This window comes from Scomber scombrus, chromosome 6, assembly GCF_963691925.1.
Source record: "Scomber scombrus chromosome 6, fScoSco1.1, whole genome shotgun sequence".
Lineage (NCBI taxonomy): Eukaryota > Metazoa > Chordata > Actinopteri > Scombriformes > Scombridae > Scomber > Scomber scombrus.
In genome coordinates, this window is record NC_084975.1 from 16,591,679 (window position 1) to 16,646,401 (window position 54,723).

At 42.2% G+C, this 54,723-nt stretch overlaps 4 protein-coding genes across 6 annotated transcripts; 2 read left to right on the forward strand and 2 right to left on the reverse strand.

The window, feature by feature from the left end:
* The first annotated feature begins 870 nt into the window (after positions 1 to 870).
* Positions 871 to 17,566, forward strand: fam107b (family with sequence similarity 107 member B). Of its 3 annotated transcripts, none has more exons than XM_062421143.1 (4): positions 871 to 1,046; positions 13,562 to 13,733; positions 16,337 to 16,493; positions 16,575 to 17,566. In XM_062421143.1, exons 2-4 carry the CDS (start codon positions 13,606 to 13,608, stop codon positions 16,692 to 16,694), a joined length of 405 nt encoding a protein of 134 aa, XP_062277127.1. In that variant the 5' UTR covers positions 871 to 1,046; positions 13,562 to 13,605; the 3' UTR covers positions 16,695 to 17,566. The 3 variants fall into 3 exon arrangements, with proteins under 3 accessions (XP_062277127.1, XP_062277125.1, XP_062277126.1); XM_062421141.1 differs by lacking the exon at positions 871 to 1,046 and adding an exon at positions 12,422 to 12,575; XM_062421142.1 differs by lacking the exon at positions 871 to 1,046 and adding an exon at positions 12,422 to 12,575 and having other exon boundaries at positions 13,595 to 13,733.
* Positions 17,567 to 19,639: 2,073 nt separating this feature from the next.
* LOC133981858 (glycine cleavage system H protein, mitochondrial-like) lies at positions 19,640 to 22,979 on the forward strand. The gene is made up of 5 exons (XM_062420718.1): positions 19,640 to 19,799; positions 20,025 to 20,107; positions 20,193 to 20,256; positions 21,232 to 21,363; positions 22,420 to 22,979. The coding sequence occupies exons 1-5, from the start codon at positions 19,649 to 19,651 to the stop codon at positions 22,515 to 22,517; spliced, it is 528 nt and encodes a 175-aa protein (XP_062276702.1). The 5' UTR covers positions 19,640 to 19,648; the 3' UTR covers positions 22,518 to 22,979.
* Positions 22,980 to 23,630: 651 nt separating this feature from the next.
* si:ch1073-390k14.1 (deoxyribodipyrimidine photo-lyase) lies at positions 23,631 to 28,775 on the reverse strand. Its single transcript, XM_062421492.1, has 9 exons — positions 28,662 to 28,775; positions 26,253 to 26,922; positions 25,853 to 26,164; positions 25,546 to 25,718; positions 25,360 to 25,444; positions 25,050 to 25,282; positions 24,708 to 24,902; positions 24,351 to 24,576; positions 23,631 to 24,237 (listed from the first exon to the last, which is right to left on the reverse strand). Exons 1-9 carry the CDS (start codon positions 28,743 to 28,745, stop codon positions 23,702 to 23,704), a joined length of 2,514 nt encoding a protein of 837 aa, XP_062277476.1. The 5' UTR covers positions 28,746 to 28,775; the 3' UTR covers positions 23,631 to 23,701.
* Positions 28,776 to 40,588: 11,813 nt separating this feature from the next.
* LOC133982094 (zinc finger homeobox protein 3-like) lies at positions 40,589 to 53,231 on the reverse strand. The gene is made up of 10 exons (XM_062421011.1): positions 51,563 to 53,231; positions 50,904 to 51,442; positions 49,635 to 49,848; positions 48,890 to 48,997; positions 48,619 to 48,755; positions 48,291 to 48,401; positions 46,535 to 46,697; positions 41,567 to 46,365; positions 40,811 to 41,476; positions 40,589 to 40,705 (listed from the first exon to the last, which is right to left on the reverse strand). The coding sequence occupies exons 1-10, from the start codon at positions 53,229 to 53,231 to the stop codon at positions 40,589 to 40,591; spliced, it is 8,523 nt and encodes a 2,840-aa protein (XP_062276995.1).
* Between the last annotated feature and the right edge of the window lie 1,492 nt (positions 53,232 to 54,723).

Consider the following 54,723-nt stretch of genomic DNA (forward strand, 5'->3'; position numbering starts at 1 on the left):
ACATTGACATGATATAGCCAAGATGTAGGGGCGAACATAATAGCAAACAGTGAAAGTGCAGACATTGACCAACATTAGCATTCATTTGGAGTTGTATTTGTGCCCACCCGACAACAATATTGCTGTTTGGTCTCAACCAACCCCTGAGGGAAATAGCTGGCTCTTTAGCTACTTAATGCCCCACTATGTTCACCAGCTAGTTGCTAATTGTGTCTGCCCCTTAAGTGCAGGGGAGGCAGAGATGGCTAAGTTTGGCTGCTTTGGTTTCAGGGCCCTGGTATTGTGCATGCTGACTCACTATCGCACTATCATGCTTTTACTGGGACACTTGAATATGAATGGAGCCCTCGTTTATGTTATTTTAACACCTGGGCTTTTCCTGAAAATGTTTGCTGTGGAAGTCCTATCTGTTTCCAGACAACAACTGCCTGCTGCTGCGTGAAATGTATGTCAATGAGTTAATGTTAAAATATAATTCACTTATTGCAGGTACAAACATATCAAATAGCGTTAATCATATTGTAATATCACATATAAACATGTAAATTACAATTGTCTTAATATATTACTTATAAACGTTAATGTTACTTATAAACATTAAGCATAGTATAAGTCTGTTTTAAAATGAATAAACCTGATGCCTCGTAAGCAAGTATGATATTTTACAATCTCGTGGTTTGTGCGCGTGTGTTTGTGGGTGCGTGCGTGCGCGCGCTCAATCCACCCCGCCCTGAGCTCGAGGAGTCCCCACTCATCCACTTCAGAGAGCAGATGAAGAAAAAGGAGGGGAGGAGGAGGAGGAGCCCCTCTGCGTGACGTCAGGCCATCCCTCCCACCCAGTCACATTTACATTTTCTATGGGTTCTGACTGAGTGCATGTGTACGCGCCGGAGCTATTGAACAGTTTCCAAAAGCGGCGGTAGGGCAGAGACACACCTCAACCAGAAGAAGTGGTCTGGAGACGCACTGATGTGGCCTGAACCACTTTGTCCTTCTAAATATTAAACAACTTCAGTTGGACAAGTCGCGTCGGGGTCGACTTTGAGGTAAGTGTACATGTGTATGTATGTGTGTGTGTGTGTGTGTGTGTGTGTGTGTCTGGAGCTCGTGCGTTTTTCGTGAGCTTGTTTCATGAGCGCACTAACAAAAGCGGCGCATTTTAACTGTCTGCCATCGTCGACAGAAGCAGCAGGGGTTTGGGTTGATTTAAAAATTCGGAAAGTGACGAGGAAAAGAAAGACCGAGGAGAGAGAGAATGAGATTGCAAAACACAAACTCTTGTTTCATTGTCTCCTTTTGTTGCAGCGCATGACTGTAGCCGACGGGACAGTGAAGAACAAACACGTTGAGGTGCTGTACAGCATGTACAGACTACAGTTTCATTCACTTTGGAACATACTGACACTATTGATGGCATGTGATACTTTGTACTTTGGAAGAGTAATAGAAGAAGAAAAATATTTGTGTTATTTTTCTCTAAACTGTCTGAGTAGGCTACTTTACAGACGGGGACTTCACATGTCATGCTCATATTGAACATAACAGCTGGCAATATATATAGCCTAACATCATACTAACATACTTTAAACTAAGTCTTGTTTAAAATGTAAATAAGGTCTAGTGTATTAAATAGCCCAGAAGTATTTGTCTCAACGGTCTGTTCAACATGAGACTTACAATATGTGTTCCTATAATAGCCTTCAAATGAGGCCTTTTTGTGAGACAAACAGCCTAAGAAGGTGCTATAGATGAGCTGTAGCTGAATTTATCATATGTGTGTGTGTAATAGCTCAGAAGTGACTACTGCCTCCTGTGTCAAAGCACATGGCTTCAGTCAGAGCTGACACACTGGCCTGTGTGCTGTCATCAGGCAGATAGACCAACTGTCATGTGAAGATGGGCACATAGTGTTATTTTTTATGATGTGGCAACAGGTTTAGTGAGTATCAAACTAAGTGGGGGTTTTCTGTCAAGAAGCCTTGCTGTCAAACTTTAACAAGACGTTATGCAAACAGGGCCATACCCAACTTTAAGTGTGTGTTTGCTGGGTGGAGGCAGAATAGCAGCCTGGCAAATACACATGGGCAGTTTTAAACATGTATGGTAGTTTACCTCTGGGTCATCAGATGTGTTTTTGGGAGAGGAGAAGTGACATAAGCAGGTGGTATGAATATACTCTTTAGGTGCAGAGCTTGCGAGAGTACGGGTGCATATGTGTGTGTATGCGCAGGGAGGGGAAAGTTCTTGCACATGTGTTAGTCATTTGGAGGGGAGTTTGCTAAACGATTTACATCTGTTTTCTGATCTTTGAACCCCCTCCTTCTTTCTCTCTCTCGCTCACTCCTGTTTCTCTAACTCTGTCTCTCTTGCTGTCTTCTGTTTCCCGTAAGAACTGATGCTGTCACCGTGTGTGTGTGTGTGTGTGTGTGTGTGTGTGTGTGTGTGTATGTGTGTGTGTTACAACTGGAATGCTCTCTGCTCCATTATTATTATACTCCGAGGGATTTAAATATGTGAATGAAATGTCTTAGTTTCCATTCTATAATGGCATGTGTCCATTTGTGGTTCTGGTGTGTTTCTCAGCTGTATCATTATAGACTGTGAGTCCATGTCAAGGACTCAACCTGACCTCAAGAAAATCAAGGTATGTGGGTCAGGAATGGGTGTGAGGCTGTGTGTGTGTCCAGGAGGGGTAACTGGCAACCGCATGTGTTGACAGTATTATCTCTAACAGTCTTGCTGGTCTGTCTGTGGGCACAACATCTTCATTACTCAGCAGAATGCACTGATCCTTAAGACCTACTCCGCACAAGACTGTGTGTTCCTATGTGAGACTTTCATGATCAGGCTCAGACGTCTTGTTCATCAGCAGTGAAATACTTCCTTATAGCTCATATTTTCAGGTCTTTCACCCCCTAAAGACTCATGTAAACACAGGGTGAGTTTTCAGTGAGTTTTGGAGAGGGAAGTACTCAATGTTTTACCAAACACATCTCCACTCTGCTCAATTCCAGTCTGTTAGGAGGCTTTATTCATGTAATCTTTTGCTCCCATTTCAGTGATCCAACTATGAGCATGGGGCTTGCTGTCACTGAAACCTGAGTATAGTTACCAACATCTGAACATTTTGGGAAACATTTTTTTCTTTCTAAAACCTTTTTTTCATTTAACAAAACTTGGCAAACTTCTCAAAAAATGTTTTCCTAACACAAGTAGCCATACAAGATCTTTGCAGAATAAAATGGTGTAAAATCATCATGGTTATGACTCAAATCAAGAAATATCTGATCAAAGAACACGTTAACAAAACCCGGGGTTCCTTGCAGTGTGGCAGCACCTGAAACAAAGGCTGTTGTTGCTAACATAATAAATACACGTTCATGAAATAAGATATGAACCTTCAGGGGGAAAGAGCAGAGATGCCATTTCACACAGCAAATGCTATATATTTATTAAGTGAGGCAAATTTTAGACGGTTATCTGCTATTTAAATTCATCATGAGACAAGATAGTTTAGGATTCTGATGGTTAACCACCTTGGTGAAACTATTTCCTGACAGGAAACGCTGAAGACTTGATAACACATTTGATTTTTACTATTGGTTGGTACTTGACCTTTTCTCTACACCCAATGCTACACATTTGAGTTGGTGTTACAGGTCTTTATGATAGTGGTCCTTTTGTGTTTATGTGGCTGTTACTTATCAGATGTAGCTAACATGGTTGAGTGCATTCATTCCTAAACAAACAGCAAATGCAGCAAATCTGTGTTTTTGTTTATCTGTTTTTCAAAACTGTTTTGAGCAGCTGTTTGGTCTTTATCGTCTGTTTTTGTCAGTTGTTCTTAAACAGATGATCGAGGCCTTATTGTCCCTCCCCATGTAGGCTGAATGAAATATGTTGATGCAATGCAAATATAAAGCATGCAATCACAGAATCCTACAGCAGGACAAAGGATCTGTTTACATTGCTGTGGTTTTGTTGCCATGGTTTTCGATTATGACATTATGACGCCACGATTCAGGTATTGAGTTTCCTGATAGAGAGCTGGTGTGGGATGGATGAGGGGGGTTGTAGTTCATATGGGAGTCAGACATGTAGAGGCTTGACTGTTGTTTGAGTTTGTTCAGGACTTGATGTTGATATGCTCATAAAAAAAGATAAGATAAACATGCAGAGCCAAGAATAAAACTGACACACATGCACACAAACCTACAGAGACTCTGCTGCTCAAAGAACCCCATTGATTTTCCTGATGTTATGCAGGAGCCTCCGTCACAATAAAGCACCATTACCGTGCTGGCCACTTTGTGTAGTCTTGGAGAATGGGTACCACACGCGCATACACAGGCATGCATGCATGCATGCACACAGACTCTAAACGCCTTCCTCCTTATGGCTTGTTAGGTTGAAGTATAGAGAGATTGGGAGTCTGAGCTGCACGAATTGGATTAAGCTCTTTGTAAGTCAGTATCAAGATATATGATCCTGTCTTATTACAAACACAATCAGGAAAATACAACCACAGAAGGACAGAGCCACTTCTTTCTGTTGCAGCCTGAAGCGAACTGGGTTTTCAGATTAGCAGCACTTGCTTTGGAAAGTTTCACCAGACAATGAAACGACATGATTGCCTACTGTCCCAACTAAAAATATGCAAGTACATACCGTACAGTTTGTGCCATGTCAAGCATATAGCATAAAATCATAGAGAACAAAGACTCTTCATTTGGCCTGTTTTTGAACACCTGGTTACTTTGTTATCCTTGTGTGTGTATTTTTGTGTGTGTGTGCTCTACTCATTCCTGTGTGTCTATCTGCCTAACTGTAGATTGTCTGGTTGCCCAAGGTAACAGTTGTTATTGGGTTTTCTCTACTAGCATGTAAACAAAGGAGAACCTCCCAAATCCTCCCCAGTGTGCCCCCCAGCCAATGAGATTTAAGCTCCCAGCTGGGCTTAGCCAGTAGACGGTGAGGAGGGGCGTGACTCTACTCAATAAGGGGAAAAGCAGCAGAAAAGCACAAAGCTTTGAATCTGGAACTGGAGCAGACAGCAGAGCCATAACAAAGACTCTTCCTTTATGAACAAACGGTACTTTACACCGCTGAGCCAGACTAAACGGCTGCAGCTTTTTTACTATAAGGCATTTATACCATAAAAAAAGAAAGACATTGGAGCTTAATTTTAAGGGTGATATGTGCAATATATGTGTTTACATCTCAGTGAGGAAGAGCCACATGAAACATACATGTGCACTGTCTATAATTTGTCCTTTTAGGGTGTGCTCCTATAGCAAATCAGTTTGGATTGTGTGCATGTGTTAAGTGTACCCTCAGTCTGCTTCAGCCCACCTGTTCTCAACTGGTCCATGCATATACATTCAGGACCATGTGTCCGTGTCAGCTGTGAGAGAGTATAGACCAGCCTTTTGTATTTGACTGACAGGTGTGTACCCACCCTTGCCAATTATTCAGGACATGTGTTCAGAATTTGGTCTGAGTAAGCACTTTGATTTTAACCTTTTATAGAAAAGTGCACATAGCGTGCGCCCTCATGTCTTTGTCACTCAAAGATGTCTGTGTTCGAATATATGTTTAGATCCCCAGCTGTGTGTGTGTGTGTGTGTGTGTGTGTGTGTGTGTGTGTGTGTGTGTGTGTGTGTGTGTGTGTGTGTGTGTGTGTGTGTGTGTGTGTGTGTGTGTGTGTGTGTGTGTGTGTGTGTGTGTGTGTGTGTGTGTGTGTGTGTGTGTGTGTGTGTGTGTGCCTGAAGCGATAATCACTTTGCAGGTTCATCACATTCCCTCAGCGTGACTCAAAGTGGTGTCTATGCCTTTTCAATCCATCCCATTCATTCTGTAATCTGCCTCACCCCGGGGGCTCACAATGCTTGTGGATAGGACTGTGCAGGAGCCACCGCTTGAAATAACTTCAAACCGTGCTGAACACAAACTTGCAGGCGTGTTTCAGTTCAGAGAGTGGGATCAGAGCTAAACATGATTAATTTGTGATATCAGAGTAACATCAGCTTAACAATGAAAAGCTTCTGTTACTCTTCTCATCCCAAAGACAGCCTGTTCATCTTATTACGCTGAGCTATGTTCAACTGACAGATCTGGATGCTTGTTTATATTGAAATCAAATCTTAAAAGCCAGATATGGATGTGATCGACTTGCATTATAATCAGACAAGACCAAATACAGCCACTGTGGTTATCCAAGAGCTCCAAGACATGGGGGGAGATGGAAAGTAAGACAGAATGAAAAACTACAGCCATAAGAGCTTATTATTTTCAAGCCAAAATAACAAATAAAACCCATAAAATCTTTTCTACATGTGATGAATGTGTTGCTTTTCTTAAAAACAGAGAACAAGACTTTACGGAACATATATATGAGAAGTAGAATTGATGAGGTTCCACTTTTTGGTCCGTTATGAGTCCAAATTGCAGTGTCCGGCATACACTGGCCTTTGTCTGATGAGTCTGTATAAACTTCCATTTTTCAATTCCTCAACATCAGGTGATATTTAATTTCTTGAGTGCATAGCATGCTTTTTGTGATTTCCTGTTTGTTTGTTTTTTATACTGTTATGACAGTGAATGTAAGTAAAATGCTCCCTTTAGGTCAAAATGGACTTAGAGCCTGCTCTGAACTCTTAATGTTACCTCTAATTCTTCATCATGATGATGTCCGATTGTTCGTGCAAGCCCACAAAGGGCTATCGGTTCTGTAGCCTTTGTTACTAAGATTGCTCCATGTGTTGTTTGTGTTGTTGCTTATTTTGGATCGGTTTCAGATTTGAGAAGTTTCCATTTTGAGTAAAGGACTAGAAAAAGAGTGAAATCCTACAACTGTTTGTTTACGTAGCCTCCGGACCTACCCGAAGTCGGCTGAGACAAAGCTTCCAGAAGCTGGCCAATCAGAACAGGGTGGGCCTGGATAAAGGGCTGTAAATCATGCAAATATATTACAGTAGGAGTATTAGCCACAATATAAATATAGACATGGAAATTTGCATGATACATCTCCTAACTTCATACAGACATTTGGAGAAGCTGACTGACAGAAGGTGATTGTTGTTGCAAGTGAGGACAAAGATAATAGATGTTTTTACAGAAAGCACTGGATGGCCAGAGAGATGAAAACTATATACAAGTTAGAAGGAGAGAATAACACTGTAATTTCGATGGTTTTGTATGAAGTATTACTCCTTGTTGGCAGGCGTAGTGATGATATTGGGTGTTTACTTTTCACCATGACAGTCTATAGAGCTGTAATTAATGATCTCAAGTTTTTCAAAGTGTTTACGTGTACACTGTGTAACTGAAGCCTAACAGCTCCTTCCTCCCTCACATGAGATATACAAAGTGTGACATTATCCTTTGCTTCATTGGGTGTTGCTGCATGGGTGCGCATCTGTGTTTTTATGAACCCTAAAATGGTGATTGTAAATTCCCACACTCCAGCGTCTCCCTAGTGACATCATCGTACGGTGGGTGTTTTCAGAGGTCAGTACATGATGAGGCCCCAGAATTCCCCTGCTCCTCTTCTACTCTGACCCCCACTCCAACGCAGGAAATACAAAACAGATATCAACCCCCAAACTCTTCAGCACATTTTTGAGGAGCCATTTTCTCTCGTGCTCTCTCTTTCTCATCCCATAATTCAGTATGCTGTAGCCAATCGCCATGAATGTTTGGCGTCTTTATAATCTAAATACACTTCAATATGTTTTGATAATCTCTCCAAAATCAAGATTCGACACTCATCCTCCCATCTTCTACTATTAGTCATTATAAAGTTTGCAATGGCAAGAGTGGGAGTGGAACTTCGCATTTCTGTTTTGTATAAACAGAAACATGCTGGTGCTCCGGTGTATGTCATGGTGTGCATGTTCTGTCCTATCTTATTTGCTGCTCAGTGTGCACTGGCAGGCCAGTTTTTCCTGATGGGAGCTCAAGTGTCATTTATACACACACATTGTTTTGCTTACAGATGCACATAGAGTGCTAGACTGCAAACAAATACTGTGAGTATGCAAGCTGTTTTTGTGGTTTTTGTCTTTTTCTTTTTGGTCTTTGCTGACTTTGAATGTGTTTGTGTTGAGGAGTGACAGGACAATATGCAATTCCATTGTTTGAATGTACGCTCTGGAAATGTGCACATGTACGTCACTCCGTCTCCCACCGTGATTTATGTGTCGTCATGGGGGAGGCTTGTAAATGAGCATGTGCACACCGGGCCTGTACGGGAAATGAGCTCATTGTCACTACTGGGCCCCCAAGTGTCTATTTCTCCCTCACTGTTTCTGTCACTCTCACTTTCTCTTTCACACACACACACACACACACCCTGGCCCCCCTTCCCCCATCCCCCTACAGCTGTCAGTTAAAAGCCCATCTATCTGTGTGTTTTAATTAGGGCCTCTCCTGTTTATGGCTGAATGGCCGCTTCATTAACCGAAAGGCTTGGAGACACGTACTCGGATCTGTCCAGCTTGTAAGGGTGTGTGTATGTGAGAGGGAGAGAGAGAAAATGGGGTGTGGGGGTTGCTTTAGGGGTATTGATGACGCAATTTCCCCTGAGGGGTGGACCTCCCATCTGTGAGTGGAATAGACAGGATCAGGCCAAAAAAGAGAGATAAGGGAGGGTGAACAAGAGGTTGTATATGGGACATGGAGGGGATATTGGAGCAAGAGAATGGTTGGTAAATTAAGCTTCAAGAAAATGTGAAGTCATTTTCTTCAATCCATCATGAAATTATACAGAGTCTGATTTTTCTTTGCATATGTACACATCTCTAATCAGAATATCACACCTTTTGTTAAGCTAAGTCTTTCCAAAACTGCAAACTGAAAATACACAAAAGCCTAAATCAATTTCATATCTATATTTATGGGATTGTTTTTAAGACGCTTATTAACCATTAAGAGCCATCAAGAAGTAAAAATAAAAATGACTGATGTCAGCTCTTTTAAAAGTCATGAAACGGTCATTTTTTTCATGTTAGATGACTCTATGATCAGCGTATCTCAAAACCGGATGGTGAAAAGCTGATTAATCCTTTTTTTTTGTATATCTGACCCCTGTGCACATTTCTGCTGGATCCTGTGCAAAACAAATCCTGGCTCCTTGATGACAGTTCATAGACCAACCCCACCCTGTGCAAAGCTCTGGCTAGCCTGTGCTGTTCATGTCTGTATCCTGGAGGAGGACAGGGAGGTCACATGGTGAAGCAGTCCACCAGCTGCTCACTTTGCCGTCATTTCTCTTTCCAGGTTACAGCAGGAAGACGGCCACTGTTGACTCTTGAATAACAGAAACATGTCATTAATCAACTTTTGGTTCTCTTTTCTGACCCTTTTTGCTCTGATCCCAAGATGAAGTTATCAACCTCTCTCTGTCTTCTATCTCTTAAATGTCACTAACAATTCATCCTTTGTCTTTGTCTTTCTTTCTTGTAGTATTCACAGGATTGTTTGTTTGCTTCCCATCAGTGAAACAAAAAAGAAAGTACTGATAATGGCCAATTTAGCCTCTCTTCCCAATCTCTCTTCATTTGTTTTTCGTCCCATCTGTGCTTTTTTTCTCAAGGGTTAAACCAGGAATTTTTTTATAGGTGGACATACACATTTATTTGTGTTTTTAAGGATTTAATTTAGTTGTTATTGAAAGTCTCATTAGCGTTGCCCATCGGAGGCCTTGAGGAACCGCTAAGTTGGCATGAGCTATTTCCTGTTTTGAGTGCTGTGTCACTAAATGAGGTATGGGTGATGGCAGGTCTCCATGACGACTGGGGGGAAATGACAGTCGAGGAGGAAATTGAGAAATGAGTTTGCATTTTGAATGCAAGCCTGTATGCTTGTTTGCTCTTAATTAGCAGAACTGGGCGTAGTGATGCAATCATTTGGCACAGTGCAGGCACTCTTGTCCAGGATCAGTCATCCTATCAGTGCTAATGCAACTGGCCACCATGAGTATACTTTCACACATTTCACACACACATTTCACACATACATGCATGAACTAGTGTAAACATGTTTACTGAAAACATGCATTCAGCTACTTTCTCTTTTTCTCAAAAACTGCCACACAGACATTTTCTTTTCACTTTGATACAACGGGAAAAAAAGTCACTGTGAGCATGATATGAGAGCTACATTATTATTGAAAACGTATGTGTGCAGTTTCAACCTCTGCATGCTTGTAACTCTTACTGCATTACTTGATTCATTGGATATTTCCTGTAGCTGTAGTTGTCACATTTTTGAACCAGCTATTACAAAAATGTGACAACTCACTGTATGTTAAATCAGTCATACGTAGGTCATGAGGATGACAAAGAAAGAGTGAAGTAAACACAGGAAAGCCGCCTTTGGCCAACTTCCTTTACTTTTTTCCTAGACTCTCATCTGACCCAGTTTTCCTTTGTTTTTCCTCTGTTTTCACCAACTTTCCTCTCCTTTTTATGCCTGAATGCGTAGACATTATAAATCCTCTAAATATTGAGTCCTTTCTCCTAGCCACATCTCAGAGACCTAGGTCTTTTTGAGGCTCATTACATGTTTGTTTGTGTGTGTCTGTGTGTGTGTACGTACGTGCGTGTGTTGTCTATGCTTTTAGGGTGTGTTTCCAAAACCAATAAACACAGTGTTTTTAATGGGATTCCTTGAACAGCAGGAAGTGTCTTCACAAACACGTTATATGGTTATCTACACACTGATAGGCTTGGAAGGGTGCTTACATGGTCCGCCTTTCAACACAGAAGTGCTGAAAATGAACCTTAAATACCTGCAGAAGGGAGAAGAAAGAGGATCTTGTGTTTTGCAACCATGAATTAAATTACATTAACGTAACAAGTTAACATAAACGTCAACTTGGTTATCCATATTGTTCTTTAGGTGTTGGACTTTAACTGATAGTAAAACATGTTATCTATATACTGTATACTGTATTCTAACCAGAAGGGACATTCAATAAAACATGTAACACTACCAGTGATAAGGCAGAATTGAAGCAGGGCTCCAATTTGAGGTTGTAGGGCTCTTTTGAACTCCCTATGTCACTTCCCCTCTCCCTTGGGGCACAGAGGAAGTAGGAGCAGATGTGTTGAGCTAACGGACACTTTGACAACACTGCCAGTCTTTAAGTTCCTCTACCCCCTACTACCGGAATTAACAAAAAACACCTTTGATGTACACAGCACGTGTGTGCTCACACATAGCTGCTGATTAGAGACACAAGCTGTTCTGCCCACCTCTGCTGTCTCACATGCTCAAACTCACCCCGACTGTGTCACAAATCGTACTGTGACTGGTATGTTCCTATCAACATACAGACATCATAAATAACATTATGTAGTAAATGCAATTACTAGTCTTTTTTTTAAAATAAAAAATATTTTAGAGATGGATTGATAAACTGTAATAAACACATTGTTTTCTTGTTTTCATAAGTCCTTAACCTTGTGTTATTTAGAACAATTATTTTATATACATAGGTTTAAAGATTTTTTTTCTGGCCAAATGAGAAAAAATGCAAATTTTAAAAGGTTACTAATCTGATATTAGAAGGGATTACACACCACTATAACCATTTAACCAAGTGGAAAAAGCAGTATTTTCATTTGTCAACATATTCCATTATATCCATCAAGCATTTTTATTATGTGGCATCTTTCTGGCTTTGTTCTGCGGTGAAAATAGCCACAATCTAGGTTTACTTTAGGCTTCATTGTTACATAACGGAGATGGTTTAGTTTCTATGGTGCAAGAATATCGACCTCTAGTGGTGTCTTCAGCTAATTACATCAATACTTTGCATGCATGTATGTTTTGATTTTAAGGACACACTCCCCCCACCTATGGACTCCAGCACATGCACTGTCCTTGGTACAACTGATGTGATTGGCCCGCTGAAGTTTGCTGTCTTTTTTCATTCTGTCCTTATCAGTCACAGGCAGGAGAAAGTCGTATCTAAGCAGCGCCTTAAAAATCACTGTTTCTGGAGGCATTTGAGAATGCAATTGTGTACAAACCTGAGTCATTCCTCAGCCTACAGCAAGGGACATGCACATGGTGGTGTTATGTATTATCAAAGTAAACACACTCTGCTTAATTTGTAGTTTACTATCATACTCATTTACTACTATTTTAAATTTCTGACTGAGAATGTTCATTCATGCATTCATTAAACAAGCATGGATCAAACACATCCAATAATAAGGGAATTTTGCCTGTAAATTGTTCCTCATCCAGAGATTTACTTTGAAAGTGAGTGGGAGGGGAAAAGGTGAGGGAGGGAGCAGAGAGTGAATGTGTGTGTGTGATAGAGAGAGAGAGAGAGAGAGACAGAGAGAGAGTGAGAGTGCAGCTATAAAACAGACTTTGAACTCCAACCAGCTCAGTAGCAGACAGCTGTGCAGGACAAAGCACCTCTCCCGTGTGAGGCTCTGCAACATACTGATAAACAGGACAGTGACCTTTTAATAGCTTTTCCTGGAAAAAAAGATTTCAAACCAAAATAGCGGAGATGGCGACAATGTTCAGATATCCCGTCTTTCCTCATCTGCAGGGTGAGTTAAACCAACATCAAATTTTTGGGCATTTTTAACATTATATAAAAAGTGCTTCGCTGTTTTTAGTCTTATATGAGCCATATATGTTTATATTATATATACTTTTTAAAAGATTTTTTTTCTTTTATTTCAGGTGGTTAGACCTTTATTTTTTATCTGCTCATGTGTTTATTTAAACAGCCATCAATTTAAATGTAATTGCGAATGTTTCATTGAGAAAAGCAGACTGGGAAACAGAAGCACTGAGCTGCCAGAAAACACCCTTCACTGTAGTATTATTGCATATTATTGCATGAACACTGCGATAAGCTTGAGGTATCAGTCTTACTTGTTGTGAATCCCAGTTATTTCTTTGCTTTTTAATGGCTTGATAGATAATCTTTGTGTCAGGAGAAAAATAATTACCATACATGTATTAGTTATTTTTTCTAATTGTGGAAAAATACTGTATGTAACGCTTGTGAAATACAGAATACTTTGTTTTGTTTTGTTTTGTTTTTGAGGTCACGGACTACAGTGGATTGAAGTGAACATTTAGGTTGCATTATTATCAGTAACTAATACTTCCCATAACCATATGACTAAGAGATCTCTAAGTGTGGTTATGTGCTGTCCTGATTCATGTCCTCATTGTTTTGCATTTGATTTTTACATCATCTGGTGGGAATGAAATGTTCTTCTTTGCGTAGCGTGGGAACAATTATGTAATACCAGCACCCCTCCAGAGTCCCTTGCTCACTATAGAGACCATTCAAAAACTTTGAGCATATGCTAGAGGATTAAGCAGATGCTCATATTAGGGTTTGAAAGGAGCACTATTTTCAAGAAATAAAATGTCCCTCAAAAATGTTGTACCTTTGCAACACATTTTGATTTCTGCCACCACAGAGAGAGATATGTGTCTTTTGTTTTGTTGCATCCAGGCTCACATTGCACTATAGTGGTTAAATTAAGATCTTCTTTATTTGTTTGTGTCTTTTTAGATCCGTGTGACCCTGGTCTGTCTGTGTCACCAGGGAGAAGTGTCATGGCGGAGCCAGACTATCTGGAGGGTGACTGTGATGAGCTCATCAAACCCAAGAAGCTGATCAACCCAGTCAAGAACTCCCGTAACCATCAGGACCTGCACCGAGAGCTGCTCATGAACCAGAAGAGGTTTGTTATTGATGTCTTATCAGTTTCCGCATAAACACACCTGCTTAATACACAGATAACGTTTAAGGAAGAGATTCTGATTTCTAATTAGCTATCTGACAATGTATCACGCTTTATGGCACATAAACAATAAAAGATCAAAATAGTAACTTGTGACGTTTCTTCAGGTGCGGCACGTGATTGTAAAGTATATAATGCTTTATTTATTTACTTGTTGGTAAAACCTGTTGTTGTGTGTGGCAATATCTATCAAGTCTGCCTGAGTTCAAAACATGTCAGACAGGGAAAAGCAGTGCAGACAGCAGTCTCGAGGTCCAGGCTAATTTGGTTTTACGTCTTCTGATGGAGAATGAGTTAATACAGTAGTCCTACTACTTTTTTGTAATTGGCCTGACAGTATCCGTGCAGACGTGGCCAACGTTTCTGCAGCGTGTCACTTTAGTTGACTTCAGTGGTATTATATAAAACCTTGGGTGCATTAGTGTGTCAAACATTGGTTATGTAAAGGTCACACACATATACTGTACAGGATGAATCTGGTCTGACTGATGATATTAACACTACATCATAAATCAGGATTTGGTCTGTGTGAGCGTCCGTGGAGCAGTGTCTGTGTACATGCATGCACACTGGGGTTTGTGATCACCCTTTTTGACACTATATGTTTGTATTTTCTCTCACCAAATGGAGCACCATCAGCTCTATTTCCAAGCTATTAATAGCTACGTAAACACACATGCTGCTGACAGCTGTTACATCACAGCAGTGATGCGCTGCCTTAAACAGGTCGAACAGTGAGGTCCTTTTGTACTAATGGAAGCTTGACATTAATGAATGATGGGAACCAGCATAGGCAAGAAATGTAATAAAAACATTTAGAGAAAAAGTGTTTTGATGTTGCTGTCTCTGTATTATTCCAGAAGCTGCAGCATATTGTTTTTAGTTGTCTAGACAGGGATTCTTATGAGTTTAGTACCAGTAGAAGTCTGTAAGATAAATCTAGTGGGTTTAATGGTGGAATGAACTTGTTTTGATTGGGCCTTTTATTGTGTAGAAAGCTTCCCTGCATAGTGGATTAGTCATGGTGATCAGAGTGGGGAGGGAGGGGGTGGATGGATACATGGATGGATGGATCACTGTGTAAGAGGGAAAAAAATGTGTTATGTAATCAAGATTACAAAACAGTATCTAGCCTTTTTCTGCCTTTGCTACCTTTGCTGTGGTGACTCTGCTGTGCGTGTGCTTACGGAGGAAGAATTTGAGAAATTCAGCCACTGAGACTGGTGAAGCATTTGAGCAGATGGAGGTATTGGTGTGTGGGATTTGAACGCACATTCTTCCTTGTGTGCTAGAGGGGCAGCACTTGTGGGAGGGGTCATGGAAAGGAGGGTCCGTGATTATGTAAACATCGTCCCATTGAGGAGAGGAGGGTGGCGTAAGCATCTTTTACAGCTGTCTTATTGTTTCAAGTGACCTTGACCCCCCCTCCCTTTCTGAGCGGAGCGTTGGAAAACAGCCTGAAACGATCACGTCAATGACCCTCTGCTCTGCCTCGGCTCAAGTGCTTTCATAAGACCCTCGCTATCAGGGAAACCAGGGCATTTAAACTGCAGCAGTGACTTCAGTTTAAGTAATAAATTCCCTCCCACTGCTTCTCAGAAAATTGTGGACTTGGTTATGTAATCTCCAGGATTTAATAATGCATTTCATTAAGGTGTTGTTGTTCTAAACTGCAGTCAGGTAGGCATGCTGTGTTTTCTTTGAAGAGCCTACGCAGATTCAGGCAAAAGTGAAATCACTAACCATGAGGAGAGTTAAGTAATCTGGATCGTAAGGTATTTAAAGGGGACAATAATTTTTTACTTAAATTGAATGGTAACCTCTGTCTTTTTGCTTCCCCTGATTTTGTTTGTACTATATTGTACTTCCTTGATCCTTTGAAAGGATCACTGTTTATTTGGGTTTTTCCTTTTCTAGCTGACTTTAACCCATCGCTGTTAAGTACTCTTTGCATCCTCAGCCCCCCTCCTTCTCTCTCGTAATTTGGAGGAGTTTGGAGTATTACATAACATTAAGTGTTTTGCTCCTTTTAGGAAGACATGCTCACACTGGACCAAGATGTCCCCATCCTCTTTTTTTACTTTTTACTACATAAACCAAGGCAGTTGTGCAACAACCTCTGAGATTTTGCAATGATATATATATGATGTTTGCAGATTGTTAAATGAGCTTTGATGCTGATAATTGTAGGATTGTTTTTTTTTTTGGTACTTTCAAAAAAGAAAAGCCTTACATGGTTTCAATTGCACTTTTATCAAGGTCAACTCCAGTGCTGGCAACCATCTCGTACACAGATTGGAAAATGTGGAACAATCTGTGATTGGCTCAAAATCTAAATTTTCCTGAACATGATTGACATGTTTAATCCAGAACATTTTAGTCAGCATGCGTGTCAAACTAGAATGAGGTCATGTCATCATCTGTTAACCATAAATGTGAATGTTAGTGTGTCTCCATGTGGGGCTTTGAAGCCTGTGTTGTCAGATGTTGTTCATTAAGTTTTATTTTAGTAACATGTTGTTTCACTGATTAATTCTACACAGGGGTCTGGCTCCTCAGAACAAACCGGAGCTTCAGAAGGTTCTGGAGAAAAGAAAGAGGGAGCAAGTCATCAAGGCTCAGAAGGAGGAGCAGGAGGCCCATAAAAAGAGGAGTGACCTGGAGATAGAGCTCATGAAAAGACAACAGAAACTAGAGCAGGTAAATGATTGATAAAATTCTTGTTGATGCCCTTTTATTACCTCTATAATGTTACATTTTCCAATGTTTGTATTCTTGCAGCTGGAGCTGGAGCAACAGAAAATTGACGAGGAACAGGAGAACACCCCAGAGTTTGTGAAGATGAAGAGCAACCTGCGCAGGACCAAGCAGGAGGCTGACGGAGAGGAACGAACCACCTAAAAACCAGAAGGGGTGTCTGGGTCGGGCTGATTGTGCGCGTGTTTGTGGGCACAGAGACATCAGGAGTGTGTGGACAAGAGAGAATGTGTGTCGTGTCTGTGGTACACAGTGGTGACCTGACCATGGTCCAAGATGAACTTCCTGGCTTTCCCGACATAGCTGTTCCTTCCTGCAGTGAGGAGAGAGACTTTACAGACTAAAGACCCCTCTGTCTGCCTGCCACGGACAGCCAGTAGTCACCCCTGCTCCTCACACCAATCCAGCAGCACACAGCACCCCCTGCAGGAGTGACCTATCACAGACATGTTACATGTTACACGCCTTTCAACAAGGGCAAGCAAGCAAGCTTCCAATGCGCTCTGATGGAGAAACAACCAAACATACACACAGGAGTTTTCATTCCCTCTGTTTTCACTCCTCTCTCCACAGCAAGCTGTCATTTCTCTTTACTGTTATCGGTGTTGTTATCGTTGTTGTTTTTGGGGGTTTTTTGTTCTCATCTTCAGAATCAAATAAGGAAAAGTGGACACTGGATGGACTCTTGAAGCTGTGTAATGTAAAAGCCAAACAAATGTGCTTTTGTTATTTATGTTTGTAGGTTTTAGCCCAGGTATAGGGAAGACACTTTTAGTCGTTTATGTATTTTAGTTTGTTTTTCAGCATAGTTTATGAAGCCAGAACAGGACAAAGGGAGTGTATGGTTGTGTGAAACACTCAAGTTTGCTTTATTTTTATTATTTTTAAAATTCTAAACATGCCATTTCCTCAGCTAATGCAATTTTGAGCAATAGTAGAACTCCCAGGCATGAGAGTGACCTATTCTTTATATATTCTGTTGTTTTGTATTAATAAAAGTGTTACTTAATAAATAATTTAAGTTTTTGTTAGGTTGGTCATTGAGAATAAGTCTTGAGGCCCGATCGGTCCGTGTGTGCTTTAATGAACAAAAGATTTTATTAAAAACTGGGGAGTATAATTGAAAGTTTATACATTCAAGACATCTGTCATAAAAGATTGAATTGAATGTGTAGTTCTATATTTATGGCTCCCAAAACAACTGTGATAAGCTCACTGGAATTTTCTGGCTCCAGTGTTTTGTCTTCATTTACGATGGAGCAAAATGTGCAGACAGAAAATTTAAATGGGTCATTACTTGCAAAACAATTTAACTTATGCAAGTAGCAATCATGCTGGGATAAATTCCAAAATGGTTGTATTATGTGAAAAACTGGGATGTGATTACTTTAGATGTCTTGGTGATTATTTAAGCATCACACAAAATAATATTTTGGGTCAAAACCTCTTTGTGGGTCTTTAAGAATGAATCATTATTGTTCTCATGGGAAGAGGCAGATTTAAAACAACCTAACCCTGATTCCTCCAGATACCAAATCTTCCTTAAAATAAACATCATTTTAACACGTCAGATTTTTTTTTCTCTATTTTGTGTGCTGCTGGACTCTGGAGTTGTTATCCATCAAATAGTCTTTATTTTCTAAATGGAACATGATGCATAAATAATAGCAAAGCAGTAAGCCTGTCAAACAGCCATCATTTTGTTAAGCCCAGTTAATTTAATCTTAAACTAATGTTGATTATGTTTGCCGGATGTCTAGACGCAGAGTAGTGTTTGGAACAGAAACAGGGTCTCTATTAAGCTACAGCTGATTCTCACTGGTGGGTTTACAAATCTGGAAAGTGGCAAATCAAAGATTGTATTTTTTGCGGCAAAACCTAGAATGCAGCAAAGCAAGAGCACACAATATATAATAATGAATTGATAGTATTTCTATTGGAATTGTTGGCAGGACTTTAGGCTTAATGTTGGGTTAAAGGGGCAAAGTCAGAGTAGTGCACTAAAAGCTTGTACTATTTTCATCAATGAAACTATTTTTTTGTTAAATGTAGAGGCACTTACGGGTCTACAGTCACTCAGTTGAAACCAGTAAAAAGTAGGTCAAAGTCTATTGTTAAAAAGAAAACAAGTTTTGGGGTTTTTAAGATACAGTGCAACACCATAGGAGTAAAGAAAGAGCTCAGCAAAATATGTCAAGATGGTTGTAATACACAAAACAATTAAGACATTTAAAAAGAAATTTAAAAATGCGATAAAAATAATACGTTAAGTTATATGTTGTTAGGTTCCTCAATTGTGAAAAGTTAGTGGAAAAACAATGTTAACAGGTGTGCACTTTTTAGTTCAGAGGGGGTGGGGACAGGACAGTTACAGCTAGACCACTACTATGCTTTTGAGGATATATATTTGAGAGTTAAAAATATCCAGTAGATTAAGTCACATTCCTTTTCATTAACAGATAATCATACCTAACACATAACTATCCCTTAAAGGAAAAAGGGTCTCCACTGATGGGCAGGAGGGGTGTCTAAATGGTTTGATGATTTTAACCTAGTTAAACACCAATGGGAGATTTTGGGCTGATGTGTTAAACAGCCCTCTCAAATCATCAAAACACCAAATGAGGGATTATCGTGGAATAAATGGTATTTTATGTTTTCCTTTTGGTTGATTTTGCCACCAACTTGTAATTACTTGTAGTTACTTACCAGTGATCATCTCAGGTTTCTGATGTATTGATTGTATTTTCAACAGTAAATGCATCAGAAAATAGCTTTAAGGATTCGAGGAGGATTCAAGGAATTTTTTGGTTCAGCTTTAAAAACACAAAGACTGAATATAAATTCAGTAAAAAATCTAACAAATGACACATGATGTAACAAATACACCTTTACACTGGGTGGATTCAATAAAAAATCTAAGCAATAAATAAAAATCTAACAAATAATTTATGATAACAGTGTTATGCCTGGGGGGGGGGGGTGTTTTTTGTTATATCACTTTCTTCTTGACCAGTGGATGGCAGTAAAGCGACATTGATGTCTCTAATATCCACGAAGAAGAGGATGACCCACGCTCTCATCAATAAGCGACAAAAATGGCCGCCTGTGGGCTATTCCGCTCGCTGTCTTCCAACTTTTGCACAGTTTTGCCTTTACTTACTCGCTCGGCAACGCTTTCTCCGTTGCAACTGGCAACAGCGCCTTATTTTCGAAGAACATTAGCGTCCTCTTGTCGGGTTTCAGCAGGTATCCCCCCTCCCCGTGAACGTGTTTTAATTATGCATGTTAGCTAAGATTGTCTCATTGGTGGCTGCGGTTAGAGGGTAATATTAGCTTGAGAAAAGGACACTGAGTTGACGACGCAGCTGTATGTTTGTCTCTCTGTTTCAGTGGCAGGGGAATAAAATGTACTTGAAAGTCTTGTATTAGGAGGCTCTTTGTGTTCTGATTCTGTTGTATGTTATCTTGCAGCACTTAAATTCACAGACAAGCATGAATGGATCCGGGTAGAAGACGATGGAGTCGGGACTGTTGGCATCAGCAACTTTGCACAAGTACGTCTCTTAAACCTGCGCAAAAGCACACGCAAAAGAAAATGCGTTTGCTGCTACCTTTGACCTTGCTTTCTGCCACTTGCAGGAAGCTCTGGGAGATGTGGTTTACTGTGGACTGCCAGAGCTGGGGACACAGCTGGCTCAGCAAGGTACTGTGTGAAGTTCAGGATAGTGTGGCTTAAACTCATATTATAGAGCATACGGCTATGGGAGGGGTTTACATTTTTTCAAGTCTGTCTTAAAACAGGGCACCTATATTACACCATCTAACAATGGGGTGAAAAACACAAAATAATGCAATTAAAGGCTAAGTAATTGTACCTAATGTATCCTTTAACTGCATCTTTTATTTGTCATTTGTACCTCATTGTTGTTTGCTGTGGCAGTTTAAACGTCCTTTGGGATTAATAAAGTATATTTCTTATCTATATGAACAATGAAAAGGAGGAAAAAAAGCATTTAGATCTGAAGCCTGTATGAGGACTCAGCAGTCTGAGTTAGTCATATTAGGTGGATATCTGCCACATTTACAGTCTTTATAGCATCAAATTCCCTCTTTATTTTCCTCAGGCAGCGTTTCCCTGTTGAGCTGTGGTGAAAGTATAGTAAGCCAAAAAAGATGGGGCTTTGGCACCAAAAAGATTGTTAAATTAAAAGATGTCATCTTCATTTGCCCATTTTGGATAGCTGAGACTTCATAATAGCTTCAGATAAACTTTTAAATACATTTTTGTAATGAAGGAGGATTGGATTTTGTCACCTATCACTTACATTGTTACGATATTAAGAAGGGATATTAAATGGTTGCTATGATCAGGAGGAATGATCATGACAAGAAAAATCTATTTCCGTTTTCATTTGGGGATCTGACTGTTACAAGCTTTTGTTTCAATTGTGAACTTGTCCTTTTAAGATAATTGTAAGTCTGATCCAAAGCATGTCATTCCCTGGTGATGTGGAGAAAATATTGTATATAAGAATAATAATTTCTTTCTGAAAATCACATCAAGTACCTACCTTAAATAAGGTTAAGACAGCTTAGCAATATTTGCCTTGTTTCTTTGTATTTGTCATGTTTCTGACTTGGGTTTAAAAGCACTTATTTCTACTATCTGCTGCTACAGATGAATTTGGAGCTCTGGAAAGCGTAAAGGCTGCCAGTGAGCTCTATTCCCCTTTGACTGGAGAAGTTGTTGAAGTCAATACACTTCTGGCAGACAAACCTGGTCTGGTCAACAAATCCTGCTACAAAGATGGTAAGCACACACATTAAAATCCATTGTCCTGCCTGCATTGATAATTCAGTTATTTCGAGAAGGCAATGGAAATGGAAAGAAGCAAACAATAAGGTATGTTTATGTGAGAGTTTAAACAGAAGTGAGCTTCCATAGGAATGCTCACCTAATGGCACAGTTCTCCATATTGCATGTTCCTATTCCATTGTAACTTTGAAAATATATATATATATTGAATATATTTTACTAAATCCAAAATATAACTAAATGGATACATTATTTGTCCGCAACTTGCAGCCAAATAACGTGCTCGAAGGGATTTTATATTGGTATACCATGTATATTTAGTTTCCTTCACCTTTTTGTGGTGTTTCAAATCTTAATAGTTCTCAGTAACCGGCTGTATATAAAGGAAACTGCATATGAGCTACATTATTTTTGGGACAGTAGAGGGCAGTAGTGCAACCTAACATAAACAGTCATTGTATAAATCCAAAGTATCAAAAGGATGAAGCTAGTTATGTATAATTAAAGTAATATCATTTAACTTACACAACTTGTTCTTATTTTGTTCTGAAAATTAACCTTTATAGCATTATGTGCTCCAAGTGTGTGTCTTTACATGCATGTCTTAGCCCATACTAGACATCACATGTAGATTACATTACTGCTAATCATTTTCAAAGGCATATCAGTGTTTTACATTTATTCGTTTTTTGTTTTTTTACCTTCCAGAAAGCTGCTGGTTTCCTTTTCATTTCCAAATATGAACATCATCTTATAGATAGATAATCCATCACACTGAACAAAATGTACTTTTGTTGTCAGATTGACATAATCATTGCATGGAGATGCACTGCAGACTTCTCGATTGATTGCCTAACTGAAGCTGGTTTAAAATATCTACAAGTTCATACTATGGTAAAAAAAAAAAAAAAGGAAGCTAGATGCTGCCGGGAATGGGCTTTGGAAAATGGCGTCAGTGATGTAAAAAATCTGACTTGTGGTAAATGGCATAAATGCACAAAAATGTCCTTTGCTCCCAGCTTAATCTGACTTTTAACTTATTCAATATAGGTTGGCTGATGAAGATGACCATTGCCAACCCTGCGGAGCTTGACGCTCTGATGGATGAGGCAGCGTATGAAAGATACATCCGCTCCATTGAGGACTAACCTAATACTTCTTAATAAGTGCTATGCTCCCTCTCTCCTTTTCAAACACTGGCAAGCAAATGCACAAGATGTGTCTGTCAAGTTACTACACTGCACTTTGCATCCACCAGTGGAGCTCCAGAGCTTCACATTGCTGGTCTGTCAGTGTTGTAGAGCTGTGAACGTTAGGAATCCTTTATCTACTGTTAAAGACATGGGACCTGTCAATCTGCATCAACTAAACATCCAATGTTCAGTTCTTATAGCTTCAAGCCCCAAAACATAAGAAAGTGAGACTCAGTCAGTAGAACAGTTTCCCAACATTTCAGTCAAATAGAAACTGTTCTAGGATACTGTTAGACTTTTACAAAATCACTTTGGTCTTTATGGTATTATTAATAATGTTGGTCTATTCTGCATGTATGAAAGTTACACTGTGCTCATGGGACCTGTAGAATAGAAAATAAACATTCTGACACATTGTATTTTCTTTCTCTTTTTTTAATTTCCCAAAGTTTATATTTTATATTATTAATGTAGGCAGTGTCAATATTTCAGTAAAAGTGATGGCATATGATTACTATATTGAACAGGTCGATGCTTGACGCTTTGTCAGGGCATACATAAAATAAATGCTATTTGCATATTTGATCATTTAAATAATTTAAAAATAATATAAAAGTAAACTGCTTCAGACAACCATCCTTTATTATGTCAATTTGACCCTCAAAAACACACATTCCAGCACAAAATTAGAAACCGTTATAAAAATGTATCCAAAAGGGTGTCCCCACAACAAAAATTCAAGACCAGAGTGAAATGTGATAGCGCCTCCCACTCTAAGTCTTTTAATACACACAACAGTGACTAAACCTCAGTTTATCTAAGGCTTTTTACAAAAGTAAATAGTATTTATGTGACATCATTTGTATGGTCAAAAATACAGACTTGAACCGATGTTTTCCACCTAGGCTATCATTAACATTGCTATACCTGAGATTATACAGAATTATCGCTGATAAAAAAGTTTCTAACATTTTGCAACTCTTGCAAATTTTGTCTTCAAGAACACACATTTTCCCTTTTGGGACCTTTGTAGATCTAGAGTATCCCCTCATCTTTGCACCTCTTGCTGTAACATTTTGCAGCTTACAGCTAGGAGCTGTCCACTGATAAACTATAACATTTCCGTTTTTATCTCTGGATCACCTGAGTGAGGTAACTGTCCCACCAGGTACTATAGAGAACCTGTCCTTGGCAGTTGGAGTTCGCCTCGCCCTGCCACGTGGCACTGGAGGTCGAGGGAGTCCCTCCATTCTGTGATGATCACTCTCCAGCCTCTCCTTTCTCTGGGTTCCCTCATACATCACACTAGCAGTAAAGTCTCTCTCATTGAGGAAAGCAATGGTCTCGTCCCTCTTACGGCTCACGTATCCCTTCAGAACAGCATTGTAGGGATTTGAGGCAGCGTCTGCATCCGGATCTTCAAGCTGGTGTTTGAATTCCATGCGGGTGATGACAGGGAGAAGGAACTGCTTCACCACACCCCCAGCGATGTGTGATAAGCCCAGGGCCTCAGAGACCAGGCGTGGGGGCAGAGGGACCAAGTCACAGCCTGTGTGCTTGTCCACATACTGTCCAAACTCTTTCCGCAACAGGGCTACATCTCGCAGAGACTGACTCCTCCTCACCTCCAGGTCTGTTACAATTCGCTCAGGATATGTCTGACCAAACGCCACACCTGAACAGTGATAATACAAAAGACAGGAGATTTTTATGTCAAGGTAGGAACTAAATACTGTAGGTCACATGATTCAAAACAGTAGTTTTTGTGTTAATCATGAAATTCCTCACCTGCACGGCGAAGCATGGATGTGGGACATTTCCAGGGTTTGTGAATAAGCTCATCAGGCAAATCTGCAAGTTCAGGACACCATTTCCTAACATAAGAGCCGCAGGGGTCACAGGTCATTGCTGCATCAACAGGGTGCATTACAAAGTTCCAGTGATCCAGACCACACATGCCCCCATTCTGCCACATCATAGCATCTATGGCAACATCTGCATCCACCAGAGTGTCCTACAGGCACATACAAATGTTGGACACTGTCAGTAAGAAGGTAGCCAACCTATTGCACATTCAATAATGCGTGATGTTGAATACAATGTCTATGCAAGTTTATTTTGTGCCTGTGTGCATGCACTTCTCACCTGGAACCAGCGGTAGCCTTCTTGCCAGGGCAGATGGAGATATGCAATGAGAAAAGACGCCACCACATGCCTCATGTAGTTGTTCATCCAGCCGGTGAGCCACAGCTGCCTCATGGCTGCATCCACCAAAGGATAGCCGGTTTGACCTCGCTGCCAAGCCTTCAGGTGGCCATGATCACTGCTCCATCGCAGAGCCTGCAAACACCAGTAGATGAATAGTCCTTAATATACACGTGGGTCTTCATATTCACATATGACCTTTTATTTACTGATTTACTGATCATCTATAAAATTGAAGGTATATGTTAATGAGTAATCAGCATGTCTATAGCTCATTTAAACCTTGTATGGAGGCCTGAGAGATTCCCAGGGAAGGTCAGGAAACAGTGTTAGCTGCCAGTAAGCCATGTCTCTCCACGCCAGTTTGCGTTGAAATTTCGGTGGTCGACAGCGTGCCTGTTTGGCATCCCACAATAACCAGCGAGGGCTGAGCTGACCGAAGTGAAGGTAGGGAGACAGGCAGCTGGTATTTGGAAAATCTGCCCTGCCTGATTCCTTTTCATATCTATAAACACCTAGAAAAAACAAGAAGAGTTATATGTCACCGTATTTCCTCCAAACACATGTATAATGTGTATGCAAGGTGTCTCACCATCATGGAGAAAGGCCTCTAGACGGGCTTGTGCTCCTTCTTCACTGAAATCCCACGACTTATGTATGTTAGCTGCCCAATCAATCTGAATGCCAAAGTGCACATGAGAAAATGGTGAGGAATTACATCGTCAAATCATTATTGTATTCTGGGCTGTAGCTGGACTGCTCTTCTGTGGTGACATACCGTTGTGCCATCTTTCCTGCGGGGCATGCGTGCCAGACCTAGCGATTCCAAAGACACACCTAGAGGCCAGTGGACAGGTGTGGGAAGAGATACTGGAGGATCCAGGGGAGTCCCTAATGCAGACCCTGGATTCTGCCTACAGCAGCTCATGAAGTGAGACACTGAACCTATCCCTACACGACAGGAGAAACAAAAACACCAAAAATGACAATTTTGAATTTCAGCTTAGATGCTGAACATATCTCAAGCCCAATACATGACAGAAATACTTCAGCAAGTTCATTGCAACAAATTCAACTTGACAAACCTCTGAGTCCAACTCCCTCCGTGCTGACAGAGTAAGGGTCTCTGAGACAGTAAGAGTGGAATATCCTGCATTCAACACCATCCTTCTGCAGAGCTGACACTAACACGTCATCCCTTTCTTTTAGCCAGGGCTCATAAAGGGCATTAGCCAGCACTGTTTTCGCACCAGTCTCTTTTACCAACTCTTTAACGGTACGCAGGGAACATCCAGCCTTATTCCCCTCTACACTGGCCTTGAGGAAGACAAGATTACTGCCAATGCGCTCCAGAGATGAACAGAAACAAGACAAAGCTTGGTGAAGCCAGTATTTACCTGCAAAAAGAAGAGACAGCATGATTGTAAACAGTAATGCACTGAATTTTAAAGAAGAATGTCACCACTGGTTCCTCAGTCAACTTACAAGCTCCGCCCATAGCCACTGTAATCCCAGGTCCCTCCTCCTCTTCAGGAGTCCAGATGAAGACAGGAATGACAGGTGCACCCACCTCCAATGAGCCAGAAAGAGCAGGGTTGTCACAGAGTCGCAAGTCCCTGCGGAACCATAACAATACAGGTGGTGGCACTGATGGAGAGCGGGGCAAACCTACAACATGCAGGCTATTCCCTTTACGTCGCTGTCGCCTGTTCTTAGAACGTTTTGATTTCTGTGATTGATTCAACTCTCCATCCATCAATTGGTCACCTTCTTCAACTGTGTCTTGCTTGGAGAATGAAGCAGGCCATCTTGGGACACACACAGTCTGATTTGTTCCTGGTGTCTCCTTATTATAATTGTCAAAATGTGCGCCTTTCTTAAGCTCAGACTCTCGGGTGGTCTGTGGTGAGTTCACCTTACCCCAGGGTCCAGTTTGTGGTAAGTTTGTGTTTTTTTTCCTGCCAACTTCATCTACCGCCTGAGTGTGGCTGTTTCCCTTAGAATTAGACATTGAGGTCAGTGGAACACAGCTACTCAGATTTGGTCTGTCTCCAAGTAGCTGAGGTCGGGACTCTTTGCTGGGGGTTGACAGGTGGTGGTCTTGCATTTCAAGTAGAGAGAGAGTCAATGCAAGTTCAAGCTCATCCTCTTCAGTCTGCAATTTAATTTGAACAACCCATTATTATTGGTGTTAAAACAACCTGTTAGTCACTGGAGTGGAGATGGCAAATTTCATGTACAACGCAATTACTACCAGCACCTCTGACTACGGGGATCAGGCCGTCTCTCTCTGAGGGTTTATGAGGCAAGAGCACTGTGGTCAGAATCAAAGCATAACAAGAGCAAGAGAGCAAATCGTTCCAGGTGAAAGTATGCACAGTACCCTACTGTAAAATGACAAAACACCAGGTTGTTATTCAAAAATGTTTCGAGGTTGCTTTGCATAATGGGACAGCTATGGCATCCACCATGCATCTGTAGGTGAATGACAGCCACATTGTAAAGGACTTTATAACTGCAGTTCATTTACTATCAATGTTGCTCTTGGAGATAATGACAAGCTAGCTATTGTTATGTTGTCTCTTCAACTTAGATCTTTGATTAAAAGCTGTTTGGTAAGGAAATTTTTACAATAAGTCGACTTTCAATTATTTCATGCACTTTTGATTTTAAAGGCCCAGCACATCCTGCATACAGCGCCACAGGTGTTTTCTGTTGAGCTGATCTTGTTTCAGGACTGATAGTAGTTATATCAGCACTTAGTTTGTGTTTGTTTCACTAATAAGCTACTTAGTATTAAAGATAAGTAATTCAAGTAATTCTCAGCAGAGTTCCACTTAAATCCTAACAGAGGTCTGAACAACAACAACAACAACAACAACAACAACAAGTGAAATCACCTAGCTATGCAGGTCTTAAACACCATTGCAGTGACTAGTTTAGTTATTATTTATTTATATTCATTTTTAATGACTATGTCAGTCATTAATTACTTGTACCAGAACCATATTTTTAAAAAAATAAAGAATTACTGCAAATCCTCCAAGCCCCCTCCTTTCAGAAATGTGTTTTTCTTCTTGCTCCCACAGTTGGATGTTTGAGCTTCACTGTACAGAATGTGAAAAGTTTGTCACTTGAAGGCTGTTTTCACATTTATCTGCTTACATTTGAAAATTTCTTTGAGCTAATTGAAAATCAGATTTTAAGGGGCGGGCCTACAAGCAGCATTTGTGACATCACAACTAGTTTGGAGCCAATCATGGTCTAATATTCAATTTAGATGAGTGTGATGTGGAAACATGAAGCCACTGTAACGGACTTTGCAGTGAAGTAGGAGATCAAAGCTATGCAAGGAGTCATTTAAGGATTTAAACATGGTTATTATACTTTTTTAAGTAAAAAAAAAAACCCGAACCCATCGGACACGCAATATTGTTCCAAGCAGAGTGTTTAAAAAAAAAAAGTAATACTTGAGTGGAGGGGATCTGCAGGCAAACGATGCCACCAGTAGGCGGCTGCTCCCAGGCTAGCTTTACCTAAGACTCACAGCAGGGAACCAAAGCAAAGTAAAAGGTAAAGTCAAGTAAAACTGAGGCAAGGTAACTACATTAATGTTTTGCACTGCAAAAGTCAGCTATTTTAGTTAGTAACGTTATATTAAACGTATTAAACGCAACAACACGAAAGTTACATAGTTGCCATACAGCTAAGGTTATCAGCTTGGTTATCGTAAATTAATAAAGCAGAGCTTAGCTAATATCACAAACAGTTTTTAATCTTGGACTTTTCTCTTACTTTATGTAGCCTACTTTTGTTTTTCCTTTACTCTTTCAGTTCTTTAACATTGTAAATTAACTATTGGCAGGTTTAGTTTCTGTATATCCAGTCACTGACCTTAGAGAAATATTCCTGGTAGATGGAGGTGAGGACGGAGTGCAGGGAGCTGTTGGCCGTGGACAGGGGCTGGATGAGGGACATAAACTGTGAGCGGCTCTCCTGGTGCCCCAGTTCGGACACACACATCGCAAAGAAGCCCTCTGGATCCTCACGACCCATCAGCACTTCCCTCAACATCTTTGTCACCAGAGCCTTGCTATCGTTGGCGGGGGAAGACATCTTCAGCTGAAAAGGTGACGATGTCAATTCGCACTTAGTAAAAAATTAACGCATTAAAGATTAAACTGCTCCACGTCCTGAACCTACAGCCTCAGTATGGGTTATCCAACAACAGCTGATTTTTAAGTTACACAATCCACGTGCAGTGTGTTTTGTAACCTGCAAAGCAAAATGTTTGTAATGACTTAATTTCACCATTAGGGGGCGTGCAAGTATAATAAATCCGAGCAGTGCAGAGAGACTAGAAAAGCCCATGGGTGTTCAGTTTGGGAATCCCTGTTTACATCTCATTAATTTGACATTTGGATAAAGGTATGGGATAATAAATAATATAGTCTGATTTGTTCATAGATCTCTCCCTCTCTATCTCTCACTGCTGTTTTCTTCTTATACAAAGTAAGATAACACTAGTGTTGGTAAATCAGCTGGTCTTTCCTTGACCAAACCATTTCTATCAACAAAAATTGCTTCATGAAGGACGCCCCCACCATCTAAATCTGACCCAGTAGAGATCCTTGGTTTCATCTGAATCGCCTTCATCTTGCCAGGAATGTGGTCCTTTTCAAGTGCTCCCTTTGACGTGAGGCTGAAAAACAAAGCCAAGAGACAGTGTACAAAGTAGTGAATTTTTAATCACGGACTGTATTTACGCCATAGATGGGTTGCTAAGTAATTGATTTTTTTTAATGAGACCATGCATAAGCTTTTGAATGTGCGCAGCAGGGAACAATTATTTGTGACACTTGTGGACCAAACTCTAAAATGCTTTGTATAGTTGATAAGCCCCATTTATAATAGTACTGTATTAATGAAAATTACTGAATGTCTTCTTATTTTTCATACTAAAATAATCTCAAGTATCCTTCTAATATGTGTCTCAGGGCTTCATCTGCAAGGACAGTCTCAATTATTCAGGCTTTTATCTGAGAAGTAGTCAGAGTGTATGAATGGAAGATGTGTTGAGAGCTGTGGTATGTGGAAAGAGCAAGACAGAAAGAGAGGGAGAAAGAGATTGAGAGAGAGAGAGAATCAATAGTGTTTAGACAGAGAAGTGGAGTCTAAGTGTGTGATCAATAGAGAGCAGAGAGGAGAGATTAGCTGCTTTTCTCTCTCAAACTAACACTGACAAATTGGTGAATTGGTGTATCGGCCCTTGGGCTAAACGGATTGACCTGCTGTTTCCATGTTCTACCGTGTACTGTCAATAAAGATCTGTGTTCATTGTGGCTCTCAATGAAGAGAGTGAACGAAGCGCCGGAAGAGAGAAAAAGGGTAAAGGAAGGAAGGGAAATGGAGAAGTAAAAAAGGGGGCGAAGCAAAGTGCAGCTCAGGTGCTTGAGTAGCCTCGATCCTCACAAAATGTCCACACCTCTGTCTCATTAACACATACGTGCACTCACATGTGCATCCTCGTGCACACTGTTATAAAACCATAATAACGTCTCCAGGAAAATTAATGGAAAGACAGATTAAAAACTAAGTGAGGAGAAACGGGCCACTGGTGTAGCTATTTGCAACTCATAAATCATTCTGACACACCCACGCGCATGTAGACACATGCATAGACACACACACAAACACACAGACACACACACACACGTACTGTAATTAACCACAGGCTATTTACTCTCTCCTGCTGTAAATTAGACATGCAGACACAGTTATTACATTAGGGGGATCTGCCATGCAGAATACTAACAGGAGGAGGAGGGGACAGTCGTACACACAACAACCCGCTCATACAAACATAAACACACACACACATGTACACAAGAAAAGCGGGTATGGAAGAATCATAGACTGACGGGAGTGAAAATGAAGCTGCAGCACAGAGAATAGGGGCCCCCAGCTCTTTGTTCCCTGCTGCATTTCATTATCTGAAACGCCAGCCAACACACACGACACACACACACACACATATACAAACGCACCTCCCCCTTCCCTAAAGCTGTCTGCCTCCACTCCATGCACACAGCACAAAAAGAGAGGAAAATTGAGATACTGCGTCAGTGCCATTCACTGGCATCTGGACTCGGTCATGATAAGCATGTCTGCATGGTCATCCTGAGCAGTCGGTCCAGAAGCCACTCTGAGTTGAACAGTTCCCTCTAACCTGCTGGCACTTGCCCATAAATTCTGTTTTAGCAGAACAATAGTAGATGAGGACTTGATTAAAGCAAGTATTGATACTCTGTCTAAAGCAGCTTGTCTCCATTTAGTTCATCTGAAGTTTTTTTTCCAGCAGGCAGTCCACCTCCTTCTGTTTGTGTGTGTGTGTCCTCTGGTTCCCCCTACCTCCCTCACCCTTCTGTGTCCCTCTGTTTTCCCACGGTGATCGATAGCTCATTACAATCATTGACTGTGGCTCATCAGCACCTGTTAAGATCTGGAGAGACAGAGAGAAGGTGCTTGTGCGTATGAGAGTGTGTGTTTTGTGATGAAAGCCTATTGATAAACACAAAAGATTGGTCTGGAATGTGTCAGAGGTGAAGTCTGACATCTGACTGGTTATTTTCTGATTCATATTTGTTGCTTGTGGGTATCTACTTTGTCACCGCTTTATGGTCTGTGGTCTTGGGGAACATCTTATTATGCAACTCACGTGGGTACCATGGTTTGTTGCTATGGTGATTGCCAAGGGAGCCAGAGTATTATAGGTGTTTATCCTAGACAGGAGCAAGGCTACTCACCGTCTATCAGGACACGCTTCAATTTACCACACAGTTTGGACCACACATAAAGATCAACACAGTTACAGAGGGAGAAAAGGAAAACACACAACACACTGAATTTAACACAGTGAAGTGTGGGTGTGATTTAGTGGATAGATTATTCAGTATTCATATCCCTGGAAGAAAAATCTTGTCCAAACACTCAGTTGTTGGTTTAATGCGTCACTGCAGGGTTTGTTTTGGAGAGGACGGGCAGTGAGCAGAAAGAAGCAAACAGAGAAAAAGAGAGATTGTGAGAGGCTCTAGAAACCATGGTTAAAGGCAAGAAGGAATATGTTGAAAAGAAGACACAAAATAAAAGAGACAATAGTTAGATCTCTGGAAGTCTCCCATGGATTCATTCAAAGGATGTGGTGGTCTAAGAAAGGAGTAAAATTGGCGTAAGGGTATGAACTTTTAAGGAATAGGGTATATAAATAGAATGAATACAAAAGAGGATTGAAAAGAGAACAAGTCTCTCAGCCCATGCATAAATTACACACCTCATTTACATATTCATTATGTTTTGTGTACTAATGAGAGTATTTGCTTAATAACTGGCAGCTTTTGTTTGACTCAAGAGATTTTAAAGAGGAGAGAAAAAAAGAAAAACAAGGGAACAAGGGTCATCTTTATAAAGTGGGCGAGGTCAATGGTACCCAATGGATGTTACTGATAATCAGATCAATTGTATAGCTTTATGGTGTGTGTTTGAACAAGTCCAACCTGCACTAGGCTCTTCAAGAGACGTGAAATCAAGCACATATGATGGGGGTTGGTAAAAGTTAATTAAAACAACACAAGCTTTCTCCAAACTCAGGGCTCTCTTCGTCTTTCTCCTCTTGTCTCAGTGGAATAAGTAACTGCTGCCGTAATTACGTACAGAGCAGTCCGTCAGAGCATTCCTTCAGGTGCCAAAAAAGTCTCCCAAATGACAACAAAGACCGACGATTTGCAGCGTTCATTTAAGAAATGAAAAGTTGTATATGCATCAATGTACCAGTGTTGTTTATATACGTACATGCAGCATTTCAAACATACAGAGAGGGTAAATGATTCAGAAAGTGGATGAATTAAATGAGGGGAAGAGAGAGGGATGGAAATGTAGAAACAGGGGGAAGGGCAACGAAAGGATGAGCTACAAATGAGAGCGATGGCGGTGGCAGGTTGGCACAGTGCCATCCAGTCAGGGCTTGAGCGGGGGCGGGCATGGGCGAAGGGGCGAGGAGAATAAGAACGAAAGAGGAAGAGAAACAGACCTCCATACTGCTACCCGATGCCACCTTGGCACAGGCACAATGGGGCGAAACGAACGAGAACGGCCAGCGAAAAGGAAGACATAGAAAATATCATATCAGGATAGCACAGCATAGAAGTGAGCAAGATGCCTGCAGACAGAGGATGACTCAGATGTAGATGGATAAAAAAAGCATTGAAGGATGTTGAAGAGGTAAATGGAGAATATTGTGAAATTTTAAGGTATAATTCTGATGACGATTGATCTAACGGAAAAAAATACTGGCGGAAAATCCTGCATTCTATCCATCTTATGACTTTTCATTCTCTCTATGCCAGCCACTGCGTGCCAGCCAGTGGGCACCATGCCAGCCTGTGGTCCTGGCATGCCCGAAGCGATCAACGCGGTTGGCGGAGAACTGTCCTATTTGAAGACAAGGGGACTCACCGCCGAGGATTTGCCGCTAGTCACAGTTTGTTTGCTTGGACAAAGTCAAGAAGAGATGCCCAGGCAACGGTTGCCAGTGATTCTGTGATGGCATCTTTTCAGGGGCGGCAAGGGCACGGGAAGAGCGATGGCATGCTGCCAAGCCAACATAACACACACATTTGCAAACGGAATCCTACATGCCGTGACAGGAAGATTTCGGATGCCTTCAGTGTTTTCGGTGGTGGCATCCCCTCAAGGGAGAGACCCGAATCACAGATGGCACCATGCCAAACGCAAACTGGGAGGCATTTATTAGCGCCATCAGAGGCTGTACAAAACAGAAGTAAATGCGGAAACAAAATAGTGGCAGAAGATTGGAACCAGAGCCACAAATGCAACTCTGTTGGAATTATGGGACGAAAATCATTTCCTCGATGCCAACTTTGCTCAGTGCCAACTGCTGCGCTGGAAGGAAACGTCTGCCCATTACAAAGAACTAAGACGAGGGATTGTACCATTCCAGTATGCAGAAGAAGAGTATGTGGAAGAAGAGAAATAATGAGCAAAATGAATAAAGGATATATAAGAAGAAACAATGGGGAATTTTTTTCTTAATGAAGAACATTGGGAGTGGGTGGACAAGGATGATGAAGAGCCTCTTTCCTGCACATGCACACCTGGGATGTTCTTAAAGGGATATCCCCTCAGACTGCTGTGTGTGTTAAAGGGAGGGATGTGTTGGCATCATCTCCAGGGTGTCAAGCTGTGTTTCTCTATTGCCAGTCAGGGAGGGTACTGCAGTCGTCAGGGGCGGGCAACTGTCTGGGCATCTCATCTGCAGCTAATTAACAGCCACACACTAATTCTAACAGCCGATCATAATTAGCGATTTAATCGCTCGTCAACGCTTTTCTCCCCCCTTAAATTGTGCCTCCTATTTGGACACGTGCGGATAAGCTAAGGAACGCCGGACCCCCCACTCCCCCCCCCCTCCTCCTCCTCTTCCTTCTTTCCTTCATCCTTGGCTCCAGACTCCAGTGGGATCTTAATTAAGCCTGGGCTTCATTATGCAAATGGAGTACAATAAACGACAGCAGAGGTGGAGCTGGATCCAGACTGAAACGGAACGGTGGGAGGGGAGCACTGGAAGTGGAAAATGAAGAGATGTGGAAGGTTACCAAAATCTTCTTTATGATTTTACTGCGTTACAACAGTTGTATTTTGTTGTAAGATTTATGTCTTTGGTGTAGCACTACCACGTGAGCTGTGAGACTCAACGATTCATGCTCTGATGCTCCATCTCTGCTATCACTGGAAAAACTTCTGTGAAATAACACTGGACGTGAATGTCTTTTCTCACAAAGAAAATTCATAAGGGACTGGTGACAATGAACCCCTTAATATCACCAGTTGGCCGTTGTCGTGGATACGAAGAGAGATTGTAGAGATAGGGAGAGAGAAAAGGAGGCAGACAGAAACACTGACAGTGGCAGCAGCGTGGCAGCTAATGTCATCTCAGTTTAATCATCGCATGGGATCATGGGGTTCATGAAAATTCATTTGCATATCATTAAATGGAGAGAGGTTATTTGGTGCGGGCAGCCAAAATGGGATTGGATGAAGGAAGGGAAAAAAAGGCAAATGGAGAGGCTCGTTATTAAACAGCAATGTTTTATAGTCCGCCAGCCGATTCATTTAATTTGGGTGTAATTAAAATGTGTCAGACTCAATCAATCATTCCAACAGGGATACTATCAATGTTTCAGTCTGAAAAAAGACTAATCAGTTGATATGCAGTCGGACATTTTCCAATAACAGTGTAAGTGCTTTAGTCCACAGTGAGCTTGACCCATCCACTTTTTTCCCTAATTCATCTGAAGGAGAGTATCAAAACATCCATTAGGAATGACTTCTATGTACTGAGTCAAGATGTGTCTATCTTGAGTCAAGACAGGTGGTAGTGCCATCCTGTGTTAGTCAATAAGAGGATAGCCCACGCTGTCTTTTTGACCTTAGCAGTAAGCTGTCAGTGGTGTTTATGTGTGTGTGTGCGCGCATACATGCATTTCTCATTTGCATAAGTGATGTAATTAGACCGCCCTTTCACATGCAAATCAGTTTGACAACATGGCAATCACTCTAACACACATACAGCCATACTCACACACTAACACACACGACAGCACACGCTTACTGCCATGACCACCCCCATATCATGGGGAGTATGTTGTCTGTGAGCAGAGAGTGTAAAGATTAACATAATCCAGCTAATAAGTGTGAGTAATATTCACACAGTGACGCGTGGCGTAGACACTGTCCTGCTGATGCGTATTTGTATCTCATTATAGATGTAAAGTACTGAAGGGGGGCCAGACAGGAGGGGGTACATGTGTGGATGGGGGATGGTGAGGGGTCACAAAAAAAGTGTGGGCCTGAATGTAGAGACGCCAAAGAATGACAATAAACTGCAGTATCTTCATAAAGTTATAACATCCACCTACTGAGAGAGGTCTATAGAGTACCAATATAATAGCTTACACACCTACCTCATAACAAGAAGGCTGGAGATCAGTACAAGAAGTCTAATGTTTCCACAAAATCAGAAAGACAATTTCACTGATTTTTCTGTTAATGTACAGTACTGAGAAGCCCAGAGTGTCAGTTTTTGCAGAGGAATGTAAGAATTATAAATAGAGTGTATTTGCGCTTGCAGGCTAGCTCTGCCACATGATTGATTGGGATGGTGTGACGACCATTAAAAAGTCATTTAAAAGATGGATAGGGACCACATTTCCAAATAAAAACCACTTTATACCTGATGAAGTGCTGAACAAACTCTCCTTCAAAGACATTTACTGATTACTCTCGGTGTGTGAGTGAGTGTAATGTGGGAAGCTCCAATGTACTGTTTGTAGCTCTGTATCAGTTGCAGAGGGTACTGCACCTAACGTCAGAACAGTCATTGGGTCAGTGAATGATGCTGTTCATATATTCAAAGCAAAACATAGAAAATAATGTTTTACATTAAACGAAGCAGCATGAAATTCATTAGGGCAGAGATGTAATATATCTGGGTACATGCAAGAAGGCATCTGCAGACAAATAAATGCAACAAACAGACCTACACACACACAGACACTGATTGAAATGTATCTGATAGCACAGTGTCACTTCAACCTGAAGCCTTATCCAAAGAAGCAGAGCTGTGTCTAAATGTGCGAATGAATTTCAGCTCTGTCTCTTTAACTCAGGGCTCCACCACAGCAGCATGCTTTGGGATTCATGCATAAACATGAGCTGGCCTTTCAGCTCTCTCCTCACATAACCAATCTAAATCTAAATGAGCCCCCACTACAGATACACCAGCAGGCAATGACATTACACCCCCTCTACCCCCCCACAACCCAGCCCAACCCCCTACTCAACCCTACTACCCCCAGCGACACATATACACCAGCAGGCAATAATTTCACGCCATCCCTCAAAGCCCCCCTCCACCTCCTCTCCACACACACACTCGCCATACCCCTTTTTGCCGCAACCCCACCAGCTGCACAGTACTCATTTGATTAAGAGGGGGAGGACAGGGAGAAGGAGAAATGGTGGGGGATCACTTTATCAGGATGACTTTCTAAGATGGCTATCATCAGCTGTAAAGCTATCTCCAGCCCTCTTCTGCGTTTACTTTGCTATTGTTCTGTGTATCTGTTTTGTCTATTCCCTGCAACACCAATCAGAGCTGTTTCACGGTATGTTTCCTCTGTTGTCACATTGCTCTGTGATGGTTAAATGAATTGCTGCTAGAGAACAAGGAGCAGATATCAGTTTGTGTTTAAGACTCTGAGGGAACAACACATTCCCCTGTTCATTGAAGTTTTTGCTCTCTGGCAAGTTGTCTCACAACCACTGGACATTTTTACACAAAAAAGGACAAAACAATAAACTCTGCTCTACCAACCTATGCTGTGGTCTTTGAAATGTTGCATATGAAAATCTGCATGTCCTAAATGTGCTGTAGTGTGCAATTTTCCTCCCCTCTCACAGAGTCGTAAAACACATTATCATCATCAGCAGCAGGAGCAGCAGTGTAATTCATCCGAGGTCGTTAATATTCATCATATCATTTAGTCACAAAGGAAACTCATCTGGCTGAATGTCACAGATGTAATTAATGAAGTGACCCCAGAGGTCATGGCTCCATTCACCAAACAGCTTCCACACACTACCATGTTACACACACACAGTTGTACATCAAAAGCCTTCCAGCCAGACACACACCGCCACCTAACATACAACCTGGAATATATAACAGGCAGACATCCTCGCATACCACAACATTCACAAAATGGATTCTCTCAGTTAGACCAAAGGGATGAGACCAGAGCGTGCACCAAAGCAGACTTTATTTAGCTCAGTGGAGTATGGGAAGGGAAAGGAAGAGAAACACACACCAGTAGGGGAGAACTGGGGGAAGGGAAGAGTATAGAGACACACTAAACCACTGGAGCAGGACATAAGGACAGGTGCACATCACAGGTATCTTTTTGGTCATCACTATGGCAACAACATATCCAGAAAAAAATGAAAAGAATAGTTTTACCTACGATAAAGATAACAGAGTCCCTTCACCATAGAGGACCCCAATATGTACATCTTACAGTCACTAAGATCAAGAGAATACGAGAGAAATTAAATTAAAAATAATCAGTATACAAAAAAAACTGCCTTTGTGGTATTTGGAATGCACATCTCTGTACAGAAGAAAGCTCATTGGTATTGTCGTAAACATTGGTTAGTTTAAGAACAAAACATGACAGCATTAGTCAGTCCATGTCCTTTGGAAAATTGGCTGTGATGTCAGTCTGAGTTCAGCAAAGCTGTTTTAGCTGGACAAATAAACTACAGACATTGCAACGCAGAAAAAGACTGACATCATATCAGTGGAAGGTTTGGGGCTGAACTCCTTCAAATTGCTATGCAGTATTTTCACAAGCATTGACAAGTTAATGCCCCGTGCAGGTTTCTCTGAAAACTGGAAGCTTCTGTTTTAGATGAAAAAATATTTCTGGTATTACGAAAGCCATTTTTATATTCTTGTAATAGGGGTAATTAATAGGATACTGAAAAACAAACTTGATGGAATTTAGCCCCACATATCCATTTGTTTTCAACAGGAGCAGTTTATCAACAGCATCACAGGTATCATTACAGTTTGTAGTCATTAAAGCCTAGTGGTAAAGCGATCAGAGCATGCATCTTTCTACAGTATCGTTAGAAACTACAGTATATTAGCAGCAAACTGGACATCCTTAAGGGCTGAAGTTCAACACTATGGTAAAAAAACAAAGAAAAATTAAATGCAACATTTCTCAAGAGAAGTAAAACTCTTTAACCTCTATATTACAGACTGCCATGGCTCTAGTTTGGGGTTTTGGTTACAGTCTCCAGTGTGCTTATGAGAGGCAGAAAACAGTAGCTTAGATATAGGGACTCCTTCCTTCTTTAAAAACAGCAATACATCATCAAGTAAACAGTAGCGCTTATTTTTGTAGGTCATATGGTTAAAGTATTATCACGTCTTTGGATTTTTGTCTTAAAGCATTAATTATTGTTTAGCTATTATTGTTATATTATCATTATTACAGTTAGAATAAGGACTGGTTGCAAATGAACACAGAAAGAAAGGTAGAAAGTAAAAGAAGAAAGTGGGTAGGGAGAGAGAAAGAGGGAAAATAAATTAAGTGTACAAAAATAACATCAATAACATCCGTCCATCCAAGTTTTTCTCAGCTTTGCGCAGTAGCTCCCTATTTGTAAGTGGAAAAGGGAGTTATGTCTCAAACATCCAATGAAGTCTTGAGTCAACCATACAAAAGCTAAATACTGTACATTTACCCCTCACACAATTAAACACTTTAGTTTCAATAACGTTTTTTGTAACAATCTATTACTCAGAGGTGAAAAGCTCAGATCTTTGATATACAGATGTTTTTGTAGGTATATTTTAATACTTAGTCCAAGGTTAAACCATTCCCCTTCTGTTTTAAAAACAGAAAAGTACAGTATTAAGATCACATTTTAAGTTGAGCCATGTTGAGCTGTTGACCTGAGCATAGAAAGCTTTACATTAATCACATAACATTGGTAAGCCATTGGTATATTCAAATAGAACGGAAAGGCAGTAAGTCACCTTGCCTGAACATATCAAAGCTGTCATAATCTTTTCATAATCATGACACTATTATATCGAAGCAAGACAGTTTATCTCAATCCATAAGATTTATATTAAGAAACTATTACTAAACACACACAATGTAAATTTCAGTTTGGTTAAAGTTTTCATATACAGTATAATGGTTGAGTGCTATAAAAAAATAGTTTGTCCTTTTCAAGACAAACTGGCCTTTACGTTCTGTGCTATTTGGGCTATTATCCACTAAAGGAACATAGAAGGTGTACATGTACAACAGAAGACTCATCATTGGCTTGTGGTGGGTGAAGCTGCATTCTCGCACTGTATCAGTCTATTGGTACTCAGTTTACCTCTGCCAGGTGCAGATCTCACCCCTTCACCGTACAGACATCAGCTCTGCAGTTTGTTATTGAAAACAAACATGTTGAAACTAAATCCACAGACATGTAAAATTTTGGTTACGAGCTTTGGAATCTGAGTCAGTCTTTACAAAAGCTCTATGCAAATACCTCCGTCTATTTCAAGGATATTCTGTTTTTTTTTTTTCTTCTTCCGCTGTAACTGCTTTGTTTTTCTTCAAGTTTATCTTTTGGAACTCTTTATTTACACTAAAATCTCTTTGACAATTTCTTTTCCAGCCTTGTATAGACTGGCACTACATGCTACACAGCTAGTCATCTAGCACTGTCTGGTGGAGGGCTCACTGTGAGTCTGTCATGCAGACTGAGAGGTAGACTGCAGGTCTAGCTGGGCAGTGAGGTCACATACTTGGAGAATGCTCTTTGGCCTCTGTGGCATCTGGTTGGTTTTCATCAAGGTGGTGTTTGGTTGTAGTAAGGTGTCTGATGGAATAGGGAGAGGAGCTCTTTTCAACAAGAAAGGACAGACCAGGAAAAAGTTCAAGAACAATATGAAAAGAGGAAAGTTGTGGTAGAGAGGACTTGGTTTGGGCTTACTCCCACTTTCAGTTGAGAGTTTCTCTTTGGGCCACTGTGGCTCTGCATCTTTGGGGTGTTCAGGTTACAGGTTTGGCAGCAAAGTGGACAGGGTTTATGTTAAGAAGTCGACAGCAGGTGCAGAAGGGGTTTTGGGGAGAACGTAGTAGAAGGAAGCAAAGGGACCTTAGTCTGCCTCTCTAAGCTCTGTCTCTCTCCCCTGCCCCTGCAGTCAACTCAGCCTGCTCCCTCTCTGCAGAGTCAGAGCTCAGGCTCCTGGCCCTCTTCTCCTTGGCTCTGGCATTCTGAAACCACACCTGCAAAAGATTTGTATATATAAATATTAGCTCTGAATTGATTGATGCTTTTGTGTTCAGGTCAAATCGCGTTTCATAAATATTTTGAATATTCTAAACATTTACCTGCACCACGCGGTGAGGCAGTCCCAACTCCTGGCCCAGTGCCTCACACTCATGTCGGTTGGGTGTACGGTGGCTCCTGTAGAAGTCTCTGAGCTGGAGTACCTGGAAGTGGCTCATCTGTGTCCTTTGGCGCTGCTGCTGATGTTGGTGCTGCTGAAGAGTTTGTGTCTCACCCCAATCAAAGCTTGGACCCCCAGATCCCTCAGGACCAGGAGACCCTTGGTCAGCCATACTGGAACCCTCTTCACATGGGTACTCCTCGTCCTCTTCATCGAAGTCATCATCCTCCTCTGGGTGGTTCAGGTCAGTGGTTGAAGACAAAGAAGTCACAGTTGGCTTCACTGCTAAGTCTTTGTTGCTGATGATATAGCCAGGGTTTGGGATTGGGTTACAAGATATAGATGGGCCTGGTTTGTCCATGAAAGATGACATAGCCATCCCCATCTGGCCATTGGATCCATTACTCATTGACAGGTTGTAGCCCGCTCTTTCAGCCTCTGCCCAGTGGCGTGACCTCATATGGGCATCCAGAGCACTCTTTACCTTGAAGAGAGCCCTGCAGAATGGGCAGCGCAGGTGGTTCAAACCCAAGGTGAAACTGGATCCTGGCCCCATTGACCGGAACTGTCCTTTCCTCTCTCTGGCTCTGGTGTTCTGAAACCACACCTGTGAAGTAAAGACCAGTGTGTTTTAAAATTGGAGATACACAAAAGCATTTATTTATTTGCCATGTCTCAATTAACATCCATGAAGTACCTGAACCACACGTCTTGTAAGGCCCACATCTCGTGCAATGCCTTCCAAGACTCCTCTGGTGGGGTTTGAGTCCAAGCTGTAGCGCTGATACAACACTTCAAGTTGTTCTGGGGTGATGGTAGTTCTCTGGCGCTTATCCCTTCGGTGCTCCTCCTCAACCTCTCTACCACACCTTTGGCCCTCAAAACTGGTCTCTGACAAAAGCTTTGAACTCTGCTTCATGGGTGTTAGGGAACTTTGAGAGAGGCTGTTGAGGGTGTTACTCGAGTGGTCAGAGAGTGTATTCTTAATTTGTATGTTATTTAAGTGTGAAATCATGGTATGTGCGGGATTAGGGTGCATCTGGGACATAGCACCTGAAAGCATTTGGCTGGCCATCAGGGTGTGGTTGGAGTGAAGCATCATGTAAGGCATGGTTCGGTCTGCAAAGCCAGAATGGAGGAGTTGGACCTGGGACTGAGCTGCCAGGAGGTGCCTGGTCTGATGCTCTTGCCACAGCTGGAACGATGGCAAGGACATTGGGCAGAGACTGCACTGGAACTGAGCCTGGGTTTGGGGTTGGAGTTGGTTTTGTGGCTGGGTTTCAGTGGATGGTCCAGAAGTGACCTCAAGGTGCCGAGTGTGGCTTCTTTCAGACTCTGGAGCAGAATGCAGGCTGGAAGATGTATCATTAGGCTTTTCGACAACTGGATCAGAGGGAGGGCTGTGTGCATGACCCCGGCTTGCATCAGATATAGACGGAGTGAGAGGTACTATTTTTTGTGAAGAGGAGGAAGAACGAGGCTGGGGTCTTTCCAGTGTATCTTCAAGCTTCAGCTGGACCTCAGCTTGTGGGGAGGACACTGTTTGTATGGCCTGAACAATTTCCTTATGCTGTGTTTCTGTATTTGAAATTCCATTTTGAATCTGAACAGTAGCTGGGCTCTTGTTAGCCTGAGGAGAGATTGTTTTATCTTCTTGTTTCCTCATAACAGGTGCTGGTTCACCTTTGGCTGTTAGATGCTCATTTTCTGTGCAGTGAGTAGAATAATCAATGACAGGTGACTCAGGGTGAGTATAATACTCATATGTCAGATCCATGGAGTTTTCATTTTGAGAGTCACTTTGTCCTTCATCCCCACAACTATTATCCTCATTGTCACCATCATTCTTATAGTCGCCATTTCTGTGCCTGTGAGCATTGCCAAGCTGGTTAATTCCCTCTAATCCATCATCTGTCCCCCTGTCTTGACTTTTGCGGGCTCTCTGTCTAGCATTTTGGAACCATACAACAATAATTCGGTTAGGGAGGGACAACAGAGCAGACAACCTGTCATATTCTTCCTCTCTGGGGTAGGGAGTGGCCTCAAATACCCTTTGCAGGGTCTCCAGCTGTTTCTCCGTGAAGCGGGTTCGAGAAGAGCGTCTGCCCCTATGGGGTTCTCCTCTTTGGAGATCTGTTGTCTGGGGCTGTGGGGAGGTGTTGACTGGAAGGCCCGGGGAAAGTGAAGATGGAGAAAGTGACAGAGGCTGGTTTTGGGCTGCTTCCTCTCTGGACTCCTCAAGGGTTATGGTGGGAGGATTATTAAAATTGTAAGGGGAATCCTTGTCTCGCTGGCGCTCTTTAAAGAGGGTGTTGCGGAACCAGTGTTTGATTACTTTGTGAGGCAGACCAGACAGAGCAGACATCTCATTTATGTTGTCATCACCAGGGAGGGTGTTAATATCAAAGTGTTTTCTCAGAACAGTAAGTTGCTCCTCAGAGATTCGTGTTCGGGTTCTTTTACACTGCGATTGTTCGAGTATTGTTGGGCTGACTTGGGGTTGCTGTCCTGTTTGGCTGGGGCTGGGTTGAGATTGTTGGCCCAGCAAGGCAGGATTAAGCTGTGGAGGCTGACCTAGCAAAGCTGGGCTGAACTGGGGCTGCTGGGCAAGCAATGCTGGACTAAGCTGTGGCTGTTGCCCTAGCAGTGCTGGGTTGAGTTGAGTTTGGTAGAGTTTTGCCAGCTCAGGATTCACACTTGAGTCTATCCAAGATTGGGGCTGGAGAGCCACAGACTGCATCACAACTGGAGGGAGGAGAGGTAGCTCCATTGGGAAAGGAATGGGGGGTAGGGGAAACTTAGGTAAATTCAGTGAGGGAAGAGGAAGGTGGGGCAAGGACAGAGGAAGCATAGGGATTTTCGATAAGGAAAGAGGCATGGCCTTAGCTGGAGATGTGGTTTGTGAAGTAGCTGTAGCAGATGTGCTTGGGATAGGTGCGTCCTGTTGAGGAAATGTTTGAGGTTGAGAAGGAGAAACAGGTGGAGATGGTGCAGGGGCAGTTAGTGTCAGGTCAGTAGCTTCAGCGCATGTTTTGGTTACGGAATCTGAAACTGAGTTTGCAGGTGAGGTTGCAATGTTTTTAACTTGAGCCTTAACTGGTTCAGGTACAGGTTCTGATTCTGATGATGTAGCTGGGACTGCAGCTTGGTTACTAGCAGTTGAATTCTCTGCCAATTTCGGCAGTGTGAGGGGGTACATTTGATCATACTGCAGCCTGTATTCTCTGGAAAACCTCTCTAGTGCAGCAGTGGGAATCATCATCCTGTGAATGTACTCCTGGTGGCTTTTTAAAATCATGGCATCTGAAAAAAACTTGCCACAGTCGCTACACTTTTCTCCTATTCCACAGCATCCTTTCTCTTTGTTTGCAGATTTTTCCTGGTTGTTCTGCCTTTTTTCCTGTGACAAGCTATCAATGCCTCCATTGTCTTGTACTCCTTTTGTGTCACCCTTATGGCATGCTTCCACCTTCCCAGCCTGTAGTTTACTAAACTCATCTTTTTCTTCCTCTGAATACACCTCCATCTTGTTCATATGAGAGCACACTTGTTTATCTGATATCATTTGTGTTACTATCTGCTGCTGGTGTCTGTGTCTACTTTGTAAATATTGTAATGCCAACTCATAACCATAACTCTGCAGCAGAGCTCTGAGAGGTTCCCCATTCACAGCAGCATAGGGCACTCTAGGAGGAGGACATTGCAATCCAAGAGGATTAAATGAAGAGGAATCTCTTTCCTCTGTTTGACTTTCTTTTTTAACAGTATGAACAGGCATATGTTCTTTTTCTTCCTCAAGACTTGTGCTGGATTCTTTTTCTGTACGGTTGGTGGTGGATCCACTGCTGCCCGTTTCAACCCTGGTGTCAAACTGTATATGATCTTTTGGTTGGAGAACAGTTGAATATGAACTTTTTCTCTGGAGGTGTTTCTCATCTGTTTGAGGTAGGGACTCTCGTTTAGCCTCTGTCTTAACATGTTCTTTTGGGGTGGAGCTGGCAGATTCTGACTGACTAACTTCTAGGCTCTTAATAGCCAATTCTGGGTTAAATGTCATGTCTCCCGCAAAGTAAAAGGGCAGAAGAAGATGTTGCTGCAGAGAGAGCAAGTTGTCTGGTGCCAGAGAAAAGTGTTGTTGAAGGAGATTATCTGGCCCTATGGGAAGGTGCTGCATCATTTGGGACTGCAGCAGGGCTGTGTGTTGTAATTGAGCTTGGGCCTGTGCCTGGGCTAATTGCTGCTGCTGTTGTATTAGCATTAGCTGGTTTCTTGATGCTAGCAGTTCTGCCACTCTCGTTTTAGCCTGCTGGCTGTCAACTGGGCTAGAGAGGGTTGGCTGGGCCTCGCCTGATAAGCCTAATAAAGAGGTTGAAGAGCTCACTATATCTGGTCTCTTGGTAAAAGGCAAACTCTTGGATGTTTCCTCTCTGGTGGTAGCAGCCTGAGTAGCAGTGGTGGGCACTGATACTGAAGTAGCTACACTAGACGCTGAGGTCTGTGGACCTGGGTTCTGGGCAGCACGAGCTCTTGTCTGGTGAAGGACAGAGCGAAGATGTATGTCCAGTGTGGAGCTTTGGCTGTAGCCCACACCACACAATCGACAGCGGTAGGGTCTAGGATCTGGGCCGCGGGGAGCCTCGGGAGCAGCAACACCTGTGCCAGAGTCCTGCAGAGCTCGTCTGGCCCGGTGGAGATGGGAAACAGAGTTATAGTGAACCAGAAGAATGGTTTTCTGAGTAAAAGATTCAGAACATATGGTGCACTTATACGGCCTGGATGGATCCAGATAGCGGTCCATTGTGGGGTTAGAGCTCTTCTTGAAAGGAGAGCTGGAACTAGGTTCCGATATGATTTCCTCATGGGGCCCTTTTTCTGGCTCAATTAAATCATCTTCAGCTCCATCAACGTGACCCGCTATGTCCTTCTCTTTAATTTTAACTTCCTCTTTTTGTTCCTCCTTTCCCTCCAAGCCAAGTGCATCTTCCTCTGTTTCTTCATCCTCACCCTCTCCTGCTTCTTGACCCACTTGCGGTGATAGGCTAAAATCTTGATGAACTGAATTTTTATTATTCTCCATGTATTGCGCAGTATGAGGTGGTAAGAGTGTATTCTGCCCCTGGGTGTTGTCCAACTGTGAGTGTGTGTTCTGCATGTGTCTCTGCAGGGCCTCCTGACTGCGACATTGTCTAGAACAGAGGGGGCACTCTGTCGCCGCCCTCATGGCATGGTACTGCCAGTGCAGCTGGAGCTTCTCCTGAGTGGGGAATGCCAGGCTGCACCTGCTGCAACGGAACCGGTAACCATGGCGATCAGAAAGGGGAGGGAGATCGCTGGTTGGAGAGGTGGGTGGGGAGGAGGGGGGTGTCTGAGTCGGGGACTGAGGAACCAGTCTGCCATTGGAAGGGTGAGTGGTGTTGTCTTCCAGGGGTGGGGTGAGTAGAGCTGTGACATCTTTGGGTGCGGCTACATCTCCCTCAGTGTTCTCTCTTGAAATGCCTGAAAAATGCGAAAAAATAATGATTGTGAATATATAATTATTTTAAAATAACATTAAGCCAGAACAAAATGTTGGTCTTGTACAGAGAGACATGACATGATTTGGTTCTTATGCTTCTTTTATCAACATATTAACAGCAGTCAGTTTTACCATGCATTTTACACCAACCTTTGTTTTTCTGTGAATCAAATGAGGCAACGGAATCAGCAGTATTGAAACTATTTGCATTGTCATTCTTGATGTTATTATTTTTCTGAGTATCATCTGTGCGCGAGTATGTCTGTAACTCTGTCTCCAGCTGAGGCTGCGGTTGTTCCATGGATGGTGTGACCTGGATGAAACAAAATGTGATATCATGTCAGTTTTGGTTTCTTAAATTTTCATTGCTGGCAACACAGTGTGTTTTTTTTTAGCAATTTAGAGTAAAAGAAATATGGGATATTAACTTATTTTTCTTCATTTAACTTTATGAATAAATCATGTTTAATTGTACAGCGTAATAGCAAGCAAATATCAAGATGTATAAACATTGAGTGCCTGCACTCCAGGTTTTAATATCATAAAACATTAAAATGTGAATTTGTTAGTGTATCGTTACATCTTACACCTGCCTGCACAGCATTATATGCAGCAAGGTGCATGGACTTGGTAATAAGTGTATATGGTTGAAATATGGGGGTCTGCCCTTCAGCTCCACCGACACCCTCCAACATGCCCCAAGGGTTTAATAAAACTTTACTGAGCTGAATAATGAATTAATTTAAAATCATTCTTCATATAGAAAACCTCCATCTCCACAGCTTCAAGCACTGAGAGCAAATACTATATCTGCAACAACAGCTAGCTACCCTAAGGAAAGGATGGACAGCTACAGATGAGATTTACATGACAAGAGTTTTCTCTGCGTAACAGCTTCATAAGAAAGAAAGAGAAGAACAACCACACACACACACACACACACACACACACACACACACACACACACACACACACACACACACACACACACTGCAGAGAAAACTGAAGGTCAGGCTTAATCTAGAGAGCGTAATTGGAAAGCAAGGTACATAATGGCCATCATCACCTCAGTCTGAATTAATGAACCTCAATTACTATCAGAGAGAGTGAGGGAGGTGTGGGAGGAGAAGGAGGGAGGGTGATGGTGGGGGGGCTAAGGGGTGTAGAATATGAAAAAGAGAGAGAGAGCAGGGAGAGGGAGGGAGGAAGTCAGGGGCAATGAACAAAAAAACTGCCTCAGAGAGAGAGAGAGAGAGAGAGAGAGAGAGAGAGAGAGAGAGAGAGAGGGTAAGGGAGGGGTAACGCATAAGAAATTGAGAGAGAGCTTGGGAGAGACAGAAAGGGAGGGGCAGGGACAGAAATTGCAGAATAGGAATGATAGGAGTAGATGGAGGGGGGAGGGAGGGACAGCAGAGGGGAGAAAGGGTGAAAAGCAGTCAGTGAAGTGGAGGCGAAGAGAGCAAGAGACAAAGGCCACTTAGCATACGGGCCAGGGAGATGGAGGATGGTGATGTGGATAGATGACCAGTCTTTGTTAGTTGGAGAGACACAGTAAAAAGCATGGGGGCCCCTTTTTAGCTTGACTGCACTTCTGGTAATAGAGGGCTACTTAAACATGCATTATAGAAAGACTGGCTTTTCCTTCACTCACTCAGTCAAACCCTCTCTCCTCCACTCTAAAAGATGTGCATACACATACACAGAATGCACGGCTGCATCAAAGATGATAGCGGGGAGCTACTTAAACATGCATTAAAAAAGCGCTGCCTTTCTCTCTGGTGCCTTCTTAATGGAATTGTCTCCCTACATTTCACTCTCCCCCATCCCCCATCGCTTTGCCTTTCCGTTTCCTTCTGCTTCCTGACAAACGCAAATACAACAAATACACACTTGCATGTGCACTTACTACGCTGATGAGCTTTTCTACACAGTCCTGTGCAACACTGTGCACATGTGTGAGATGCTGTCGAAGGTGTACATATGGGACTTTAACCTGGCACAAAGGGCACTGGGCAGTCTAAAAGAGAGAAGAAAGAACAGGAGAAATGAGACAAGGGAGAAAAATGGTTAATAAAGTGTTGAATTAGAGGCCAGCAAGTAGGCATAGGTTTTACATATTATATATACAACCGTCAGGTCTTATAATCTATAACTGTATGTATAGTGTCTGTCATCATATTTTGTACATGCACATGGATATACTTTAATTATTAAAATGTGTGTCAACTCCTCACCTGCTGGTTCTCATTTTGCTGGTGTATTCTGGGGCGTTTGGTTGAGATGGAGTTTTCCATTTCCCCGCATCCAGACAATGGACGCTTGACTGAGGGCAATGACTCCCTTTTTTCCCTTTCTTCCCCCCTAGTGTCTTCTTCAAGAAAAAAATATATGAACATGTAAACATGTTTATATTCCCCATGTATATATTATCATACAATCATTTGAGTAAACTATTAATATGTTGTAGCATGTGTTTAATTGTTTTGCAAGTAGAATAAGCCATACCTGTCTTCTTAGAAATCTGCTCCGACCCCAAGTTGAATGTGTCTTTGGTTTGGTCCAAAGGACCAGTGGTGATCTCACTGGAAGTTTCCATATCATCGCTGAACTCTCCTGGGACAGGGCAAAAAAAGTAATTATGTTATGCATACCTAGTGAATCATACAATGTGTCCTCACAATCAGGCTAATTGTTACTTATTTTATTCTCCAGATAGCACCCTTCAAAAAGACCAATGTCTTTGGACACCACACTTCATTCTTCTTGCTTGCATCCATACCCTATTGATCAAGTATTGATTTCCCATTAGATTCTCCTCAGAGGTGGAGCAGAAGTTATATGGACAACCCATCAGTTCACGTCTATAAGTCTTAATCCGCAAACAGAGAAATCACAGAATAGACTTAATTTACAAGAGAAGTGTTGAGCAACTCATTTTAATTTATACTCTGGTGAATCACACACTCCAGACAACGTGAAACCAGTCTGTTAGTGACTGACCTCCACCTCTCTATCCTTGTCCAGGAGATTTGTATTGGTCCATTGATTAGCAGGTGCTAGTTAGCTGTTGTCAGGGGTGATTGGGGATATAACAAGAATGTGTATCGACTAATCAATTTACTTGATCAATATCTCAGCAACAGCCATTACTCATTTTCTCACTCTTTTCATCTTTATCGCCTGTCTGCTCTCTGATGTCGGCAAGCACATGCAACATGAAATCAAACACGCACACAGTTCATATTCTCACCTGTGACCCCATCAGGGCTTTTCCTGATGGTAAAAATTGCTGCCAGCTCCTCTCCACCCATTGGCTGCAGCTGTAGTAGCCCTTCCCTCTGCTGATGGGTCGGGGTTTGACTGTGTTTTAGTACTTGGAGTTTAGAAGAGGAGGAGTGGTTGCATAGGAGACAATGGAACAGCCATGAACCTCCATCAACCTCACCGTCATACTGCTGCAGGAACTGAGAACATTAGGTAGAGAGGGGAGAAAGTGAGAAAATTATTATGGTTGAACAAAATGGCTAACATTACTGAGTTTGATTCTTTAAAATCTGCTCTCCTAATCATTAATTGTTACATTCACTTTTTGTTTCACATGCTGCTTTCAGTTCAGTTCAGTTTTTCAGTTCTTAAAGGGAAACTGCTGATGATTTATGATCAGCATTGTATCATTACAATGTGGGTCACCCAGCAGATTTTGTAAATCTGTAATGGAATACAAGTTTCATTTTGTCATTTTCATTAGTGGTGCCTTCAAGGGCGGTAAAATGAGGGTCTCTCAAAACACTCCTGTCTACCATGTTATATCAGCGACAGGGAAAAGCAGACACTGAAATATCATAATAATTAATTATTTAAAATATCAGTATATTTGGAGGAAATCTACTTTCATGATACAAGGCTGAATATCACGCTATGGAATTAGACACAACAGAGTGGTAGAGGAAGCGACAACCAGACCAAACAACATTAAAACCACAGCTTAACTAAGCTAAGCTGCTAAATTTCTCTGTGGTTGATTCAGAAGAGCTAAATCTAAAACAAAAAAAACAACTAGCTTTAGAATATAATGGCTTAGCAGAGGTGCAGTGTTGCAGTGTATGGAGCTGAATATAGTACAGTGTAATGGGACAACACAGAGTATGGAGTAGGAAGGTAGCAACAGCTGAGAGAGAAGTGCTGCAGCAGGGGAGACCGCTGCAACACTTCTCATGACGGGTGACTGCCTGCCTCAAACACACTGTGAGTAGCTCACTGGAAGATCACTGGATGAGATGCACACAGTGCATGCTGGTTGTTGTAGGATTCCCCCTTAAGAGCAATATGGGGAATCAACAGCCTTTCTCAGTTTTCTCTAGTCACAAGGCACCAATTTTTTTTTTTTAAATTGCAAATTTCTACTGCATAAGTGGCCTGGTTTTAAGAAGTCATCATATTCACAGCAGTGTTTTTTTTCTTTTAAGGAGCAGGGGTTAATATTGAGAGTGTTTGTCAAAGTGTGTGTCTGTGTACTGACTTGGTAAACCCGGACGCTGGCCTCATGGTGTGAACTGAGGGAATGTCCTCGTAGCTTTTCCAAACTGCTGGTCACATAGTCACACAGGTTGCACCTCAGCTGGACGGGGTTACCCTTAGCAATAAGGGCGGCCCCCTCCTGACCCCTGTCTCCTCCCTCCTGGAGGTGAGCAGCAAGCTGGTAACGGGTGCGGTGTCTGTCAGTCTGGCAGTGCAAGGAGAAGTTAGCCCTCAGGGGGGTGGTGTAGCCACACAGCCTGCAGTGGCAGCCACCAGTGACCAGGGAGCACCACTCAGACTGGGGCAGGGAGCGAGGGGTGTTCAGGTGCTGCTCCACAGACTCTAAGCTGTCGGACGAAAAGCAGGAGCAGACAAGGCACTGGAACACACCCTGGGAGAGGGGTCCAGTGGGGGACAAAGATGGGGCTGGAGGGGGAGAGGGAGAGGGGGACGGAGAAGGAGTCAGAGTAGACCCAAGGGTCACTGGCTGTTCTGCAACTTGTTGACTGGTCAGTTGCATGTTCAAGGAGAGTTCCCCACCTGAAACTGCATGTTCAAGGAGAGTTCCCCACCTGAAACACAGAGAGAAAGCCTGTTAGCATTAACAAGTGTTCAAACTTTCACATTGGAAGTCAGCGAGAGTTGTGATGCATTTCTTACCTGTGTTTTGCAGGTGTTTAAGCTGAGGAGCAAGGCTCCTACAGTGGGATAAATAATAACCTCTCTGCAGCCGTAGCATGTTATGCGTGTGTTTCTCGCTGGTGGTGTGTATGCGCAGGTTGCGGGCAATGCTGGTCTCATAGTCGCACACATCACACCGCCACCGCTTACCATGAGAGTGAGAGTGTGCAGGTGGTGTGAGCTTGGCGGGCTGGGTAGTAGGCGTAGGAATAGAGAGTGGGAGCTTGTATGTCGGCTCATCCACTGTGTGACCATTGGAGGAGCTGCTGTTGTTGGTAATGTGAGAAGTGTGCATGTGACCATTCGAGTGTCCCCCATTTTGAACGTTATTAAGGTGTTTATCCGACTGCATGTGTATGCTGAGGTTGCCTTTCGACGAGGTAGCATAGTCACACACCTCACAGCGGTAGGGCTTGTAGCCACAGGCATAGGTTTCACCACGGGCCAAGCGAGGATGGGGTTTCCCTGAACTGCAATACCCACACACACCTCGTGTTGCACCACCACACACACACTTTCCCCCAGTGGCGCCACACACGCACTGGCCTCCTGTCTCTGGGTGTTTCTCCTTCATGTGAACTTGCAGTGTATGCTGAGACTTATAGTGCCAGTTACACTTGGGGCATTTCAGTGTCTTGCAGGAATTGCGTGAGTGCATTATGGTCATGTGACTAGTCAGTGAATTAGGAGAGAGGTCTTGGTTGAGGTTTTTAAGAACAGCTTCTTTCTGTTCTTCTTCTTTGTCTCTCTCGTCATCCACTTCTGTCTCAAGCTGGCGGTCATTTGGTTCTGGAGCTTTGGCACCATCTCCATCGGAAATGGAAGAGTGAGGAACCCCTGACGGCCCATCATCCTCGGCAGGTATACTGGCAGGCTCTGTACCTACCAGTGGAAAAGCCAGAGTAGACTGCTGGGATTTAAAGCTCTGAGGAAACCCAGAAATCAAGCCCTGATCTCCCTTAATGTCTTCTACCTCTGTCTCGCTCAGCAGGGCAGAAGAGGAGGATGGACAAGTGAAGTGCTTTGGAGAGGTGGAAAGAAAAGGGGAGGGTTTTGGAGAGGTGGAAGGAGTGGGGGAGGGCTTTGGAGAGGCGGCTATTTTGCTGTCGAGTGTGCCACTGGCCTTTGCAGTGCTGGAAGAAGAGCTGTGCTGGCTCTGTTGAGGTAATAAAGAACATTTGGATTTGGTTTGGCTTTGGTTTGAGATGGCCTCCTCCTCTTCCGTCTCCTCCTCTCCGCCTCTGCTGCTAAGGGCTTCTGGGAGGCCCCCTGTAACTGTCACCTCTCCCACACCTACAGGCACCTCCCCGACTTCCTCCTTTTGCCCTGACAAATATCCCTCCCCGAAGTCCTCCTTCATCCCCTGCTTTTGACATGTTCCATTCTCCTGTGAATGCCGGCTTCTTTCTTTCTGTTCACCTCCCTGGGTCTCTTCTCTACCCCGGGACCCCTCTGCGCCCTCCTCCTCCTGCTGAGGCAGGGTCAGGGGCTCTTTGGCAGGGGCCACAGCTGAGGTATAAGAGGATGACCCCTGCTCTGGAATGACCGCCAGGGTCAGGAGAGGAAGAGATAAAGCCTGGGGACTGAGGTCAGCATCTCTCTCCTCTCCTCCCCCTCCATCCCCTCCTCCTCCCTCACCGCTGTCCATACCAGAGGCTACAGCTGCCACGCATTACTAGCCCACCTGTGTGTTTCAGATACAGAGAAGAAGAGAGAGAGACAGGCAGAGACAGAGGAAAAGTGAAGGGAGAAAAAAAAAAGGAGAAAATGAAATAAATGTGTCATGTAAATAATATTGCATAACAGTGGAGGGCATTGATTAAATTCCCTAGATAGCATCTGTTCAATACAGCCTTCAGAGAGTGTGCAATACAGAGGCTGGTTACTCAGGGGTTAGCGTTAGCCCTTAATGGGAAAATCAATAGCATGAGCGCTAAACTAGGTAGAGGAATGTTGGTAAAGGCTACGCAGGAGGTCTATAATATTCCTCAGGGGATAGGATTAAATAAAGAACTGAACGCTTCTGAGCTAAAGGGCTTCCACTAAATTGCCACACTTAGATAAAAGCGGATAAAAGAACAATTTTTAAAGCCAGTGTATCATTCTATACATCTTTTGCTACGCATTAGCACAGAGATATTATGTGAGGAAAAGAAATCTCTGCTTAGCACAAGTTGTATGAGCCATTTTATTACAGTGCAAACACACAAGGTAGACACAATATAATCAAAACCTGTATATCAAGTTTAGTTCAAAATATGACATACTTGCATAAAGCTTATCCATTTTTTGTTGAGATTTCAGATCAGTGGCAAGTTTTGATGCAATAGTTTGTGTATTATATTTTGTCCTCTCCTCACTGTATATGTATGATGTTATGTCCATACCCTGCTGTAAGCCCCACTGCTAGACTGTAAACACATCGATACACATAAACACTTATCAAGTAATTTACATTAAAATAAGTAAGAAATTTAAGTTTTTATATTTGTAGTTACATTTGTGGTCAATAATAGCCAAGGGTTTGTAAAACAAAGTTTAAATATCTATAGATTTTTAATTTACATTTCCTTGGATTTTGAAATCATTAGGTTTTACTGAAACTAGTAAAAGAGCTGTGAAATGTTATCATAAGTAAATAAATAAAATTCCCCAAATTTGAGCGCTAATATTTCATGAAGATTTTATTATTCACATCAGCACAATCATGCAATTACTACACAGACTTCCTAGAAAATAGAAACAGGCCTCTCCTCCTCTGTTTCTGATTGACAGATGGATGCCAGATGAGTACGATACATCTCTCTTACTCTGTGTGTGTCCCACAATCTCATTACTGACCTTTTTTAATCAAGGAGAGACCTTAATGTACCCTTTCACCTTCTCCTTCAACTAACCAACCCCCTCCTCTTCCTCCTCCTTAAACACCGTCTCTCCTTTAGCCACCCCCTCTCCCCTCTCTCTGCAGCTTAAAGATATATGGCTCACATCGGCACTCTGATAGTGCTTTAATGTACTGTCTTTATGTCAGAGGCCACAGACCCTTGCCCACTGCAGCTGTCCACTGTCCTGCCGGGTAGCGCTGAGGGGCTGAGCCTGCCTGCCAGCAGCTGAGAACAATCTCTAATCTGATAAAGATT

Excerpts from the sequence above, each read along its gene's own strand:
- fam107b (XM_062421141.1), top strand. The coding sequence starts at position 12,533 with ATGGCGACAATGTTCAGATATCCCGTCTTTCCTCATCTGCAGG. Across the intron at positions 12,576-13,561 it reads CGTCTTTCCTCATCTGCAGG|ATCCGTGTGACCCTGGTCTG; the intron begins GTGAGTTAAACC and ends GTGTCTTTTTAG. Across the intron at positions 13,734-16,336 it reads CTGCTCATGAACCAGAAGAG|GGGTCTGGCTCCTCAGAACA; the intron begins GTTTGTTATTGA and ends AATTCTACACAG.
- LOC133981858 (XM_062420718.1), top strand. The coding sequence starts at position 19,649 with ATGGCCGCCTGTGGGCTATTCCGCTCGCTGTCTTCCAACTTTTGCACA. Across the intron at positions 19,800-20,024 it reads CTCTTGTCGGGTTTCAGCAG|CACTTAAATTCACAGACAAG; the intron begins GTATCCCCCCTC and ends GTTATCTTGCAG. Across the intron at positions 20,257-21,231 it reads GACACAGCTGGCTCAGCAAG|ATGAATTTGGAGCTCTGGAA; the intron begins GTACTGTGTGAA and ends CTGCTGCTACAG.
- si:ch1073-390k14.1 (XM_062421492.1), bottom strand. The coding sequence starts at position 28,745 with ATGTCCCTCATCCAGCCCCTGTCCACGGCCAACAGCTCCCTGCACTCC. Across the intron at positions 26,923-28,661 it reads ACCAGGAATATTTCTCTAAG|ACTGAAGAGGATGAGCTTGA; the intron begins GTCAGTGACTGG and ends ATTAAATTGCAG. Across the intron at positions 25,283-25,359 it reads AGAGGCCTTTCTCCATGATG|GTGTTTATAGATATGAAAAG; the intron begins GTGAGACACCTT and ends TGTTTTTTCTAG.
- LOC133982094 (XM_062421011.1), bottom strand. The coding sequence starts at position 53,231 with ATGGACAGCGGTGAGGGAGGAGGAGGGGATGGAGGGGGAGGAGAGGAG. Across the intron at positions 49,849-50,903 it reads CCAGCGTCCGGGTTTACCAA|TTCCTGCAGCAGTATGACGG; the intron begins GTCAGTACACAG and ends TAATGTTCTCAG. Across the intron at positions 40,706-40,810 it reads TGCCTCACCGCGTGGTGCAG|GTGTGGTTTCAGAATGCCAG; the intron begins GTAAATGTTTAG and ends AATCTTTTGCAG.